We start from the raw sequence: 72,089 nt of genomic DNA on the forward strand, positions 1-72,089 counted from the left end.
TCATTATATTGTGCATCATAACACTGTTCAAATGGCTAAATAAAAAAATACCACATCAAATTAAAAGAAGCTATTTGGTATTGTATAATTGGAGCTTATTTTACAGTTTTGGTTCTTTAGTAATCGTGCTTACAGTAAACAGAGCAGTCTGTATTAGCGACCGCTCTTTCTAGGCTATTGAATATTTGAGGAAAGGTGATGCTAATGTTCAGTTGAAATCTGCCGACTCATGCTACCAGTTGTCGTGGTGTGGGGGTGGAGCGCCACATGATTAAGGTCGAGCTGCCCGGTCATCTGTGATCAATAAGGGTTATGGTCATTAACATGTTATGAATATCACCAGAGCCTGGGAAAGCAGAGGAGAGGAACATTAAACTGAACTCTGATTGGTCGAATTTTGTTTTTTAGGCGGGGCCTGCAGCCAGTTGACCTCAGGACTGATGACCTTTCACCTTGTGCTCAGAGGCAGATGGAGAGTTTTTGCTTTGGCAGAGGCTGGATTGTTAAATGTATTATAAATATTATATCCAATACAAGAACCTTTGCAAATATAATCATCACTAGCTTATAATACAAGTTTTGTCGGTACAGCTCTTGTGCAAACGTTACATCATTTATAGGCCAGGGAAATTCATGCATTAACGTGGATATTATTTAATCATCGAATCACTTTCATCATAACGTACATGAATGTGAATGAATGTTTATTTACGTCAACATAACTCCGGTGACGTGCGGTGTGGTTTAAGGCAGGTGAAGAAGTTTTTTTCCCCCAATCTAATTGAATATGCTGTCATCAATGTTAAAGGCCTACTGAAATGAGATTTTCTTATTTAAATGGGGATAGCAGGTCCATTCTATGTGTCAAACTTGATCATTTCGCGATATTGCCATATTTTTGCTGAAAGGATTTAGTAGAGAACGTCGCCGATAAAGTTTGCAACTTTTGGTGCTGATAAAAAAGCCTTGCCTATACCGGAAGTCGCAGACGATGACGTCACAATAGTGAGGGCTCCTCATATTGTTTATAATATGAGCCTCCAGCAGCAAGAGCTATTTGGACCGAGAAAACGACAATTTCCCCATTAATTTGAGCGAGGATGAAAGATTCGTGGATGATGATATTGATAGTAAAGTACAATAAAATAAATAAAAATAAAGTTGAAAAAAAAGGCGATTGCATTGGGACGGATTCAGATGTTTTTAGACACTTTTACTAGGATAATTCTGGGAAATCCCTTATCTTTCTATTGCGTTGCTAGTGTTTTAGTGAGATTAAATAGTACCTGATAGTCGGAGGGGTGTGTCCACGGGTGTCTTGAGGCCAGTCTCTGAGGGAAGTCGACGGCAGCTGCATAGACGGCGCAAGCTCAGCTGATCTCTGGTAAGAGGCGACTTTTTACCACAATTTTCTCACCGAAACCTGCCGGTTGACAAGTGGTCGGGATCCATGTTCGCTTGAACGCTCTGATCCGTAGTAAAGCTTCACCTCCGGGAATTTTAAACAAGGACTCACTGTGTGTTTGTGTTGCTAAAGGCTAAAGCTTCCCAACTCCATCTTTCTGCTTTGACTTCTCCATTATTAATTGAACAAATTGCAAAAGATTCAGCAACACAGATGTCCAGAATACTGTGTAATTGCGCGATTAAAAGAGACGACTTTTAGCCGCAAATAGTGCTGCGCTGATATTTCCTGACAGTCCGTGACGTCACGCGCAGGCGTCATCATTCCGCGACGTTTTCAACAAGAAACTCCGCGGGAAATTTAAAATTGTAATTTAGTAAACTAAAAAGGCCGTATGGGCATGTGTTGCAATGTTAATATTTCATCATTGATATATAAACTATCAGACTGCGTGGTCGGTAGTAGTGGGTTTCAGTAGGCCTTTAAAACAGGCTCATTCGGAGGATAACAAGAAAAAGAAGAGATAATTGACTTTCATAAAAATGTCATCAAATAATTACTTTTATAAGAAAAAAAAATGTGTGGTCTTATTTATAGGTAAAGTACATGCATTTAACCTCTATATATAAGCTATTATGCATGCAGAGTATTTTTTATTTATTTATAAAAGACACCTTCCATTTGGTCTAAAGCAGGGGTGTCAAACGAGCGGCCCGTGGGCCAAATCAGGCCCGCAAACAGGTTCAATCCGGTCCGTGAGATGAGTTTGCTGAGTGTAAAATTTAGCTGCATTTTTAAATTACAGAAACTGCTGTTCAAAATGTGTCCACTGGATTCTGTTAGGCAAGCAAATAGTTTATACAGGGGCGAGCATGTACACCAAGCAAGAGGTACACCCAACGTAAAACAAACAGGAGTAAAATAAACAATTGGTAACCCCACTTAAAATGCTGCATGGGACACTGCACATTGATATAGTTCTGTGGAAATTATTGTCTTCTCTGCCAATTTAGATTAAGTGAACAATGTGTGAATTACTGCAATACTGTCAGTCTTTTTATGTTTCTAGTTTCGGTTTGTTGAAATTGTTCAAACATTGCATAGCTTTTATTTTTCTATCGATATACAAACCACTGTTTCCATACAAGTTGGGAAATTGTCTTAGATGTAAATATAAACGGAATACAATGATTTGCAAATCATTTTCAACCCATATTCAATTGAATATGCAACAAAAAAAACATATTTGATGTTCAAACTGATAAACATTTTTTTTTGCAAATAATCATTAACTTTGAAATTTGATGCCAGCAACACGTGACAAAGAAGTTGGGAAAGGTGGCAATAAATACTGATAAAGTTTAAAAATGCTCATCAAACACTTATTTGGAACATCCTGCAGGTGTGCAGGCTAATTGGGAACAGGTAAGTGCCATGATTGGGTACAAAAACAGCTTCCCAAAAAATGCTCAGTCTTTCACAAGAAAGGATGGGGAGAGGTACACCCCTTTGTCCACAACTGCATGAGCAAATAGTCAAACAGTTTGAGAACAACGTTTCTCAAAGTGCAATTGCAAGAAATTTAGGGATTTCAACATCTACAGTCCATAATATTATCAAAAGGTTCATAGAATCTGGAGAAATCACTCCACGTAAGCGGCCTGGCCGGAAACCAACATTAAATGACCGTGACCTTCGATCCCTCAGACGGCACTGTATCAAAAACCGACATCAATCTCTAAAGAATATCACCACATGGGCTCAGGAACACTTCAGAAAAACCACTGTCACTAAATACAGTTTGCCGCTACATCTGCAAGTGCAAGTTAAAGCTCTACTATGCAAAACGAAAGCTATTTATCAACAACATCCAGAAACGCCACCGGCTTCTCTGGGCCCGAGATCATCTAAGAACGACTGATGCAAAGTGGAAAAGTGTTCTGAGGTCTGACAAGTCCACATTTCAAATTGTTTGTGGAAATATTCGATATGGTGTCATCCGGACTGAAGGGGAAGCAAACCATCCAGACCGTTATCGACGCAAAGTTCAAAAGCCAGCATCTGTGATGGTATGGGGGTGCATTAGTGCCCAAGGCATGGGTAACTTACACATCTGGGAAGGCACCATTAATGCTTATTTCATCAAAACAATGCCAAGCCACGTTCAGCACGTGTTACAACAGCGTGGCTTCGTAAAAAGTGCGGGTACTTTCCTGGCCAACTGCAGTCTAGACCTGTCTCCCATCGAAAATGTGTGGTGAATTATGAAGCGTAAAATACGACAGCGGAGACCCCGAACTGTTGAACAACTGAAGTTCTACATAAAAAAAGAATGGGAAAGAATTCCACTTTCAAAGCTTCAACAATAAGTTTCCTCAGTTCCCAAACGTATATTGGGTATTGCTAAAGATAGATAGATAGATAGATAGTACTTTATTGATTCCTTCCGGAGAGTTCCTTCAGGAAAATTTAAATTCCAGCAGCAGTGTACAGTGTTGAGATCAATTTAAATAAAAGTAAAAAGTAAATAATGAGGGTTTAAATGGAAACAAAATAGAGAAATATTACAATAAGAATAAAAACTAAAACTAAAGGAAAAGGTGATGTAACACAGTGGTGTACATACCCTTTCCCAACTACTTTGGCACGTGTTGCAGCCATGAAATTCTAAGTTGATTATTATTTGCAAAAAATAAAAATTACATTTATGAGTTTGCACATCAAATATCTTGTCTTTGTAGTGCCTTCAATTGAATATGGGTTGAAAAGGATTTGCAATTCATTGTATTGTTTTTTTGTTTTTTTTACCTCTAACACAATTTCACAACTCAAATGGGAACAGGTTTTGTACAATGATGCCGCGAAGGCAGGGAGTAACTCAACCCTCTTAAATAGTTTTTACCTCAGTTTGTATGGTTTGTTGAGCTGGCACAGTAATATGTGGAAATGACACATGGGTTTGTCGATAAAAAAGTTTTTATTTATACTTTATTTGTTTTTTGTTCAATCCCAGTGACTTAAAGCTGAAATGCTTTGTAGATACACTGAAATTATATTTTTTTCCCTCAGAATTTCACTTTGGAAGTGTTTTCTCAAGAGGATTATTTGCGACATGTACATTTTCCAACAATCTGAAGTAGTCGTAGTTGTATTATTATGCCATTATTTTACAAGTCCGGCCCATTCGGGAATACATTCCGCCCCTGAGCGGAAACGAGTTTGACACCCCTGGTCTAAAGTCCAGCTTTATTAGCTTCTACATATAATCCTCCCTCTTGGTAGTCACATTTATTCATTCAGCAGAAAAATAAAAGATATTTCTTGTACAAAACCCAACACCATTGAAGTTGGCACATTGTGTAAATGGTAAATAAAATCAGAATACAATGATTTGGAAATCCTTTTCAACATATATTCAATTGAATAGACTGCATAGACAAGATATTTAATGTTCGAACTGAGAAACTTGTTTTTTTTTGGGGGGGGGGGGGGGGGGGGGGAATCATTAACTTAGAATTTAATGGCAGCAACACATTGCAAAAAAGTTGGCACAGGGGCATTTTTACCACTGTGTTACATGGCCTTTCCTCTTAACAACACTCAGTAAACGTTTGGGAACTGAGGATATCAATTTTTGAAGCTTTTCAGGCAGAATTCTTTCCCATTCTTGCTTGATGTAAAGCTTAAGTTTTTCAACAGTCTGGGGTCTCCGTTGTGGTATTTTACCCTTCTTATTGAGCCACATATTTTTAATGGGAGACAGGTCTGGACTACAGGCAGGCCAGTCTAGTACCTTCACTGTTTTACTATGAAGCCACACTGTTGTAACACGCATTGTCTTGCTGAAATAAGCAGGGGCAACATATGTTGCTCCAAATCCTGTATGTACCTTTCAGCATTAATGGTGGAAAGTTACCCACGCCTTGGGCACTGCTACAACCCCATACCATCACAGATGCTGGCTCTTGAACTTTGTGCCTAGAACAATCCGTATGGTTCTTTTCCTCTTTGTTCTGGAGGACACGACGTCCACAGGTTCCAAAAACAATTTGAGATGTGGACTCTTCAGACCACAGAACACTTTTCCACTTTGCATCAGGCTATCTTTCCATCAATGGCTTTCGCTTTGCATAGCAGTTTTAACTTGCACTTACAGATGTAGCGACAAACTGTAGTTACTAACAATTGGTTTTCTGAAGTGGTCCTGAGCCCACGTGGTGATATCCTTTACACACTGATGTCGCTTTTTGATGCAGTACCGCCAGAGGGATCGAAGGTCACGGGGATTCAATGTTGGTTTCCAGCTTTGTTGCTTACGCGCAGTGATTTCTCCTGATTCTCTAACCTTTTGATGATATCACAGACCGTAAATGGTAAAATCCCTATATTCCTTGCAATAGTTTGTTGCAAAATGTTGTTCTAAAACAATTTGCTCTCACATTTGTTCACAAAGTGGTGACCCTCGTCCCATCTTTGTTTGCAAATGACTGAGCATTTCATGGAAGCTGCTTTACACCCAATCGTGGCACCCACCTGTTCCCAATTAGCCTGTTCACCTGTGGGATGTTCCAAATAAGTGTTTGATGAGCATCCCTTAGTCTTTTTTGCCACATTTGCCAGCTTTTTTTAAACATGTTGCAGGCATCAAATTCCAATTTACCTAATATTTGCAAAAATAAAATGTTCCAGTTTGAACGTTAAGTATCTTGTCTTTGCATTCTATTCAATTGAATACAGGTTGAAAGTGATTTGCAAATCATTGTATTCTGTTTTGTTTTTACAAAATTACAAAACGTGCCAACTTCACTGGTTTTGGGTTTTGTACATTTAGTAATAAAAAATAAAGTACTTTATTGACGCATGTTATTTCCAGGCTACATAAAATTATGTGGCGGGCCAGACCTCGCCCCTGGGTCCTGAGTTTCACACCATGACTTGCACCAATAACAAAGATCAATCAAAACAATATAGTGCATTCTTTAAAAAAAGTTTATTGGCTTTTAAAACCACTTTAAAAATCTCACCAGTGAGTACTTTCCATTGAAAAAAAAAAGAAAAAGAAACGACGCGTTTGCAATATTAACAAGCAACTGTACATTAAGCAGTACACTAGACAACATCACAGAGGAGGGTATTTTTTTCTCTTCCACTGGTAGAAATGAATAAAATAGTCAAACAGAGTTGGTTCTGGGTCAGTCAAAGGGGAAATTACTGCTTGATGGAGCTCAAAATAGGTGTGTTTCCTTCATTAGAATTCAAACATCAGTGCCTTTATATGTAAAAAAAAAAAACACACACAAGAAAATGTCTTTCAGGAAGTAAAATCAACATAAAACGAGAGAACAAAGTTAACTTAGTAAACAGCAAACAACAGAAGTAGCTGACAAAACTGGCACTGCCCGTCTGGTTAACAGAACCTGCCCACATCACAGCAGACAGTGGTCACCGAGAATATATATATAAAGTACAACAGAAGACATCACACATGCGTGCGTACAATCATTTATAACACAAGGAGCATGTAGGTTTTTAAAGGTTACTCTTGAACTTTTTTACCCCCCTATACTCAACGCTTCATATTCTCATGTATGAGAACGTGTAAGAAATGTGTATCTCACTGAGATTAATGCACATTTTGCTACAAGACAATTAGTCATTTTCTGACACTTTATTTTCCTTACTCCCCTTGTCATAAAAAATATTTTTTTTTATGTTGCGGGCGTCCATCATTACATTTGTCCATTAAGACATGGCAAAAGGCGTGTCGTAAAAATTTAGTGCAATAATGTTGAACCTCCAAAGTTTGTTGTTGTTTTTAAATCCAGTGTCTGCTGAAAGGCTTTGTCACAAAAACAAAAGAGTTGGCAACAAGCTATCAGTATTGTGTTTTTTTTCTTGTCCTGCTAAAAGCACCCTCTGCTTCTCCTCGAAAAAGTCAAATAAAATCAGCAAGCGAAGACCAGACAGCATTACTTTTACGACACGCTAAGCCAGAAATGTAACACACAACATACAGTATCTTGCTGACTACGACTGTTAAGCTTTTTTTTTTTTTTATGTCTCTTTTAAATGACACATACTTAGCTATAATAATGGCCATAATATACTGTAGTGTCCGGATACATCAAATCTCTATGTAGCTATCCTATTTACAAATGGAGCATGAACATGACTTGTACAACATTGACAATTGCCAAAAATGCAAGTAAGCCTCCTACTGTGTCACATGATAGTTTCAACATGCTTTTTGCAGGTCCGTGGTTACCTATTGGACTGTGACCACTTCCTTAATATACATACTGTACATAGAATTGATGTAGCTTAATCATTTTACTTACTGGGAGTGACAATGTGTAATAATAACAAAATCATTTTTCTAAGTCTTTGGCATGGAAATAAGGCTGGATCGCACATTTCATTCAAGTTGACGTCAATGAACGCTGATTAAGTAGCTAAGCCTTCTCCACACCATTTTTTGTCCCCCAACGTGCCAAAACAGAATAACAAAAAAAAAAAAAGCTCTCGTGACGTAAAGCGTGCCTGCCATGGGTTCTGTCATGAAACAACCGTATAGCAAATTGCTCTAAGCCTGTACAAAATAGATGCTTCTCTACTGCAGCCGAACCAGATGACAGAACAGCTGCCATGATAAGACGCTTTTATTTGAACATTTCGCTATATACAGTCTCTCCAGAGATGGTGTAAGGCCTTGGACTGAAGGAATAAGGCAGCCAGTTGTTGATTCCTTTCAATGTTTAGTTCGACAAGTGGCCTGAAATAAATCCTATTCCAAGATATTCAACAGTACAAGTTTAAGAAAGAAATGCTCAGGCGTCAATCAGTTCTCCACTGATTTTGTGATAAAGTAGAAAGAAAACGTCATAAATTCAGCACCTGGCAGCCCCGTTTGCTACCCTTTTTAGTAATTTGATATGGCAGGCCAACGTCCAGCAACCTACACTTCCGCCTTATGGTTATCTACATTTGGTTAAGTGCACGCACGGAAAGTATTTGTTTTCCTGTTGTGCACAACCTTGACGTGTTTGTTCAATATTGCATTATTGACAGCTTCTAACATGGAAGATTCGTGTTTCTCCTAATGGCTCACACATCTTGGTAACTGCATGCTGACACAGCAAATTCTCCCCGCTATCATGTCTTGATTGTACACAAGGAGGGAGTCATGACTGAGGGGGTGGGGGGGGAAGAGGAGAGAAGGTTAACATCAGCGAGTGGGGGGGAGATTTTCTGGTAAGCCTGGCACTTATAAAAACAGAACAAACGGCAAAGTCCAGACAAATCCCGACAAACTGTCGTTGTCAAAACGGATATACTAGTTAAGTTACGCACCAAACCAACAAACGACAAAGAGCAGAAGTGGTAGAGAATACAAGTTCAGATCAGCCGAGCATCTCTACTGTTGTGGGCTGGTCTTTGCTCTCCAGCCAGTCAAAGCCGGAGTTCACAGTATCACTGCATATCTGCTGAAAAAGAGGGTCGTTCTTCAGTTCTTCCAGTGTTGAGTCTTCATATTGTTCCTGCTGCTGGTTGGGGTCAAACAGCAGATTGTGGTCCAACGTGTTAAAGTCAGTGATGCTACTGGACAGATCTGTGGTCAGTCGGATGTCGTTTGAAAAGTCGGACGCCACGGCGTTGAGTTCTGAGGCCACCTGGCCCACCAATTGAGAGCTGGGGTTGAGGGTGTCGTCCCCCAGCAAGTCCTTGACAGTGTTGTTGAAGTCCAGCTGCTGCTGCTCGTCCTCCGCTTCCTGCTGCTGTGTGCTCTGGAGGAGGAGCGGCGGCTGGGTCTGCACAGGTAGCTCCTGCTGTTGCTGGTCTGGCTCACCGGCGCCCTCTTGTGCTTGGCTGTCCGCAGTGGAGAAGCTCACGTGGTCCCCACTGGCGGTGGCGAGGTAGCCGTGCTGCTGCAGTTGGAAGGCGGCTGGGCTGGAGCTGACCGGCAGCGGCGTCTGGTGCTGCGTTCCCACCGTGAAGGCCGGGGTTGTCTCCAGAATCTGTGTGAGGTTCATGCGTGCCGTGTAGTTAGAGGGAAGGTTGTTTATCCCCAGGCCTCGGACAGAATCGTCCCCGTCCGCCTCCATCTTGCTGAGAAGGACGTTGCTAATTTTGGCGGTGTTAGTCTGACCCTGCACGGGCAGCATCTCGCTTTGCATCATGATGTTCAGAGGCACAGACTGGCTGCGTTGGACCATGCTGTGGACAGTGCTGACCGTCTGGCTGCTGGACAGGTTGCTGAGCACTTCGGAGGTGATGGGCGAGTTAAAAGGTGAGGCGACCGTCTGTGTGGTGGTGGAGGTATCAGTGGTGGTCGTCTGAGGCCCGGTGTTTCCGCTGAAGTGCCTCTGGCGCACGGCGGGGCTGACACTCCGGCAACGGAAAGTACTGGATGCCGATGACGTTGACGCCTTGTTGTCTAACGGTGCGGGCACAGCAAAGCTCTCCTGTTTAGTAGGTGTGGTCACGCCAGTTACTTGCTGCTGCACAGGGGAGATAGGCGTCAAACGACCAAAATGTGCTGAGTCTGACCTCGACTGGGGTTGAAAGGACTGGCCAGGAATTGCAAATGCATGCGGTTTACGAAACTGGTCATCAACCAGATCTTGGTAGCTGGGCAGGATACCGATGCTGTGGTTGGACAACGGACCTCCTGAATTGCTGTTGTAACGGTTGTTGATCCACTCCAGTTTGGCCTTGTCAGGGTGAGTCGCCATTGGCCTTTGCATTGGCTTGACGGGGCTGCTGGAGACAATACTGGCGTCATGATAACCGGTGATGCTGGAGTTGATGGGCGTGAACGCAAAAGGGTTTCTGCACTCCACCGGGCTCGGGGGGACGCTGCTGCTGCAGTTGGACAGAGGGGTGCTGATGGGTGTGTGGCGTCCCAACGCTCCGTCCACAGGAGTGATGGGAGCCATGCGGGAGCAGGGGCTCTCTCTCGTCAGGCTGTGGCCAAGGGTCATCTCAGAGGTAGGGGTCGGTGTCGGGGTTGGCGTGGGAGTCGGGGTGGGAGTTTGGACTGGCGTGGTGCTGCTGTGGGCAGAGTGGTAAAAAGAAGAGCCTGCTTGCTGAGCATTGAGCACGGATGCTTGGTTGCCGGCCGGCTGGCTTTGAAGAGAAGCGTCCACGCAGCTGCCAAACAAAACTTTCAGCTTCATCTGCTCCTCCATCTGGACGAGCTCCTCCACGATGCTGTCCTGTGTCATGTCGTCGTCGTTGAACGGGAAGTAGTCCATGCTCGGCTGAGACCCGGAAAAGTCGACCATCTCCTGTGCGAGAGCAAGTTGTCCTGGGGTTTCAGAGGGTTGGGCAATGATCGAAATCTGGTCTGTTGTGGCTTGCTTGTGTTCTGCTGGTATCTGCTGAGCGAACGCCTGCTTGCGAAGCTCATCAAGCTGACCTTCCTCCCATATTGTGCTCTTCAGTTCACTCATCACAGAGGCAACCTGTGGTCCTGAGTTGGCTCGTGTGTCCACCGTGATCTGCTGTAACAAGACCTGGTCGGACGTTCTGGCGACTGCGCTGCTAGTGTCGGCACTGAGTGAACGTGCTTCCCGTTTTACCAACAAGGCCTGCGGTTTGACAAGAGTCAGGGCGCCCTCGGTGTGCGTGATGGGCGAGTCGGAGAGCGCCAGGATCTGCGTGGGGCCGACAGAAGTGTGTTTCACAGTCACTTTGCAGGGTGCGCTCTCAGGTCTGGCTGGAGTTCCTGGTCGTGGGATCCTCTTTACTGCTGCGCTCATTCCAGGTTGGGGATTGTCAGATACAGCCATTGACTGCTGAGATATAAAAACTCTCTTCACAGGAATTATATGGGACTCAGCACTAGGGCCTGTGCGCTTCCTGGGACTTTTAACATCTGAACAAGGGTCCTTTGAAGCAGGAATACTGATAGATGACACGTTGCCATGCGATTTGTGATTATCAACAGTCAAGTAAAAGGTGCTGTCATGGCAATTACTGTTATTGCTGTCCTGGATTCCAGCTGCAGTTACAGAGGTGGGCGGGGATGTGGAGTCGCTCTTTAACCTTGAGACCTTGTTGTTCAGTCCTGGCAAACACTTAACAGAGAAGCTGGGCTCACTAATAGCCCGTAACTTTGTCAATCGCTCCTCAGCGGCCGCAGTGCCAGTTTTCTCCACACCGTTGTCGTTGTTGTCAGCCACACCCTTGGTGGCCTCATTGGATGATGTCAAACTGAAGGCCCCGGCTTTGACTGCAGAAGTCATCGGCACACTGAGTGACTGCTGGGACTCATCTAAGGCAGATATCGTGCCCATCCCGGCAGAGGTGGGGCGCATGGCGGTGCTGCTGCTGTTACTGCTGCTGCTGGGGGCCAAGGCAATGGCCATCTTGACCACATTGACCGAGCTGACGTGGGGATTGGGCATCACAGTTTTTATGGGGCTGTTGGTGATGAGCAAAGTGGGAGGGGAACGAAGTGTGATGGCACTCGTGGCGGAGGGCTTGGGCAGGATTTGAGCGTACCGGGTGCCGTGCCGTACTGCCACAGGACTAGCTGGGATATTTTGTGGGGTTTTGGGGGACTGCTTGAGTGATTGTGTGACCACTTGGAAGTTGACAGGCAACACTTTCCCCTCAGTTGTCCCGACAGGGCTCGGCGAGGTCATTAGCTGCCTGCTTCTTTGAACCTGGGTGAACAGCAACAACAGAAACACATTGAGTCACCTTCGTGTGCACAGGTAGAATAGGTAAGCTTTCTTCTTAATGGTACATACCGTGACAGGGCTAGGAACAGCTGCTACTACAATGCCTATAGTGGGCTGGGGGGACAACAGAGCTGGGCTGCCGCAGGGGATCGTTGGGCCAGGGGTGCTGACCTCCGTTCGCTTGACTTGGGCATCGCTGGGTAAGGGAGAGTGGAGCTTCTGCTCTTGCTGCTTCTTCTGGATCTTCCGCTGCAGTTGCTGCTTTGCATCGACAGAGGGGGAGGGGAGGGTCTTCACCTGGGGATGGAAGGAGTTGGCTTCGGCTGTGGGCACAAATGCTGAGGAAGGAGTTGGTGTCTTCATGCCTGGGAAAGAGAGGCAACATTGAAAAATGAATGGCTAACAAAGCAGGTTTTCATGTCCAAATTGGGACAAAGTACAGTTAAAATTACGTAACCCTTATTGCATATTACATTTATTTCAAAATCTGCGAGATTTTGATATTTTCTAAATTTAGAGGGGAACTGCACTTTTTTGGAATTCTGCCATTCAAAATCTTTATGTGAGACAAGCACACATGTCTCTCCTTAGTTCATGCATTCTAACTAGTAAATAAACACGAGCAAAAGTCAGCCAGCAAGAGAGGTAATGGGATTCACTCTATTCCACCTATAAAGCCCTCTAAAAAACATCCCATAACATTTTATATACACACTGTAAGTATGTATGTAACACAGTAACACGTACATTCATAATAATGTGTAATATTTACATAATTTACTCATTTTAAGTATACAGCAGCACACTAATTTCACAGACGCATAACAACTTTCACTATTTCTTTCAACAACAACAAAAACTAATCATGGCAGACTTCATGAGAGCCAACAACGACTACTTTGGGACAAATGATGATTCAGAATTTCATGTTTTTGAGTGCAAATACATATGGTGAATGAGCTACAAGTTTTGGAAAGTGGGTGCTAGGCAGATGCAGAAAGTAACACTATTACTAAGTCAAAACAATAAATAATAAACATAATACAACAATCACTTACTATACAATGTCTGCTCTCCCTGGGATGCCAACTGAACGGATGATTAAATCTTTCCATTTAGATGAAGAAATAATCCTACTCCTCACGCAGGCAAAAAAAAAAAAAAAGTGGGTGCAAACAAGTGTCTTTTCGCGCCTTTCTCGCGATCTCCGGGTCTTAGTTAAATGTCATAGTTGACCAACTTTTCGGTATATGGCCACTACGTTCTAACATACAAGTGAGAGGCATGATATATAATCTAGAAATAACTTTTACCAACTCAGAGGCGCTGCAGCAGCTCACAAGCTCAGTCTTTCAATAGCTGCATAAGATAATTACCTCTCTGTGATTACTACATCGCTATAAGTATTTTAGTTCCTCGGCATTAGTGCTCATAACAATATCACTAATACTTGGTTAATATTTAGGTCATGACATGTAAATTGAGTATTTTTGGACGTTTTTTTTACAGGCCTTTATACGGTGAGTGGAATTTATTATTCCCATTAGCTGAATTGTGAGCAAATGCGTACTTGCCAAATTATACAAATTAGAATGCATAAGAAAATAAATTTGTGTTATTCTCTTGGCTAAGAATTGTGAATAATAGTCAAAATTCCCCAAAAGAGCAGCTCTCCTTTTAAAGATAAATAGTGATTGTTGATGTTGATGTGTTGGACTATTTAAATGTTTTTCTTCCTTTTTTCTGGTTTCTTATAAATTATTGCAGGTTTACAAACTGTATGTAGGGACGCCCCTCCTAATAGTTTAGCGTGAACAAACACATGTAAAATATTAATGAATGAATGACAGGGTGTTTCATATGGAAGTTTACTGCACACATATGTATAGCCCATTCCTGTTCTGTCAATTACATTTCTCTATAGAGTTTTGTTGTCTCCGGTGGCAAACAGTGTTAGTGCTGGTGTGTGGAAATCCAGGGTTCAAATCCAAGTCGGGGTTGTGCCAGGAACGTGTGTAACTTTGTTTTCATTATGTGAAATGTTTTATTTTGCAATAAAAACATACATTGTAGAATCATTTCCTTCCCATTAATTTGTTTTAGTGTACAACATTCAATATGTTGATTAAAATTACATTTAAAATGTATTAAAAAAGAATACAAAATGTTTGACAAGTAAAAAAAGAGCATTTTAGGGTCCTTAAAATTAAATTCTGCTTAGGGCCCCCACCATTCTCACCAGCAGGTGTCATCCTCTTTACCTGTCGTGGGTGTTCCCGTCATAACCGTGAGCGCAGCCACGGACTTGGTGCCGATGTAGTGGCTGTCCAGCAGGAAGCGTGCTAGATCCTCCACGTTGTCAAACTGACGACTCAGGACCTTTTGAGCCCACTCACACACCAGACCGCAGGCTGCGGACCTCATTTCATCCTCGGCGTTCGGAGATTGGCCAGCCGGCTCCATCAGTTCACACTGAGATGGGCAGGGAGTAAATTGGTGAGAAGGTACAGTATGCATTATCTGTGTTGAGTTTTACGCTTCATACAGCACAAACGTACCCCATCGCCTGACTTCTGCAGATCCAGGTTAGGTAATGATGGCATGTGAACAAAAGCTTTCTTTCTTAACCCGCTATAACAATATGTAGGAAGGAGTTAAGGCTAGTACAACATTTTGTGTGTTCAAACTTCAAACATTGCCAGGCTTTGAATCTTGTTACATCTTTTTGTGAAATAGTTTCTACTCCATTCTTTGTCTCCGTACTGCAGGCATGCTGTGATATACAAAAAAATGTAACCTAAGATACATCAGGTAAAATAGAAAGCACTTTTTTCTTGCAATAAAACTAAATATGTATATATATTTTTTTTACTTTTGGCTTTATTTCAGCTCCAGTAGAGCATTAATATTGTTAAGTCGTCAGTGCCCTCTAGTGGCACAACTAGGCAACAGTAATGGTTTGACTACATAACCACTCATACTTATCGCTCCTAACCAAATATTTGTTAATCGGAGACATATTTGATTAATTGTGTGAATGATTCACACATATTGTAATCTAAAAAAATTTCCACCCTTTTTAGTGCAACTTCCACTTCCACATTTTTAATCTGATTCAAACTATACTCCATCCATTAATCCATCCATTTACTATACTCCACTTTCAAAATGTTCATGATACATGCGCTACCATTTTTTTTTTCATTTTCGAAACATTCCCACATTTCCAGGAATTCTACATTTTGTGGGTCATTTTTTTCCATTTGAAATGAAGGAACAAATTTTCAAACAAACAAAATCCAAACCTTATTATACCTGTGAAGCTGCGAAAGCTGAGTCCTAATACTTTTTGCCAATGTTAGCATGCAGGGCAGCTTTTTTTTATAATTATTTTTGCAGGTATACACATCAGAATACTATATTTTGTTACTTGACGCATGTTAGCATGCTGATGCTAGCATGCTAGTTTTTTGTTTGTTTGTTTATAGCTATTTTGGCAGGTATAAACCTCAGTCATAGATCTTGATATTTGACACACGCTGTAGCAAGCTATTTTTTAAGCTATTTTGGCAGGTATAAACCTCAATCACATATTTTGATACTTGGAGCATGCTAACATTTAGCATGCTGACATTTCCGTGCTATCTTTTTTTTTTTTTTATAGCTATTTTTGCAGGTATAAATCTAAGAGTCATATATTTTGGTATTTGACACATACTAATAGTTGAGTCATTTTTTCTAACGCTATCTGGATAGCATGCTAACTGCTAGCATTTCAGTTTCAGCTTTTCTGCATTCACACGCAATTTTGGTAGATATTGCATTCTCTAGTTTATGAAACGATTTTATCTTGCGGTCTTTCAACAAAATTAATAGGAATCAACACTCGAACACATATACATTCAATCAAGGTGTCAATATCGTTGATAGTTATTGATGCAATGATAATATAATAAATAGACAGAGCAAGTTAAAAAAAAATTTTTAAGTTTGGTTTTAAAGGATATTTGGATTTTCCTCGCATTCCAAGTCGACGTGCCTTCATGTTGGGAAATACATTCTTCATGATCTTCCCAAAGTCTGCTGCACTGAGTGGATTGTAGCAGAGATTGTCACAATAGCTCCTGCAAAACAGAAAAATAACCCATTAGACAATGGTGTTGAACAAATTCAATTCACCTGGCCTGACAACTTATCTTAAAAATCTCAAATACATTTAAAAGGTGCCATATGTAGGAAAGTGGCCAGAAATGGAACTGCAATCATGGTCAAAATTATGTAGTCCCCTCCCACTCTCCATGACTGAGGTTAACGGATATGCACCTGAATTTGAATCCTACAAACCCCGTTTCAATATGAGTTGGGAAATTGTATTTAGATGTAAATCTAAACGGAATACATCCATCCATCCATTTTCTACCGCTTATTCCCTTTGGGGTCGCTGGTGAATACCTCAGCTACAATCGGGCGGAAGGCGGAGTACACCCTGGACAAGTCGCCACCTCATCGCGGAATACAATGATTTGCAAATCCTTTTCAACCCATTTTCAGTTGAATATGCTACAAAGACAACATATTTGATGTTCAAACTGATTAACATATATTTTTTGGGGGAAAAAAATCATCATTGTTGCCAGCAACATGTGACAAAGAAGTTGGGAAAGGTGGCAATAAATACTGATAAAGTTGAGGAATGCTCATCAAACACGTATTTGGAACATCCCACAGGTGTGCAGGCTAATTGGGAAAAGGTGTGTGCCATGATTGGGTATAAAAAGAGCTTTCCAAAAAAATGCTCAGTCTTTCACAAGAAAGGAAGGGGGTGGGGGGTACACCCCTTTGTCCACAACTCCGTGAGCAAATAGTCAAACAGTTTAAGAACAACATTTCTCAAAGTGCGATTGCAAGAAATTTAGGGATTTCAACATCTACGGTTCATAATATCATCAAAAGGTTCAGAGAATCTGGAGAAATCACTCCACGTTAGCGGCATGGCCGGAAATCAACATTGAATGACCGTGACCTTCTATCCCTCAGATGGCACTGTATCAAAAACCGACATCAATCTTTAAAGAATATCACTACATGGGCTCAGGAATACTTCAGAAAACCACTGTCACTAAATACAGTTTGTCGCTACATCTGTAAGTGCAAGTTAAAGCTCTACTATGCAAAGTGAAAGCCATTTATCAACAACATCCAGAAATGCCGCCGGCTTTTCTGGGCCTGAGATCATCTAAGATGGACTGATGCAAAGTGGACAAGTGTTCTGTGGTCTGACAAGTCCACATTTCAATTTTTTTTCGGAAATATTCAACATCGTGTCATCCGGACCAAAGGGGACGCAAACCATCCAGACTGTTATCAACACAAAGTTCAAAAGCCAGTATCTGTGATGGTATGGGAGTGCATTAGTGTCCAAGGCATAGGTAACTTACACATCTGTGAAGGAACCATTAATGCTGAAAGGTACATACAGGTTTCAGAACAACATATGCTGCCATCCAAGCACCGTCTTTTTCATGGACGCCCCTGCTTATTTTAGCAAGACAATGCCAAGCCACATTCAGCACTAATACAATAGCGTGGCTTCGTAAAAAAAGAGTGCGGGTACTTTCCTGGCCCGCCTGCAGTCCAGACCTGTCTCCCATCGAAAATGTGTGGCACATTATGAAGTGTAAAATACGACAGTCGACTGTTGAACGACTGAAACTCTACATAAAACAAGAATGGGAAAGAATTCCACTTTCAAAGCTTCAACAATTAGTTTCCTCAGTTCCCAAACGTTTATTGAGTGTTGTTAAAAGAAAAGGCGATGTAACACAGTGGTGAACATGCCCTTTTTTCAACTACTTTGGCACGTGTTGCAGCCATGAAATTCTAAGTTAATTATTATTTGCAAGAAAAAAAAAGAAAAGTTTATGACTTTGAACATCAGTGGCTGGGGAGAGGGAAGTCTGGGTTTCCCTGCTTAGGCTGTTGCCCCTGCGACCCGACCTCGGATAAGCGGAAGAAGATGGATGGATGGATGGATGGAACATCAAATATCTTGTCTTTGTAGTGCATTCAATTGAATATGGGTTGAAAAGGAATTGCAAATCATTGTATTTCGTTTATATTTACATCTAACACAATTTACAAAACTCATATGGAAATGGGGTTTGTACTTCAAGGAACGTCAAAAGGCAATCGACAAGTCTTACTCTGTAGGTTTCTCTTGTTTATGCTTCTTGCAAGGTGGTTTACTAAGTAGTTATGCCGCAATTTACTGATGTCGCTTAGCCAAATGTATTTGTAAAGTTGAGAAGCAATATTTTAATCAGGAGTCGGGACAGATTGTTGGCATAACCCTGCTAAAATGTCTAGTTTGCCCGCACGGGCAACAATCAAAATATATAATAGATAATAATTTATAATATATTATGTCGCATAGGCCTTTCATGTTGCATCCAACCTATCGCACTGCATTCTCTTCCATGTACGCACATCACCATCTGTCAGTGCAGAGTGCCATTCTATGAGCAAACCCACGTTACGCATAAATCATATAGCCTACTACCATGTCAATACACAAAGTAGAAAATCATGACATGTAATGCATTATATTGTGCCAAGCATATACCACCCCATATGTGCCTGATGCACATACAGTACCATAAACCGCAATTAGCCGTGCTAATATTGGAACGCATTTCTTCAGCCTTTCACCATATTGAGGCACTGACACCACCCATATCCACATAGGTTTTATTTGTCAAAAATAGATTTTGCCCTGTCAGTTGGATGACACATCAACATACAGGCCAACGGGCATATATTTCAACCGTTAGTCTATATGTGGATGTGTCATTGACCGGGCTAGCATGCTAAGCATTAGTTGCACGAGCATACTAGCTTTGTTAGACAAGATCATAAACTGTATTGGACAATATAGTTTCATACGAAATGTCTATTTCCATTTATTACAAGTAATAAGAAACGTATTTGCCCGACTTACCTATCAAGGAGGAAGTTAACAAGGGGAGAAGATGAAAAAGTCTTCTCCGCCTTCAATCGTCTCCATCTTTCAAAAGCATCCCCCGATACATATCCTCGTTTTTTTCCTGGCTTTGTCATGAATAAGTTGATAAACGTAACAAGGCCTTTTAGATGTACAAAGGTCTGACATGTTTAGTAACTTTACCAGTGGCACACTCACGGACTTTCTAATTGGTCAAACGGTGGAGGGCGGGGCATTGAAATGGAAACAATAACAACATTTGGGGGCTATATATCTAATTTTGAAATGAACATATCACGGTTGAAGTACAATTTCTAGTTATAAATTATACAAAAAGAACATGATTTATTAATGTCTTTTTACATAGCAGGGCAATTTAAAGGGGAACATTATCACAATTTCAAAAGGGTTAAAACAATAAAAATCAGTTCCCTTGTTGTATTTTTTTAAGTTTTTTTCAAAATGTTACCGGTCCCGGAATATCCCTAAATAAAGCTTTAAAGTGCCTTATTTTCGCTATCTTCGAAACCACTATCCATTTCCCTGTGACGTCACACAGGGCTGCCAATACAAACAACATGGCGGTTACCACAGCAAGATATAGCGACATCAGCTCGGATTCAGACTCGGATTTCAGCGGCTTAAGTGATTCAACAGATTACGCATGTATTGAAACAGATGGTTGCAGTATGGAGGCAGATAGCGAAAACGAAATTGAAGATATTGAGCGAATAGCTATTGACGCTATTCGGCCATAGCGTGGGTATACCTAATGAAGTGGCCCATAGCATGGCTGCCTTATTAGCATCGCCGGTAAAATGTGTGGACCAAACGATCAGGACTTTGGCATATTGTGACACTGGAGCAACTTAAATCTGTCGATTGGTAAGTGTTTGTTTCGCATTAAATGTGGGTATCTAGTTTCAAATGTACATACAGCTAGCGTAAATCGCATGTTAGCATCGATTAGCGTAGCATGTTAGGATCGATTAGCTGGCAGTAATGCCGTGACCAAATATGTCAGATTAGCACATAAGTCAACAACATCAACAAAACTCACCTTTGTGATTTCGTTGACTTAATCATTGCAAATGCATCTGCAGGTTATCCATACATCTCTGTGCCATGTCTGTCTTAGCATCGCCGGTCAAATGTGAAGACACTCTTGTACATTCAATGGGGGTCTGGCGGCAGATTTCTTGCCAGTGGTGCAACTTGAATCCCTCCCTGTTAGTGTTGTTACATCCTCCGACAACACACTGATGAGGCATGATGTCTCCAAGGTTCCAAAAAATAGTCGAAAAAACGGAAAATAACAGAGCTGAGACCCGGTGTTTGTAATGTGAAAATGAATATGGCGGGTGTGTTACCTCGGTGACGTCACGTTCTGACGTAATCGCTAAAACACCGATAAACAGAAAGGTGTTTAATTTGCCAAAATTCACCCATTTAGAGTTCGGAAATCGGTTAAAAAAATACATGGTCTTTTTTCTGCAACATCAAGGTATATATTGACGCTTGCATAGGTTTGGTGATAATGTTCCCCTTTAATGATGACTTGACATAAAATTATTACATATGGCACCTTTAAATGTAGCATATATTAGTGTACGTATTTGTTTAATTAATTCTGCCCCAGGTATTGGATGAATGTACCTCAATATGCAAATAGTTGATGTCATGTTATCTTTCTTTAAAGTGCAAACAAGGTAATACTGAAGCAACAGTGCCTCTGCTGGTGACAACCCAAAACTGCACTCTATGTTGCCTAAATTGCTTCCAAAAAATTATTAATCAACCAGAAAATTGACAAAATCGACTAATTCCTAACTATCGATTATAATTCTATTACGCAAAAAGTCTTGATTCCTTTTCACCTGTTGAATTATGTGCCATTAGCTACCGAGCAGTTAAACAACCACTAAGGCAGTGGTCACCAGACAAAGCTTTGTATTATTATTTGCAGATTTTTTTTTTTTTTTTTACATTTTGTATCTGCAATATGCCAAGGGGCCAATGACAAAAAAAAATCGCAAAACTATGATGGATAGCCGCAATTTGGTAAACTCATGGACAAGTGATATTGCTAATTTTCCTGGAGAAGAAAGCTAACGTGGTGATTGCTAGCTAGCACGACTAATCGCTAGCTAACACCATTAAATACTAAAATGTTTACATGAATACAAGCCGAATTAAACATTTTTCCCTATTACTTTTTGAGCACATTCAACAATAGTGTGATGATTACAAACAAAACAACAAAAAACAGTGCAAAACATTTTCATATCATTATCACTACTGCCTAGTTTATCTTGTTATATTTTTATTTTTACTGTTATATTTTTATTCTTATTATCGCTTTTTTTTAATCCGTATTCTTATTATTATATTTTCTATTTTATTTCAACTTATACCCTTATTATTTACTTTTTACTTTTTAAATTCGCTCTCATTTCTGTACACTGCTGCTGGAATTTTCTTTCCTGAGGGAACTCTCCTGAAGGAATCAATAAAGTACTATCTATCAGTCGTCTGTTCATCTATCTATAATTCTTGTCAGAGTAATCGTGATATAAAATGTTCATACTGTTACATCCCTAACAGATAAGGAGCGTGGTTCTGGACCTATTCCATATGTAAAGTGCTTTCTGTTGTGATCTGGCGCTATACGCTGTAAACAAAATTAAATTGATAGCATGTTAATTATTTAAGTTTATTTTGAACATAAATACAAATACAGTATGTAACATCACGTTTCCTATTTCTCACTGCAATGTGTCCGAAAAGGAGTAGGAAGAAGCAGAGTTTATTTAATCCTACCCATTTTCCATTTCACGGCAATTACAAACACATTCAGTTCCTGCTCTCAATTTGTACACAATTTAAATCCATAAAAAATATATATAATACAACTTCTCAGTAAATAGTTAAATAAGTTGTAAATCACACCATTAGATGAATAATATCAGCACATTTTTCAATAAAGTTTAAAGTCTTTTTTTTAGGATTCTTCTTCTGTTTTTTGTAAACATGCTGAGTTTGAACAGTTTCTAAAACTGGATCATATTAGTACTTTGTTTGACTTCTTTGCTTTTAATCCATTCCATAAATTAATTCCACATACTGATCTACTAAAGGTTTTAAGTGTTGTACGTACATACAAATGTTTTAAACTACATTTTTCTTTGAGGTTATATTTCTCCTATTTTGTTGAGAAAGAATTGTTGTACATTCTTGCATAGCAAATTACAGTTTGCTGTGTACATAATTGTAGCAGTTTGCAAACACAACAAATCATTGCATTTTAACATTTTTGAATCAATAAATAAAGAGTTTGAATGTTCCCCAAATCTAGCATTATGTATTATTGTAACTGATATTTTTGGAACACGGTTAGTGGATTAAGTGTATTTTTGTAGTTATTTCCCCATATTTCTACACAATACCTCAGATATGGTAACGCTGGCAAGCAGCAAAAAATCTGGAGTAGATATTTTTGCTTTATTCAATATTGACGTAGTTCTTGCCTTCTCTTGTGTGTATTTTATTGAGTATTGTTACACTCAGTCAAAGTCTACTCTGTCTATTTTGTATTTGTGTTTGACTTTCTCTTTTACTGTTACCGAATAGCAATATTTTAGTTTTCCTACTTAAGGTCGGCTATTAAGTTTAAAAAGAGCGTTAGATTTTATGTGCCTCTTTTTGGGATCCTACATTTACTCACAAGCAGTGGCGGGCCATGCGTTTCTCACCTAGGCCTTCAGGGATGTCCGACTTCAATGATTACCTCTCAAAATACCATAATTTATGTAACCACATGACCATTGCTGGAGAATTACTACACAGGAACACACTTACGCACTACTTTTGTATTGAAGAGCCTCAATAGTGTACAAAACGTTTTTTTTTCTGGGGCATTTAAAACTCAATAAACCCGTATCGGCAATTAAAACATATCTTATGTGGTACTGTCAAAATTAAAATTGCAAAAAAACATATTAACCTTGAAAAAATAAAGAAATAAAATATTTGAACTCAGAATTTGTAGCACCCTTTCAACCCCGTATAACCCCTCGATTATACGGGATTTGAGTGGAAATGACGGGCATTTCCACATTTCAAGATGTAGTTTCTCTGGCCTTGCAAATATATATCTGCCACCTAATCACCTATTTTGTTCTCCTTTGTGGGACAACACTACCCGCTTCCTCCTAAATTGTAATTTGTGATTGGATACTCACTTTGGAATGACAAGTGAGTATCCAATCACAGTCTTGTTAACATCAGGCTACCTAGATAGGCTACTGTCAACAACTTGTGATCAGATTGGTTTTCGCAAATGTTTTTCAACTGTATGTGTTCCAAATTCATCCGCTGAAAGTCCCGGTAAATATCCAATCACAGGACGCGTAAATGCCACGTTCAACGTGAGGCCAGCTAAAAGGCTTTACTGACAACTCGTGATCTGATTGGCTATCCCAATTGTCTATCAACTGTTTGTCTACGTTCACTTACAAGTGCATAGACGCCTGCATTGTTGATTCTGAAGGCGCTCGGAAGATTTCGTACAGCATGGCAACATAAGCTAGCTGAATTCTGCTTTGATAAAAACTCTAACCTCAAAACCACAGCACTGGAAGGAGCATAATATGACATGAAGAGAATATGAATACTTTTAGATTTTCAGGGAAAGTAAATTAAAAATTACTTTTCTCTTTAATTACGATCATGATTTCTGGTTATGTTAGGCCAGCAGAGAAGGCCTTGCTGGCCCTGACGGCACACCACTGTTCACAAGATGCTACTTGCTCGATATAACCATCCAGCACTTGTTGCAGGTGGCTGAATCTGTGTTCATTCAGCACGGAAATGAGGCACAGATAGCAACTTTTTTCTGATCTGGTTACTAACCGTTTACTAGTGCCTTCATGAAACCGTGTTTCAGTGCCCGCCGAAATACTCACTTGTATTCATCGTAAACCTCCTGCTTGGGGAGGGACGTCTCCGGGTGCTCTTCTAGGTGATTCCGTATCCAATTGAACGCATACATTTGTTGAGTGCGACTCGATGACATGGAACTCTGATCGCTGTTGTGGTGCGAAAGGAGAAAGCAAAGTGTGAGGCGGTGTCCTCTATGGGGAGTGGGGACGCATCATTTCTTGTGAAGACAGAAACTTGAATACCATAATCCAGGAGTGGAGGACCCCCTCTCATTCTCAGTCCAATTGGGCACAATTTGGGGGTTGGGGTGATGAATAGATATGGGGAAACAAATGAAACACAGACAGCTAGGTATAGCAAAAATCTACATATAATCAATGTTTTGCGTCATAATGAGACTCAGTAACAGCTGGCATGAACGAGTGATCACCAGCACACATTACAAAGCAGATCAGACAAAATAAATTTCTCTTTGAGAACTTTACAGACCTAAAGATTGTTCGTGATGTAGCAGTGGATCATTTTGTTGACAAGGAATGAGACAGCGATGCCAGAAATGTAATGAGCAAAGCAGTCATGTGCCAGACAAGGAGGCATCAGCAAGAAAAATGGAGGGCTTAACTAAAATTTGTGTGTGAAACAGAAATTGTCGTGTACCTTTTATCATTGCCACTGCTGGGACCAGAAGGCAACTTAAGGTAGAGGTAGAGCTTTTCGATGTCTGTAAACTTCTCAACATCTTGCTGCAAAAAAACAAAGAAAACATGATGGTCAGAACTGTCAGAATATTTACTTCCAAATACATCAACAGATTTATGCTTCATGACATTATTTATTGAATGCCCCTGAAGGTATACATGAAAATTAGCCTCTGAAAATGCACAGCAAACTATGGTGTTCCATGATGTCATGCAAGACCTCATATCAGTGCAGTGTTTCCCATACATTCGTTTACGTAAAAAAAAGATTATATTTTATTATGTTATGATAATTCTTTTTTACAAATATTTTGTGATACAAATAGATTGGCAATCTACCGTAAAAGCTGCAGTGACGATCTAAACGAGCCCTCGTCAAAGTCCCAACTCCATAGCCGTATATTCATATAGCTTTGTTATCTCGGTTTTGCCATTTTGTATGTATATTTATTATCATACAACTGATTGTCCATCCATGTTTGGGTAAATTTTAAACACTAAGTGATTTAGTTGCCTTAACTTCCCTCACATGATTAATGATCTGTAAATAATTTCAATACAATACCACTACTAAGAATAATCAAAAAGGGATTCAACAAAATAAAATCTATATTTCAGAACATCACTTGACAATGAGTGGCTATGAATGGACATACTAGACACTCATCAAGTAAAATGGTCTGAATAGGTTACATTTAACAGTATATCTCGTTCACATGTATGTATATGCTTACTGAAGAAGATATGGGTTCAAAAGACATCAGGAGTGAGACAGCTGTCGTCAAATCAACTCCACCTTGATCGCGTTTCGATTGGTTTCTAAGAATGGATCCATCTTACCTCTTCCTTCACTGTTAGCCTCTTTGTTGCCAGGGGAAACAGACACTTAACTGAATGAGGTGGGAGATGTCAGCCAATGAGCGGTGAATGGAAACACGGTTTACTACATTTTTATCGCTACAAGCATGGAGTGAAGCCCTAGCCACTGAAGTGTCCGCATGTGCGAATGATGTCGTTGCATTGGCCCTTTACAATGCAGTGTCATTAGTTTGCAGATTTGTTATTGAATTTGACATGCCCTGATGATGTAATTGGCTTGATACAGTACATTGAAGAGTAAGGTGGTCAATAAATATTGATTTAAAGCGCATCAGCAAAGTATTTTAAATTGTTCTATTAAATGTTGTGATTGTATCATTGCATATGACTTTAAATATTATTGACATAGTTTATGTAACTGTTGATTTCATGTATGAAAAATGTGTGTGTACATATGCTGTTGCATGCACTTTTACTGTGGGCATTACAAAAAAACAAAGCAATAAAAAAAAAATCTATTGCTATTATTTTCTAATCAGTGCTTTCTAAAGTGTTAATGGATGATTTGACTTTGAATGAATGACTTTAATCGGATATCATTAGTTTGCATTTTTATTATTTTGGACATCCGGAAATGTTCTTAGTTTTTTTGGTATGTACAGTCGAAGCTGTCAATGTTTACTTTTAAAAGTATGTCTCAATGTGAGCATGAAGGATTGTGAAGGTGTTTTTTTTTTTCATAGGAGGTTTAAACAGAAATAAACTCCCTCAAACACAATTTGTGCTGTCTGTGTGCTTAATGAGGACACATGCCGCCAACCTGAATCTGTCAAACACCAGACACACTTGCTGAGTTTCATAAAAAAACAAACACAAAAAACTTCTTAAATAGCTTTGATATGTCAGTGTGTGTGTGTGTGTGTGTGTGTGTGTGTGTGTGTGTGTGTGTGTGTGTGTGTGTGAGAAATGTGACCTCAAACCGAAAAAACTGAACTAAGAAAATTTTCACAAGGCAGGTTGTTATTTTCAAGTGTCAGATCAAGTCTACTGTAAACTGTATGTTACATTAATTACAGTATAACAGCTGACAGATAGACATTGTAAAACAAATACAGTTGAACATCTTAACTTGGAAGCACTTTGGTCCATATAATTCAGAATTGAACCAACTCGGCATGCTAGAGAATTATCTTTTGATAACACTTTGTGGTCAACATTTTATTTTAAATATATACATCTGAAAATAATAATAAATAATAGTTTTTCCCACAGAAAATATATCTCATTAACCCAGAGTCTCTAATAATTGTAAAATTGCAATCATAAGCATCAAATGTAGATACTGTACATACAGGACATTATCTCTCTGCCAGTTTGTTTGGCTACATTTAAGAATGGTTAACTTTAGCATATGAATCGATACTGTACTAAATCCCGGTACCTGGGAATCGATACCGGTACTCAACAGTACGTTTATGTGTGTTCAAATGCGTTAATACCATTTTGTTATCTAACTTTTTTCCTACATGTAAAACACTTCTTTGTGGTCTACGTAACATGTAGTGGTGGTTCTTTGGTCCAAATTTGGCATTGTTTAACCTGTAGTTTTACAGACCATTTCAAACCGCTTTATGACTGTCTCTTCAAAATGCGCCGTTTTGTGGCTGGTCTTAACTTACATACCTACATGCCAAGCCCCATTGGACTGCTTTCCACCCCGTCAGCCATGTTGTAGTTTTTTGCGTTTGGATATTGAATCTCTAAAAACATTTAACACTAAGCTGTACTGTCTAGTTGTTATCTTGTTTTCTTACATTCCTGTGTCTCGTTTGCAAGTACTGTACTGTACTAGATAGTAGACTGTGCATGCAGTTGCAATTCCAAGATGTTAGATGGCAGTAGTGTATAGATTACGGTGTGTTGATTTAGCCAGGAAGTTCCCTGTGCCATTAAGTTAAATGTGCCAATCTTTTCTTTTGTTGAGGCCTCAGGGTTCCCCCCAGATTTCTAACATACTTGTGGGGTGTGGTCAACATGACATCCTCATATAATTTGTATAATCTGCGATAATGCATATACAGTACAGGCCAAAAGTTTGGACACACCTTCTCCTCATTCAATGTGGTTCCTTTATTTTCATGACTATTTACATTGTAGATTGTCAGTGAAGGCATCAAAACTATGAATGAACATATGTGGAGTTATGTACTTAACAAAAAAGGTGAAATAACTGAAAACACGGTTGATATTCTAGTTTGTTAAAAATAGCCACCTTTGCTTTGATTACTGTTTTGCACACTCTTGGCATTCTCTCGATATGCTTCAAGAGGTAGTCACCTGAAAGGGTTTTTACTTTACAGGTGTCATAGTTTTGATGCCTTTAGTTACAATCTACAATGTAAATAATCATGAAAATAAAGGAAACACATTGAAATGAGAAGGTGTGTCCAAATTTTTGGGCTCTACTGTATTTTCTATAAAAAGGCAAAATTAAGTGTTAATATACATTTTTTTAAAAATCTGTGTTATTACTAAATAGTATGAACATATATATATATATATATATATATATTTTTTTTTTTTCAAAAATATTTCAATTGTTGCTGCTTATTGTACAATTTACTTTGTTAAGAATTTTTCAAGTTTCCAGAGACTTCTTCAAACGTTTAGTGACCTATTGACTAGCAATAAATCTAGCGTCTTTTTCTGGTGTTATTGGAGACAGCACTCATGTTTAGAAACTGTACTTTGATAGACAAACAGCAAAAGCTGCAGCGAGCCTGACATCACACTTGCTCCAACTGCATTTTCTCTCCTTAATTTGCTCATTTGCTCTCTTAATATTTGCACATTGCACATTTTGTAGATCACTGTCGTCTCGAATATATCAAAATATGTCCATATCGTAGAAATGCTACTTCCGCTCCAGACAATCTTGTGTGTATTGCTTACATCAACATCCGGTTTCGTGATCAAAGTATTTTGGGCAAAAGTGTGCAAATAATAGGCTATTTGTAATATATAAAAAAATATATATACTTTGATTCCTAAGAAATAGCAATTGGTAAAGGACGGGAAATGACGTGTACGCTGTGGCGCAGTTGTACATGTTACATATAGTACATTACGTACGTTGTTTTTATGTAAGTGAGTTGCAAAATAAAGCTAACGTAGATCCACGCTGATGGCTGTCTCCTCTACTTTTAACTGATCGGTGATCGGCTGATTAGTTGCGGAGCCCAGACGACTTTTACCACAGCTATGTTCCAGTTAGGAATCCAATGATTCATCGAGTACATTTATTAATGACATTAAAAAAAAAGCATCCATTCGTATTTTATTGCTTTGATGATTTGTTTAATGAGTGAAACAAGTGCAACGCTGATCCAATCGCCGTCCACCTACTGGTGATATAGCTTCTTGCGCTGACGGAGAAAAGAATAACAATGAGAAAGTGGATGAGAAAGAAGAGGAGAAAAGCTGTCAAAGGTTTTGCAATCATTTATTTTTCTTGTTCTTATTTTTTTCAAAACACATTTTTAAGTCGCTGTTTTTTTTTTCAGGGAGTAAGTCTCTGGATGCAGGGAGACTTTGAGGGCAAACCCCAAATGAATTAAATGGGAGCCAATAATAGTTATTGCTTTTCTTTAGTTATTGTACACTAGCCACTTTATTTTGTAAAAAAAAAAGGATGTGTAGCATTCAGTCCTCAAATGTAATAATCTGATTATCAAGAATACTAGCAAATTCGAAATGTATTAAGATTTGTTTCATAAAAATATGTTATCGTGTTTAGTTACTCACTATGAAACATTTTAATTTCTATGATCTATTGTCAAAGCATCTGATCGGGACCTGAAATGGAATTGCAACTGATGTCAAAAATCGGATCGGGATCGGAGGTCAAAAATGTTAATCGGGAAATCTCTAGTTTAAACTAAATATTGTACTTAGTTACACACCAGCTGTTTGATTGCAACAAGCAATTTATTTTTAGTTGTCTTTACCAAATTTGGATGTGTTGAAATCGCTATTTAAAATTGCTAATTCTTATTGATAGCATATCTATGGCAAATCGAATGTAAATTAACATTAAAATTTGTAACATTACTTTGAGGCAGTCCAATTGAGTCCGCTCTGAGTGATGTCACAAGTAACAAAGGTATCGAAATATGGCGCCATTAGATTTCATGCGAATCTGTACTTGGTTGTACCGACAGACTCTGGTCGGTGCCTATAAAGGTACCGAATTGGCTACCCATCCTGAACTACAGTAGCTCCTACCGTCAATCAGACCTTAGTATGTGTAGCGAGGTGAACACAGTTAATATATGATCGTAAATCGTTACTAGAATTACAACAGTCATTTAGTGTGGATTATGTAGATGGCGCTTGGAGAAGCATTCTAAGAATTTATCTTCGAAAGTAAACAATGGCAAATAAAAACAAACAGGGAAAGTTTTAGAGCTAAACCTAATAGAAATTTTTCAACAGTCCTTTTTATTACAAATGTTGACCCTAAATCGGAGAACGTCAACATCAAACTTGCAGGAAATTTGGAGGTGGGCCGTATAAAATAAAAACATGATGGCTGTCTCAATTAAATTTGGGGATGGTCTGAGAATGTGACTACCTACTGTAGTCAGCATTATACAAAGAAACAAGCATGCAACCGATACTCACCAATATGCTGTCCACTTTTGATTGTACAGATTTGCTGCAGGCAAAAAGAGAACAAAATGTACATTAGTATTTAATATGGGATTGGAGCAAATATGCATTCAGACAGTTTTTCATTTGGAAGACTGCTCTATTTGGTTTTGTTCATCCATCCATTCAACTTCTCTCTGTTTATCCGAGGTCGGGTTGCTGAGACAGCAGCCTTAGAAACGAAGCCCAGACTTCCCTCTCCCCAGCCACTTTGTCCAGCTCCTCCTAGGGGGATCACGAGGCGTTGTCAGGCCAGCGGGGAGACTATGTCTCCCCAACGTGTCCTGGGTCTTCCCTGTATCCTCCTACCGGTTGACGTGCCCTAAACACCTCCCCAGGGAGGCGTTCAGGGGGCATCCTGACCAGATGCCAGAACCACCTCAACTGGCTCCTCTCGATATTGAGGACCAATGGCTTTACTTTGAGCTCTTCCTGGATGACAGAGCTTCGCACCCTATCTCTAAGGGAGAGCCCCGCCACTTAACGCAGGAAACTCATTTCGGCCACTTGTACCCGAGATCTAGTCTTTTCAGTCATGACCCAAAGCTCATGACTATAGATGAGGAGGGGAACGCAGATTGACCGATAAATTGAGAGCTTTCTCTTCCGGCTCAGCTCTTTCTTCATCATGACCAATCTATACAAGGTCCGCATTACTGCAGAACCCGCCTGTCGATCTCAAGATCCACACTTCCCTCACTCGTGAATAAGACTCCGAGGTACTTGAACTCCTCCACTTAGTGCAAAATCTCTTCTCCAACCCAAAGATGATACTCCACCCTTTTCCGGGCAAGAAATTGGAGGTATGGATTCTCATCCCAGTCGCTTCACACTCTGGATCAAACCGAGCCAGTGAAAGCTAAATATCCTGGCCAGATGAAGCCATCAGGACCACATCATCTGCACAAAGCAGAGACCTAATCCTGCAGACACCAAACCGGATCCCCTCAATGCCCTGATTGTGCCTAAAAATTCTGTCTATAAAAGTTATGAAGAGAATCAACAGGTCCGACTTACTGCCGGCAATGCGGACCTAGCTCTGACACCAATCATACAGGGAGCAGACCGCCACAATCAGATGGTCCAAAACCTTATACTCTCTGTTCATACACAACCTATTTAACATTTATGTCACATTCAGAAATTGTAATACTCTAACAACTAATGATGGGAACATGTCACTTTTCCAACAGCAAACTACTCCCAAGAATGAAAAGTGACTTAAAAAAACACTAAGAAAGAATAAAATATCCACGCTCATTGGAACGGACCCTCAATATACATAGTAAACAAATGTTTTGACCTCAATATCAACCGCATTAAGTTAACCAAAAAATGGTTAAATGTACATTTAAAGAAGTAGTTTAAAGTAGGGATTGGCGATATGGCCTATAATCTATATTGTGATATACAAACCCTGTTTCCATATGAGTTGGGAAATTGTGTTAGATGTAAATATAAACGGAATACAATGATTTGCAAATCCTTTTCAACCCATATTCAATTGAATGCACTACAAGGACAAGATATTTGATGTTCAAACTCATAAACTTTATTTTTGTTTGCAAATAATAATTAACTTTGATTTTCATGGCGGCAACATGTGCCAAAGTAGTTGGGAAAGGGCATGTTCACCACTGTGTTACATCTCCTTTTCTTTTAACAACACTCAATAAACATTTGGGAACTGAGGAAAGTAATTGTTGAAGCTTTGAAATTGGAATTATTTCTCATTCTTGTTTTATGTAGAGCTTTAGTCGTTCAACAGTCGGGGGTCTCCGCTGTCGTGTTTTACGCTTCATAACGCGCCACACATTTTTGATGGGAAACAGGTCTAGACTGCAGGCGGGCAAGGAAAGTACCTGCACTTTTTTACTGCGAAACCACGCTAATGTAACACGTGGCTTGGCGATGTCTTGCTGAAATAAGCGGGGGCGTCCATGATAATGTTGCTTGGATTACAACATATGTTGCTCCAAAACCTGTATGGACCATTCAACATTAATGGTGCCTTCACAGATGTGTAAGTTACCCATGCCTTGAGCACTAATTTTCCCCATACCATCACAGATGCTGACTTTTGAACTTTGCGCCTACAAAAATCCAGATGATTATTTTCCTCTTTGTTCAGGAGTACACCACGTCCACAGTTTCCAAATATAATTTGAAATGTGGACTCGTCAGACCACAGAACACTTTCCCACTTTGCATCAGTCCATCTTAGATGAGCTCTGGCCCAGCGAAGCCAGCGGCGTTCCTTGGTGTTGTTGATAAATGGGTTTTGCTTTGCATATCAGAGTTTTAACTTGCACTTACAGATGTAGCAACCAACTGTAGTTACTGACAGTGGTTTTATGAAGTGTTCCTGAGCCCATGTGGTGATGTCCTTTACACACTGATGTCGGTTTTTGATGCAGTACCGCCTGAGGGATCAAAAGTGTGTAATATCATCGCTTACGTGCAGTGATTTCTCCAGATTCTCTGAACTTTTTGATGATTTTACGGACCGTAGATGGTAAAATCGCTAAATTCCTTGCAATAGCTTGTTGAAAAATGTTGTTCTAAAACTGTTCGACAATTTGCTTACAAAGTGGTGACCCTCGCCCCATCCTTGTTAGTGAATTACTTAGCATTTCATGGAAGCAGCTTTTATACCCAATCATGGCACCCACCTGTTCCGAATTAGCCTGCACAACCGTGGGATGTTCCAAATTAGTGTTTGATGAGCATTTCTCAACTTTATCAGTATTTATGGCCACCTTACCAACTTCTTTGTCATGTGTTGCTGGCATCAAATTATAAAGTTAATGATTATTTGCAAAAAAAAAAAAAGTTTATCAGTTTGAACATCAAATGTTATCTCTGTAGCATATTCAACTGAATATGGGTTGAAAATTATTTGAAAATCATAGTATTCCGTAAGTGCAAGTTAAAACTCTACTATGCAAAGCCAAACCCATTTATCAACGATATACTGAAATGCCGCCGGTTTGGCTGGGCCCGAGCTCACCTAAGATGGACTGATGCAAAGTGGAAAGGTGTTCTGTGGTCTGACGAGTCCACATTTCAAATTATATTTGGAAACAGAGGACGTCGTGTCCTCCAGAACAAAGAGGAAAATAACCATTGGGATTGTTATAGGCGCTAAATTCAAAAGCCAGCATCTGTGATGGTATGGGGGTGTATTAGTGCCCAAGACATGGGTAACTTACACATCTGTGAAGGCACCATTAATGCTGAAAGTTCCATACAGGTTTTGGAGCAACATATGTTATCATCCAAACAACATTATCATGGACGCAGCGTGACTTCGTAAAAAAAGAGTGCGGGTACTTTCCTGGCCCGCCGGCAGTCCGGATCTTTTTCCCATTGAAAATGTGTGGCACATTATGAAGCGTAAAATAGAAAGCGGAGACCCCGGACTGTTGAACGGCTGAAGCTCTACATTAAACAAGGATGGGAAATAATTCCACTTTCAAAGCTTCAACAATTAGTTTCCTCAGTTCGCAAACGTTTATTGAGTGTTGTTAAAAGAAAAGGTGATGTAAAACAGTGGTGAATATGTTCTTTCCCAACAACTTTGGCACGTGTTGCAGCCATGAAATTCTAAGTTAATTATTATTTGCAAAAAAAAATAAAGTTTATGAGTTTGAACAACAAATATCTTGTCTTTGTAGTTCATTCAATTGAATATGGGTTGAAACGGATTTGCAAATCATTGTATTCCGTTTATATTTACATCTAACACAATTTCCCAACTCATATGGAAACGGGGTTTGTATGTATGTATGTATATATATATATATGTATATATATATCGCCAGCGCCCCCCCGCGACCCCAAAAGGGAATAAGCGGTAGAAAATGGATGGGGGATGGATATATATATGTATATAATATATATATATATGTATATATATAATTATATATATATACATATATATATATATATACATATATACATATATATATATATATATATATATATATATATATACACACACATATATAACATCAATTTAGAGAATCACTTCGTTAAAGTAGAGTTTTTTCCCCCCTACATTTAAACACAGTGTTATCGTGCAAAATGTCCGTAATGCTACAGTGGCCAAAAATATTAAATATACTTGTTAAATAAAACCTCTACCTTGTTTTTAATGAATATTACGCTTCTGTATTAACAATGTTGGTCATTATAGTGAAAAATGTTTTGAGAACCACTGATGTAGTTGATAGCGTACAACACAAAGTCAATCAGTGGCAGGTTACACCATGCAAGCATATTCAATTATTGTGTACTCGAATTAGAAATAACCAATGTTCCTCTAACTTCTGTTTATCAACAAAAAAGTCAATTGTTTTCGTGTAAGGGCGTAAAAAAAGAAAAGACTCCCTGAGGGTGTTAACGGCAGATAGCTCTATCCCAAATAACGCTCTGTGGTAGATAAAAAAAAGGACTGTTACTCAATAGCTTTCATGTGCAAACAGTTCTTGCATACACAGACTAACAAGTGCATACAAAATAATATCAGCCAATGTATTACATGTAGTATTGATGGAACAAACAACAAAATGAGGGCTGAACTGAAAACACACTTTTTGCCGTTCCATAAGCGGCAACACTAATGACATTTCAGCTCCACGCACAGGATGCATTTAACAGCATGTTTGTGATTGTGCTTGCATTGCACTACTTCATAAGGCAACCATAATGTTTAAAAAAACTCACAGTATGAGGCAGTGCAATTCTTTAGATGGGTCATATTATGAATTTTTTTTTTTTTTACATTTAAAACACGTCCTTGTAATCTACATCAGTGGCTCTCAAACGTTTTCACCACGTACCACCTCAGAAAACACTGGCTTTCTAAGTACCACCGTAATGACATACAATAAAATAAAGTTGCGTAGTAGGCATAAGTATTCATTAAAATAAGGCAGAGATTGTATTTTGCAAGTACCCGTGTATTTAATATTTTTGACCACTGTAACATGACACACCGTTTGAACAGTAACACTGTGTTTGAATACATGGAAATAAAACACCATACTTTAAATCAAGTGGTTCTTTAATGTACCACTTGATGGAGCCCCCATACTACCCGTGGTACACGTACCCAAGTTTGACAATCACTGGTCCAGATAACATGTAATGGTGGTTCTTTGGTCTTACAGACTACCTTCAAGTCGTTTTTTAAATGTCTCTTTAGAATGCGCCGTTTTGTGGGCAGTCTTATTTACATGCCAAAGCCCCCTTCGACTGCGTCTCCACCCCGTCATCCACGTTGTAGTTTTAAGCGCTTATAGCCTTAGAAAAATGGATGGATGGATATGGAGTGTACTGACAGGTATAAGTTAGAACTAAACACTGCCTTTTATTAGAAACGGCAACAGTGGAGGAGCACGCATGTGCATGTACGAGTCAGTCTGCCCCACAACAAAAGAAAAGAGAAAAATAAGGAACTTAGTGACTACAACTTTGGACTACAACTGAAAAAAAATGGCGGATTTGCGCAAAGCTTTTTGGATAAATCTCTACTAGGGTTGTACGGTGTACCGGTATTAGTATAGTACCACGGTATTAATGAATCATATACAATACTATAGCGCCTCTGAAATGTGGATCTACACCTAACATCCACTGTAATGATACCAAGTACAAAAGCGTACCTTGTCAATGCTATTATGATTAAGTCGACATTTTTTTGGCATCACAAAATCTTCTTTAATTTTTTTTTTAATTTAAATTATGTTTATTAACTCGGGAAATATGTCCCTGGACACATGAGGATTTTGAATATGACCAATGTATAATCCTGTAACTACTTGGTATTGGATTGATAGCCAAATTTGTGGTATCATCCAAAACTAATGTAAAGCATCAAGCAACAGAAGAATAAATGGTTATTACATCTTAACAGAAGTGTAGATAGAACATGTTAAAAGCCAAAGTAAGCAGATATTACCAGTAAATGAACAAGTAGATTAATAATTCATTTTCTACCACTTATCCTTAATAATTTTGACAAAATACCAGAATGGAAAATGACACAATATGTTACTGCATATGTCAGCAGACAAATTAAGGGCCTTTGTTTGCTTACTTCCTAATAGATTGTCTTGTATGTTCACTATTTCATGTAAGGACAAACTTGCAATAAGAAACATATGTTGAATGTACCGTAAGATCTTTTGTTATAATAAAGCCAATAATGCAATGTTTTGTGGTGCCCTTTATTTAAAAAAAACTGAAAGGTATCTAAATAATTTTGGTACAGGTACCGGTACCAGAATATTGGTATCGAGACAACACTTTACCATATATGGAGCTATCTGCTGTTGTAATTAATGCAAAATACGTCACTATAGTCTCAAATTCAAAACGGCTTGTTTGGAGCAAGTTTGGAAGAAGGCACGATTGTTTAATCTCTGCCATGCCTCCATGGTTTGATTTCAAATTTGTGGGATTTATGAAGATCCCAAATAGACAAAAACAGTATCAACAGCTAAAAAAAGTAGTTTTTGCACCTTTAACATTGCAAACATCAATCACATCAATCACATTAATAACAAGGCAAGCCCCCTTCAACTGCGTTTCCATCCCGTCATCCATGTTGTAGTTTTAAGTGCTTATAGCGGTAGAAAATGGACGGATGGATGTGGAGTGTACTGACGGGTAAAAGTTAGAACTATAAACAGCTTGTTATTAGAAATGGCAACAGTGGAGGAGCTCCTATGTGCATGTACGAGCCAGTCTGCCCCACAACAAAAGAACAGAGAAAAATAAGGAACTACATCTGAAAAAATTTGGCGGACTCGCGCAAAGCTTTTCAGATAAATCTCTACCACATATGGATTATACTTGTATAGCGCTTTTCTACCTTCAAGGTACTCAAAGCACTTTGACACTATTTCCATATTCACCCATTCACACACATATTCACACAGTGATGGCGGGAGCTGCCATGCAAGGCCCTAACCACGACCCATCAGGAGCAAAGGTAATATATGGAGCTGTCCGCTGTTGTAAATGAGGCAAAATATGTCATTATAGTCTCACATTCCAAACGGTTTATTTGTAAGAAGGCACAATTGTTTTATGAACATCTCGGCCATGCCGCCACGGTTTGATTTCAAATTTGTGGGATTTTTGAGGGTTTCCCGAATAGACAAAAACAGTACCAACAGCTAAGAAAAGTTGGTGTTGCACCATAGGACATCTTTAACACTACAAACGTCAGTCACACTAATAACCATGTTGTCACATAAATACATCCATCAAAACTGCATATTATCATCTTAAACTGCTCGGTGGCCTTGTGGTTAGTGTCCCTCCTGAGATCGGTAGGTCATTAGTTCAAACCCCCTCATACCAAAGACTATAAAATGGGACCCATTACATCCCTGCTTGGCACTCAGCATCACGGGTTGGAATTGGGGGTTAAATCAGGGGCGTCGCCAGACATATTTCACTGGGGCACGTGCCCCACTGTTGATCTGCAGTGCCCCACTAAAAATTTCACCAATAAAAAAAAAACGCTTCAGAGTTTTAAGTCTACATAACATAGACAACAGCGCACATACTAATTAGTATCGTAATTGATTGCTACTGTATTCACTCCACCAATGAGCACATGGCTAATTAATATGGTAATTTATTCACGTGTGGATCCGTTGAGAGAGAGGGAGGGAGAGGATGCGAATCACTGCTGAGGTAGGTAACGTAAGCCAACAACAATTTGTTAATTACATTATTTTGATTTCGATTTGACTCAAACTGTAACTCCTAGATGGATTTAAGAAAGTTATTCGCCCGCAGCAGAGAAGAAGCAAGGACTGAGAGATGTAAGTGAAGTCCTAGCTAGCTAGGCAACATCATTGTCTTAAGTTGATGCTAAGTTAGCTAACGTTATTCCTTGTATAAAGACAAACATATTCATTTGCTGTACGAGCTGTCGGGGGAATTTCCAATGAACATGAAACATAATGTTGGTTATTGTCTGCTGGTTCTGCATCAATGATGATTTGGAGTAAGAATGTGTGAGTTAAATGCTTCTCAAATGGTTTATCTTCAGGAAGAATTTTTTTTTTCCATATCATCAAATCGTGAGCCCAATTTTTAAATCAGGTTTATTTCACAGAAAAATAACACAGTAGACTTGTCTTGTTAATCGGTGTGACTTTGACTAAAATAATCTTGTTTTGTCACCAGAAAAATGGCTACAGCTAAAGCATCTGGTTTTGTTTCCAGAAAAAATAGTAACATTTCTGTATTTGTTTTCAGAAAGATGGCTGAAAATATCTGGTTTTATTGCCCCATTTAGATTTTTAAAAAATATATTTCTATGTCTGTCCTGAGTCCTCCTCCAACGTGTTAGTCGGTTTGCCTTTTGCTAAAATACTCACTAATAGTCACTAGAAAAATGGCTAAAAATATCTGGTTTTGTTGCCACAATTTGATTTTTTTCTCCCTAAACTTTTTTTTTTTTCATGCACACATCTGACTGCGACTCACTGAAAATGACACACAATCCACTTTTATGTCACGACCCAGCAGTTGGGAACCACTGGTCAACTGTATAACAGTTACTGTAATATTTCCATGTCTGTCCAGAGTGATTGACCACTTGCAAAAATGAAAACGAGACGTTACAGTTTACTTCTCAGAAAATGATTCCCTGAACAGATACACAACAGTTGTTCATTTATTCTACTACTGTGGCGTTATTGTTTTGTGTATATCTTATAGTTTTGTGTATCTGAAATAGGATTAGCCACATTGCCATAAATGGAAATTAAATAATATAAAAGAACCAAGAGATGTAGGGGTGCTTTATTTTTGGATTTACTTTTGTAGATGTTAAATTTGCAGATGATTACTGCAATAAATACTGCTCACATGAAGTATTTGTGCTCCAGGTGTGCCCCAGTACAGTATTAGGTCTAGTGACGCCCCTGGGTTAAATCCCCAAAAATTATTCCCGGGCGCGGCCACTGCTGCTGCTCACTGCTCCCCTCATCTCCCAGAGGGTGTACAAGGGGATGGGTCAAACGCAGAGGTTAAATTCACCACAACTCATGTGTGTGTGAAAATCATTGGTACTTTAATTAAACCATGTTGTTACATAAATACATCCATCAAAATAGCATATTATCATTTTAATTACAGATGTACTGATCGTGCAGGTGCACTTAATGTGGTCGGTCACTCGTATGTTGGGATGCACAAAAAAGGAACATACAGTATTTGTGGTGCAAATTTGCTTTATAAAACAAGCAAGGCTGTGCACAAACAACAAAAACAGGGACTACTATGTACTACACTAGTAGACTGCATGGTACTCACAGGTATAAGTTAGACCTATACGCTGTTTGTTATTAGAAATGGCAACAGTGGAGGAGTACACAAGTGCATGTTCGAGTCAGTCTGCCCCACAACAAAAGAATAGAGAAAAATAAGGAACTTAGTGATTACAGCTTTGGACATACATCAAAACTGCATATTATCAACTTAATTACAGATGTATTGATGGTGCAGGTGTACCTTATGTGGTCGGTCACTTATATGTTAGGATGCACTACTATGTACTACACTAGTAGACTGCATGGTACTGACAGGTATAAATTAGACCTATACGCTGCTTGTTATTAAATTTAAAGTACCAATGATTGTCACACACACACTAGGTGTGGCAAAACTATTCTCTGCATTTGACCAATCACCCTTGATAACCCCCTGGGAGGTAAGAGGAGCAGTGGGTAGCAGCGGTGGCCGCGCCCGGGAATAACTTTTGGTGATTTAACCCACAATTCCAACACTTGATGCTAAGTGCCAAGCAGGGAGGTAATGGGTCCCATTTTTACAGTCTTTGGTATGACTCGACCGGGGTTTGAACTCACAACCTACCGATCTCAGGGCGGACACTAACCACTAGGAGAAATGGCAACAGTGGAGAAGCGCGCACGCGCACGTATGAGCCAGTCTGTCCCACAACAAAGGAATAGAGAAAAAATAGGAACTTAGTAATTACACATACATGCATCCATCAAAACCGCATATTACTATCTTAATTACAGATGTATTGATCATGGAGGTGAACCTAATGTTGTGGATGGTCAGTCGTATGTCAGGATTCACATTAAAATTGTGCAGGGCAAAAAAGGAATATACAGTATTTGTGGTGCAAATTTGCTTTATAGACATGTATTTGCATTGTGTTACAAGCAGGGCTTTGCACAAACGACAAAAACAAGTACTACTATGTATTACACTAGTAGACTGCATGATACCGACAGGTATAAATTAGACCTATAAACTGCTTGTTATTAGAAATGGCAACAGTTGAGGAGCACGTATGTGCATGTACGAGCCAGTCTGCCCCACAACAAAAGAATACACAAAAATAAGGAACTCAATGATTTCAGCTTTGGTCATACCTGCATCCATCAGAACTGCATATTATTATCTTAATTACAAATGTATTGATCATGGAGATGTACCTAATGTTGTGGTCGGTCACTCGTATGTTAGGATGCGCATCAAAATTGTGCAGGGCAAAAATGAACATACAGTATTTGTGGTGCAAATTTGCTTTATAAAAATGCATATGCATTGTGTCACAAGCAGGGCTGTGCAGCTATAACACAAAAAAATAAGTACTACTATGTGCTACACTAGTGGACTGCATGGTACTGACAGGTACAAGTCAGACCTATACGCTGCTTGTAATTAGAAATGGCAACAGTGGAGGAGCACACATGTGCATGTACAAGCCAGTCTGCCCCACAACAAAAAGGAACTTAGTGATTGCAGCTTTGGACATACAAAAATCCATCAGAACTGCATATTATTATCTTAATTACACATGTATTGATCATGGAGATGTACCTAATGTTGTGGTCGGTCAGTCGTATGTTAGGCTGCACATTAAAATTGTGCAGGGCAAAAAGGAACATACAGTATTTGTGGTGCAAATTTGCTTTATAAAAATGCATATGCATTGTGTCACAAGCAGGGCTGTGCAGCTACAACACAAAAAAATAAGTACTACTATGTGCTACACTAGTGGACTGCATGGTACTGACAGGTACAAGTCAGACCTATACGCTGCTTGTAATTAGAAATGGCAACAGTGGAGGAGCACACATGTGCATGTACAAGCCAGTCTGCCCCACAACAAAAAGGAACTTAGTGATTGCAGCTTTGGACATACAAAAATCCATCAGAACTGCATATTATTATCTTAATTACACATGTATTGATCATGGAGATGTACCTAATGTTGTGGTCGGTCAGTCGTATGTTAGGCTGCACATTAAAATTGTGCAGGGCAAAAAGGAACATACAGTATTTGTGGTGCAAATTTGCTTTATAAAAATGCATATGCATTGTGTCACAAGCAGAGCTGTGCAGCTATAACACACAAAAAACTAGTAGTACTATGTGCTACACTAGTAGACTGCATGGTACTGACAGGTACAAGTCAGACCTATACGCTGCTTGTAATTAGAAATGGCAACAGTGGAGGAGCACACATGTGCATGTACGAGCCAGTCTGCCCCACAAAAAAATAACACACAAAAATAAGGAACTTAGTGATTACAGCTTTGGACATACAAAAATCCATCAGAACTGCATATTATTATCTTAATTACAAATGTATTGATCATGGAGATGTACCTAATGTTGTGGTCAGTAAGTCGTATGTTAGGATGCACATTAAAATTGCGCAGGGCAAAAAGGAACATACAGTACTTGTGGTGCAAATTTGCTTTATAGAAATGTATTTGCATTGTGTTACAAGCAGGGCTTTGCACAAATGACAAAAACAAGTACTACTATGTATTACACTAGTATATTGCATGGTACTGACAGGTATAAATTAGACCTATACACTGCTTGTTATTAGAAATGGCAACAGTTGAGGAGCACGTATGTGCATGTACGAGCCAGTCTGCCCCACAACAAAAAGAATACACACAAATAAGGAACTCAGTGATTACAGCTTTGGACATACCTGCATCCATCAGAACTGCATATTATTATCTTAATTACAAATGTATTGATCATGGAGATGTACCTAATGTTGTGGTCGGTCACTCGTATGTTAAGATGCACATTAAAATTGTGCAGGGCAAAAAGGAACATACAGTATTTGTGGTGCAAATTTGCTTTATAAAAATGCATATGCATTGTGTCACTAGCAGGGCTGTGCAGCTATAACACAAAAAAATAAGTACTACTATGTGCTACACTAGTGGACTGCATGGTACTGACAGGTACAAGTCAGACCTATACGCTGCTTGTAATTAGAAATGGCAACAGTGGAGGAGCACACATTTGCATGTACAAACCAGTCCGCCCCACAACAAAAAGGAACTTAGTGATTGCAGCTTTGGACATACAAAAATCCATCAGAACTGCATATTATTATCTTAATTACACATGTATTGATCATGGAGATGTACCTAATGTTGTGGTCGGTCAGTTGTATGTTAGGCTGCACATTAAAATTGTGCAGGGCAAAAAGGAACATACAGTATTTGTGGTGCAAATTTGCTTCATAAAAATGCATATGCATTGTGTCACAAGCAGAGCTGTGCAGCTATAACACAAAAAACAAGTACTATTATGTGCTACACTAGTAGACTGCATGGTACTGACAGGTACAGGTCAGACCTATACGCTGCTTGTAATTAGAAATGGCAACAGTGGAGGAGCACACATGTGCATGTACGAGCCAGTCTGCCCCACAACAAAATAACACACAAAAATAAGGAACTTAGTGATTACAGCTTTGGACATACAAAAATCCATCAGAACTGCATATTATTATCTTAATTACAAATGTATTGATCATGGAGATGTACCTAATGTTGTGGTCGGTAAGTCGTATGTTAGGATGCACATTAAAATTGTGCAGGGCAAAAAGGAACATACAGTACTTGTGGTGCAAATTTGCTTTATAGAAATGTATTTGCATTGTGTTACAAGCAGGGCTTTGCACAAACGACAAAAACAAGTACTACTATGTACTACACTAGTAGACTGCATGGTACTGACAGGTATAAATTAGACCTATACACTGCTTGTTATTAGAAATGGCAACAGTTGAGGAGCACGTATGTGCATGTACGAGCCAGTCTGCCCCACAACAAAAGAATACACACAAATAAGGAACTCAGTGATTACAGCTTTGGACATACCTGCATCCATCAGAACTGCATATTATTATCTTAATTACAAATGTATTGATCATGGAGATGTACCTAATGTTGTGGCCGGTCACTCGTATGTTAGGATGCACATTAAAATTGTGCAGGGCAAAAAGGAACATACAGTATTTGTGGTGCAAATTTGCTTTATAGAAATGCATATGCATTGTGTTACAAGCAGGGCTGTGCAGCTATAACACAACAAAAACAATTTCTACTATGTACTAGACTAGTAGTATGCACTAGTAGTAATGCAGTATAGGTAATACATGATGTGTGGATTCAGATGTTACTATGACACCTGTCATCAGCCCCACGGGTGGACTGTCATCGCTAACATGGCCTCCCGTGGCTTCATGCTAATGATTCAAGTTACAACTCCTACCAAGAAGGCGATGCTAATGTAGTATTTACATGCGAATAACATCCACCAGGCAGCAACGCTTCTCTCGCATTAGTGTGTCCATGAAATGTATTCGCAGCCGCTTTGTGCTGCTCGTCCACGGCTAAGTGGATGCGCTAATGACGGAGCTAGCAAAAAAAAAAAAAAAAAAAAAATGCAGCTTCGCGTGCTTCGCTTCCATTCTTACCAAATTGAATTTTTGATTTTTAACTGCAAGGCGTTAGCTTCAGGCCCCTGGAGTCCCGGCACCAGCGCTGGAAGAGACCCGAGTCCCGAGGCAGGCTTGTGGTCAGCTTGTTGTTGATCATCAGCCATCATTGGAGGGGTTGTGGTGGGGGAGCTTTAACAAGCAGGCCGCATCCCCGGCACAGCGCAGCGCCGCGACCGCTGCTGGGGCGGCTCGGGCAGCTAGGACGGCCCGCCGCGGAACATGGCGACTACAAACACGGGGCTGTGAGTCGGGGATGAGGAAGGCAAAAGAAGAAGAAAAGAAGAAGGGCGGCCATGCACCAGGCATTTCGCAGAGCTCCCTCCGCCACCTATTGCACGCCTGCAGCAGCCAGCGGCAGCCGAGGACGAGCTCTCGCGTCAGGTTACACACAGAAGGCAAAAGAAGCACCGGAAACAACTTTCAAAATAAAACGATTTTAAAGGCCTACTGAAACCCACTACTACCCACCACGCAGTCTGATAGTTTATTCATCAATGATGAAATATTAACATTGCAACACATGCCAATACGGCCTTTTTAGTTTACTAAATTGCAATTTTAATTTCCCGGGAGTTTCTTCTTGAAAACGTCACGTAATGATGACGTGTACGCTTGACGTCACGGGCTGTTAGGAAATATGAGCGCTGCACACACACACAGCTAAAAGTCGTCTGCATTAACCGCATAATTACACAGTATTTTGGACATCTGTGTTGCTGAATCTTTTGCAATTTTTTCAATTAATATTGGAGAAGTCAAAGTAGAAAGATGGAGTTGGGAAGCTTTGGCCTTTAGCCACACAAACACACGGTGATTCCTTGTTTAAAATTCACGGAGGTGAAACTTTACTATGGATCACAGCCAACATGGATCCCGACCGAATGTCAACCAGCAGGTTTCGGTGAGAAAATTGTGGTAAAAAGTCGCTTCTTACTGAAGATCAGCTGAGCTTGTGCCGCCCATAAAGCTGCCGTCGACTTCCCTGAGACACTGCACGTCAAGACACCCGGGCCGTGGACACACCCGTCCGACTATCAGGTACTGTCAAACTCACTAAAACACTAGCAACACAATAGAACAATAAGGGATTTCCCAGAATTATCCTAGTAAATGTGTCTAAAAACATCTGAATCCGTACCAATGCAATCGCCTTTTTTTTTCTAGTCCATCGCTATCGCTATCCTCAAACACAAATCTTTCATCCTCGCTCAAATTAATGGGGAAATTGTCGTTTTCCTCGGTCCGAATAGCACTTTTTGTTGGAGGCTCCCATTAAAAACAATGTGAGGATGTGAGGAGCCATCAACATGTGGCGTCATCGTCTGCGACTTCCGGTAGAGGCAGGGATTTTCTGTTAGCGACCAAAAGTTGCAAACTTTATCGTGGATGTTCTCTACTAAATCCTTTCAGCAAAAATATGGCAATATCGCAAAATGATCAAGCATGACACATAGAATGGACCTGCTATCCCCGTTTAAATAAGAAAATCTCATTTCAGTAGGCCTTTAAAGGCAACGTGTATGTAGCTGGCATGCGAGCTAATTGTTTGCTAACCATCTAAAACGGCATCTTCTCGAGTTCAGTGTTTTTCAACTTTTTTCGAGCCAAGGCACATTTTTTTCATTGAAGAAATCCGGGGGCACACCGCCAGCAGGAAACGCAAAAAATTTAAACTCAGCATCTGATATTAAAGTTAAAGTAGCAGTGATTGTCACACACACACTAAGTGTGGTGAAATTATCCTCTGCATTTGACCCAACACCCTCACCCCCTGGGAGGTGAGGGGAGCAGTGAGCAGCAGCGGTGGCCGCGCCCGGGAATAATTTTTGGTGATTTAACTCCCAATTCCAACACTTGATGCAGGTCCATTCTATGTGTCATACTTGATAATTTCGAGATATTGCCATATTTTTGATGAAAGGATTTAGTAGAGAACATCGACGATAAAGTTAGCAACTTTTGGTCGCTAATAAAAAAGCCTTGCCTGTACCGAAAGTCGCAGACGATGACGTCACCCGTCTGAGGACTCCTCACATCCTAACATTGTTTATAATGGGAGCCTCCAACAAAAAGAGTTATTCGGACCGAGAAAACAACAATTTCCCCATTAATTTGAGCAACGATGAAAGATTCGTGGCTGAGGACATTGATAGCGAAGGACTATAAATAAATAAATAAATAAAGTTAAAAAAAAAAAAGGCGATTGCATTGCATTCAGATGTTTTTAGACACATTTACTAGGATAATTCTGGAAGATCCTTTATCTGCTTATTGTTTTAATAGTGTTTTAGTGATATTTTAAAGATTGTAAAGACATACCTCGAGGTCGGATGGCTGCAGTGAACATGCAGTGTCTCAGAGAGAAGCCGAGGAGCCAAGCTCACAGCTGCCTTTTTAGACATGACAGCTGCTGCAGAACGACGAATAATCCATTGATGTCTCCGGTAAGATATATATCACAATTACCTCATCCCAAAACATGCTGGTTGACATAGAGAAAACATGTTCGCTTGACTGCTCCGCTTCACAACAAACAAAGAAACACCGGCTGTGTCTCGGTGCCAAAGACAGCTGCAATCCACCGCTTTCCACCAACAGCATCGTTCTTTATAGTCTCCATTATTAAATGAACAAATTGCAAAAGATTCAGCAACACAAATGTCCAAAATACTGTGTAATTACGCCATTAACAGAGTCGACTTTTAGCCGTGTTTGGTGCAGCGCTAATATTTCCTTACAGTCCGTGACGTCACGCGTACGAGTCATGATTCCGTGACGTTTTCAACAAGAAACTCGCGGGAAATTTAAAATTGCAATTTAGTAAACTAAAAAGGCCGTATTGGCATGTGTTTCAATGTCAATATTTCATCATTGATATATATATCGGATTGCGTGGTCGGTAGTAGTGGGTTTCAGTAGGCCTTTAATAGGTCCCATTTTTGTAGTCTTTGGTATGACTCGGCCAGGGTTTGAAGTCATGACCTACTGTTCTCAGGGCGGACACTCTTACCACAAGGCCACTGACAGTTTAAAATGATAACATGCAGTTTTGATGGATGAATTTATGTGACAACATGGTTATTAATGTGATTGGCGTTTGCAGAGGTGTCCTATAGTGCAACACCAACTTTTCTTAGCTGTTGGTACAGTATTTGTCTATTCGGGATCCTCACAAATCTGAAATCAAACCCATTTTTATAGTCTTTTGTTTGACTCAGCCAGGGTTTGAACTCACGACTTACCGATCACAGGGACAATCTAACAACTAGGCCAGCGTTTTCAACCTTTTTTGAGCCAAGGCACATTTTTTGCATTGAAAAAATGCAGAGGCACACCACCAGCAGAAGTAATTTAAAAAATAAACTCAGTTGACAGTAAATAGTCGTTGTCGCAATTGTCGGATATGACTTTAAAGCATAAGCAGGCATGCATCACTACAGGTCTTTTCTCAAAGTAGGTGTACTGTCACCACCTGTCTCATCACACCCTGACTTATTTTCACTTTTTTGCTCTTTTCCTGTGTGTAGTGTTTTACTTCTTGTCTTGCACGCCTATTTTGGTGGCATTTTCTCTTTTTTTGGTATATTCCTGTAGCAGTTTCATGTCTTCCTTTGAGCAATATTTCTACTTTGTTTTAGCAATCAAGAATATTTCAGTTGTTTTTATCCTTCTTTGTGGGGACATTGTTGGTTGTCATGTCATGTACAGATGTACATTGTGGACGCCGTCTTTGCTCCAAAGTACGTATTTGCTGTCGTCCAGCATTCTGTTTTTGTTTACTTTGTAGCCACTTCAGTTTTTGTTTTGTTCTGCATAGCCTTCCCTAAGCTTCAATGCCTTTTCTTAGCTGCACTCACCTTCTGTTTATTTTTGGTTTAAGCATTAGACACATTTTTACTTGCACACAGCCTCCCGCTCTAGATAACACCGACCCTCAACAACAACACATCATTTGCAGACTATAATTACTGCTTTGCAAACTATATTTTTAACCCAAATAGGTGAAACTAGATAATCTCCCACAGCACACCAGACTGTATCTCACGGCACATTAGTGTGCCGCGGCACAGTGGTTGAAAAACACTGCACTAGGCCACTGAGGAGTGACAATAATTGTCGTTCTCACAACTGTTGGATATGAATTCAAACCATAAACAAGCATGCATCACTATAGCCCTTGTCTCCAAGTACTGTCACAACCTGTCACATCACACCGTTGTCACGTGCAGGGGGGTCGCAGCTTGCTGCGAGATTCGTTGCCCGGGGATGCAAATGGACCACTCCGGACAGGACGTGCAGGTAGGAACATGATTTATTTGTAGAAGTCAAACAAGTACCTAAAACTGAAAACAAGCCATAGGAAAACTGTGCCGATTGCACTCGAAGCAAACGCTAACACTTAGCATAGGCAAAAAGACAAGGAATACTCATGTAACTGTAGCATAAGCAAACAAAGAAGCCAGGCCGACTGACTGGCAAAGGCAGGCTTAAATAATGCCTCTGATTACTGCTCGGGGAACACATGAGCATCCCGAACACCAATCAGAGGCAGGTGAAAATAATAAGTAGCCAACGTAACAAAACAAAGTCAAGGGTGCACAACAACAGGAACTAAGGGAGTCCTATACTAACAAAAAATAACAAAAACATGATCGGGGCCATGGATCATGACAATCGTGACTTATTTGGAGTTGTTTGCTGTTTTCCTCTGTGTAGTGTTTTAGTTCTTGTCTTCCGCTGCTATTTTGGTGACTTTTCCTGTTTTGTAGGTATTTTCCTGTAGCAGTTTCATGTCTTCCTTAAGCGCTATTCCCCGCACCTGCTTAGTTTTAGCAATCAAAATTATATAACTTGTCGCTGCCCTTCTTTGTGTGGACATTGTTGATTGTCATGTCATGTTCAGATGTACTTTGTGGACGCCGTCTGCTCCACACACTGTAAGTCTTTGCTGTCGTCCAGCATTCTGTTTTGGTTTACTTTGCAGCCAGTTCAGTTTTAGTTTCATTTTGCATAGCCTTCCCTTAGCTTCAATACCTTTTCTTAGCGACACTCACCTTTTGTTGATTTATGCATTAGATACCTTTTCACCTGCACACTGCCCTCCCGCTCTCGCCGAGTATAACATGGTTACTCTGCCAAGCTCGAGACAGCACCGACACTCAACAACGGCACAATTGCGGATTATAATTACTAGTTTGCAAATAATATTTTTAACCCAAATAAGTGAAATTACATCATCAGATACACCAGACTGTGCACAGTGGTTTAAAAACACTGCACAAGTCAACGTCCATCATGTTAATGTATAGCCTCAATTATTGTGTGTAAAATAATTTGTTTTTAGAAATTCCTTTATTTTATTTTTTTTCCAAATATGGAGAGAAAGTTGTTAATGCAAGCAAAAAACAAACATGCAAGCAAAAATAAAGAAAACTGGATTCAAAATGATAAAACTACTGTATATATTTTCAAAGAAAAATGTTTTTGATTAGAAATGTTTTTTAGGTTTTAAATCTACTGTTTTTGCAAATCATGTTAGTTGAAAATTATTTTTTGGGATTACAGATATTTTTTTGTTTTCATAGAGTGCACCTTAAGAGTCCCTTTACCCAACATCCATTCATCAATACATTTTCTACCGCTTGTCCCTTTTGGGGTAGCGGGGGGGTGCTGGAGCCTATCTAAGCTGCACATGGGCAGATGACACCCTGGACAAGTCGCCACCCCATCGCAGCCTTTACCCAACCTGCTTGGCACTCGGCACCAAGGGTTGGAATTGAGGGTTAAATCACCAAAATGATTCCCAAGTGCGGCCACCACTGCTGCTCACTGCTCCCTTCATCTCCCATGGGGTGGAACAAGGGGATGGGTCAAATGCAGAGGTTAATTTCACCACACTTAGTGTGAGTGTGACAACCCTTGGTAATTTAACATAGTAGACATAACAATACATAATAATAGAACATTATAAATATTGTATTCCGTACTGTATTACTACGTATGAGACATTCTGTACAGTAACATAGATTCACACACGCGCGCACACACACACGCAGTTTGAAAAATACTGCATCTAGTTCAGTAAGGGTAATCTGCTGAGCAATACTGTATTGTACTTTAGATATGCTATTTTAAGTCCATTTAGCCGTTTTGATGCTGGAAAATGCTTCATTTAGGCCAAATCTATTTTTTGCCCAAATATACATATATTTCAATAAGAATAGGCTGTAGTCAAACGCAAAACAGCGAAGAACCATCATATTAAAACCATCATATCCACGTTTCCGTCTACTCCAGGGCATCGTGTATGAATAATGGCTGTTATTGTAAAGCACTTTGAGTGTCTGAAAATAGATTATATAATTATCTAACCAGTTGTAATAATTATTAAATGGATTTAAAAATAAATATATTTTGAAAAAAACACGACAGAGTGAAGCAGGAAAATTTGAAGCGCGGAGTGGTAAGGGACCACTCGAGTGGTGTGCCCTAATCAGTACTAATCATTGGATTTACAGCAACACACTTCAGTTGTCAAACACAAGTCAAGGTAGCAACATTTAGTTTTAAGTGTAAATGGTTTGAAACATACTAACATACAAACTGGCAAATGTTCTACATGAGCTCTTATTTTGAAACTCTTGACCGGAAATGGCCTATTTCGTTTTCTTCCACCTGACATTGTTTGTTGAGTGTAATTCCGCTGTTAGGTGATGGAGGCGCTATTGTAAGGAAAGCTTTTGATCAGATAGTAAGACAAACTGGTAAACAGGCAGGATGAAATTCTGAAATCTGTTTATGTTATGTTGAACATGTAACTCACTCACAACCTAAGAACATACTTTTATTTTGGAAAAAAATAAGTGCACATTACCTGGTAAAGCTGAATATAACTGGATAATTCGCACACAATCTCTTTGCACATTTGCAAAATTATATTTTGATTTAGTGCAATCACAATTCTAGTCACTGTTTAAAGGGCCTCATGAAAATATTACCCACCATGATGTCACCAGGTCAGCCCTAAATGCATTCCTTCATCATGACTTATTTTATAGTGCCATCTGTTGATGGAAGAGAGTAATGTTAGTTCACCGCTCCCTGCATGGAACATAATATAATGCATGACAGCACTATGTTGCAAGTTCAGAATGAACAATATATAAACACATGCATGAACGTTCTAACTCTTGCTGGCTTTTGCACATTCACCCTGGTGTGTTTTCAGTGTGTGTGCAGGATCTCACGGCCTAAAGAGGCTGAGGTAAGACATTTGTTTTGATGATTGCTCATGGATGAATGAACTGCATGATGGCAAAACGAGGCAACATGATGGCACTGCAGCGGGTTACTTAGGAAGGTTTTTGGTTTCATGTCTGCTTGACTCTCACTCTCCTATAGCAGCATGCATCTACAATGATGCAATATTGTCTTTAACAATTAATTGCACTGGCACAGTCCAGCATAAACAAGCGCAATAAGTACTGTAAATACTTATTCAACAGCACATTTATTATTTTTGGTGTAATGTTTATGCTCACCTACACGAGAGGGCAAAATATTAAAGTAAAGGTCCCTATGATACAAAACAAGTAAATTAAATGTAGCGGTAAAGTCCTATACTATTACTGCTACTGGTTGCCGAATATAAATGAAGCTAGTTCAGACGTGTGCAGCCGGCTAATAATTGATGTCCAAAATAGTGTCCATGTTTAACAAAAATATCTAATTTCATAAGGTCACATTTATATAACACACTTTGTACAAAAACAGAAAATACACGGGAGCAAATAAATACCAGCCTGGCACAGTCAAAAACTGTTGCGCCTCTACTCAGCAACACCTGAGCAAGATCCCGACTCCTCCCTAAATAGACAGGCACTTGGCCTTGGAGCCAACCCCTTTAGTGACGTCATCAATTTGACAGACAGAAAGTGTATTTGGCTCTAACACACCAGCCCCTAATTGCTACTGGTGTGATGAACAGAGCAATTCAATTTGAAATAAATAAAACAAAAATAGAGCCATAATACTAAAACAAACACTCTTAGGGTTTTCTGTTCCCTTTTTGCAATAACGCAGTTATTTTACTCCATGCCTTCACATTCACAGCCTGCATTTCCTCATGCACATCCAATACTGGTGATCTATTACCAACAGTACATGTAGACTGTAGCTGTCTTCTTTTCCTACTCCTTGCCATCAGCTTACTTCGTCACCTTGGGGGTAGGAGAGCTTTTCTTCTTCTCAGTTTCCTCCTCTTCTTCTCCCAAAGGACTCTTGGGATCGTTTTCTTCCTCCTCTTTCGGGGAACTCTTCTCTTTTTAGACTTGCCATAGTCGCTGTCTTCGTCATCTTCCACCATGAAGTCTTCATCACTGCCAGACTCATCAGGATCCAGGTAAGCTTCCTCTGGGTCATCCTGCTCTTCATCCTCACGGCCTCCGTCACCCAGAAGGATTTCCCGCTGTTTTGACACAGCCTTGGAGACTGCCTGCGTATTGTTCGCATTCGACTGACTTTTCTTTCATCGTCACTGTCTTCTGCGCTCCGTTTTCTTTTTGATGTCTTCCTGCTGGGCTTCTCTATCTTGGGCTTCTTTCCTTTTTTGACATATCCTCTTGATCTTTGGAACCCTGCTCATTGAAATCATGCATGTACTGGTTCATAAGCAGTTCCTCCAAACTGTTAACAATTGTGCGTTTAACAGTAACTGTGGGGCTCCCATTATGTGTGTCATTGCCTTGTAATGGCCCATTAATTAGCCACCCCAATAGGGTTCTGACAGCATAAGGTCCATCTTCGTGGCTGTTAATCACCTCCCGTGGTTCTATTAACTTGGAGGCGTTGGTACCAGTTAACAGGTCCACGTCGGCAGTTATCCGAGGAATTTTGATGCCTTGGAGGTAAGGCCACTTAACAAGTTCTGCCTCACTAATCAGATTGTTTGTGTACACGGGCATCTGCCTTTGAGTGAAGATATCAGGAAGCTCAAAAAACTTACTACAAGTAAGCTCAGAGATTTCCAGACCATTTACAATGCTGCTCGGGACCACCTTACTGTGCCCCATGGTACGCAAGTGGATTTTTGTTTTTCGGCCTTCTGTGTTCAGCCTGTTCACCAATTGTTCAGAACAGAAGGTCCCTGGGCTTCCTGGATCTAGGAAAGCATATGTCTGGACTATCTTGCTGCCGTTTGAGTACTTCACTTGAACGGGCAGGATAGGTAAAATTCCATATTTGCCAGCCCCTGTATGGCCACAAGTAGATGATGTTGTGCAAATATCTGCTTGTACCTTTGGAAGTTGGCTATTTTCTCCACTTTCCAGATGCCTCCTGTCAATATGTAGCACTTTGGGATGAGTTTTGTTGCAGTAAGAGCAAGTGATGCGCCTGTCGAAACTCTTGCTCAGGTGCCCTGTGCACAGGCAACCAAAACACAGGCCTTTTTCCTTTAAAAAGTCAAGCTTTTCCCTGTGTGCCTTATTTTCCAGTATCAGACAGTGCTCCAATGCATGTTCACTTTTACAGTAAAGACAGGAAATAGAGTTAGTCTTGGAGGTGTTCACAAATTTATTGAGGTGTGGAGCCGGTTTAGGTCCAGTGGCAACTGTCACATGAGTTGCGAAACCGTTCTTTCTGAACTGTGATTTGCTTTGATGTATAGGCTTGGGTTTGGTTATTGTTTTATTTTGAGGGATGTTCTGAATGTCGCCAAAGAAAGGATCTGAAGCAATTCTGACCTGCTGTTCAATAAATTTAACAATGTCTGTGAAACAAGCACGTCGCTCTTGTTGGTCAACAATGTCGGCTGCTTTTCCTCTCCATTGGTCCTTTAATTTGTATGGAAGCTTTTGTATGAGCATCTTCATGCTAGCTGGCATGTTGAGATCGTCCAATTACTGCAGCTCATCCATGGCATTGGAGCATTCTCGCAAGTACAGTGCAAAAGCTTGGAGATTTTTTACATCCTCAGACTTGATGTTTGGCCATACCCTAATTTTGTCCAGGTAGGCTGCTGGTTTTTTTGAAGGATTTCCAAAGTGTTCCCTTAGTAGGCGTTTTGCTGTAGCATAGCCTCTCTCTGTAGGCATATAGAGGCAACTGCGCACCAACTCTCTGGGCTGTCCTTTGGTAAACTGTTCCAGATAGTATAAGCAGTCACCACGATCATTGGTTTTTGCCTCTATACAGTATTCAAAAGCTTTAATGAAAGCCTGAAACTGCAATGGGTCACCTTCAAAAAACGGAATTTGTCTGTGTGGAAGTAATTCGGAGGTTTGTGCTTGAACCAGGAGTGCCATCATTTCATTTTGCTTCTGTAATACAGTGTGGAATTCACCTGGTATTGTGTTGCCTTGAAATGATTGAAATGCTTGAGGTAAATTTTGCCTTGATCCAAAGTTGACGAGCGAAGTGGTTGTTTGTTTGGTTGAGGGTGTGAATGGACCTTGTTTGGGGCATTCTTGGCAGTGTGAAGCTCTGAAGGAGCAGCTTTAACAGATGGCTGAAGTTGTTGTACAGGCTGAGTAGGCACTTTTTTCGGGTTTATCTCTTGCCTGTAATAGGACTCCATTCCATCAGACTTTTGGCTTCTGCCAGAAACACTGGCTTCATGGAGGACAGACAATTTAGCATTGTGGGCTGCTATTTGAGCATCTAACTCCATTTGCTCCTTTTTTTCCTTATGGCCTCGGCTTGTTCCTCCTGTTCACTCTTTAGAGCTGCTGCCTGCTCATCTTGTTTCCTCTTTAGAGCTGCTGCCTGCGCCTCCAATGCATGGATCTCTTTTAAAGCAATAGCACGGGCGACAAGTGCTGCCATATCTGCCTCTGCTATTATGCGAGCAGAAGAAGTGGAAGACATTTTGCTTTTGTTTGAGACTGTGGATTGAATAACCTTTGATAAGACAATAGATGGAACATTTGAAATGCTGTCGTGGGGTTGTACACTTCCATTTTCAAAACCATCAACAGCGGAACCCTTATTTTTAACCTCATCATCATCATCATCATTTTGAAAACACATCAACCTGTCAACCTTTTCAATAAAACCATCAAAATTCAACATTTTTGCTTTGTACCATGTCTCATGTTTAGTACTCTCATATTCTGGCAACAGAGACAACAAAGTTATGTGCACTTTTCTAATGTCATGATATAAATTCATAAACCTGCTAAATCCCTCCTTTAGCTCATGTGAACGTGTTTTGTCATTTATCACAGCAATGACCCCCTCTTTTAGTATTGAGAGTCTTTGCAATTTTGATTTACTTTCCCCCTGCAAACTTTCAATTTTGTGACCTAGAGCCTTGGGTGTCATTTTTACCACACGTTTTTTCCCATCAACCCCTTGTCCAACATTGTCACGTTCAGCCCTTGTGGTTGTTTGTGTTCATCAGCGCATGCGTGTGCTCCCTCCTCCATTTGGAAAAGTCAAAGTTTGTCAAGGGCTTCACGGTGGTAGAGGGGTTAGTGTGTCTGCCTCACAATACGAAGTTCCTGCAGTCCTGGGTTCAAATCCAGGCTCGGGATCTTTCTGTGTGGAGTTTGCATGTTCTACCCGTGAATGCGTGGGTTCCCTCCGGGTACTCCGGCTTCCTCCCACTTCCAAAGACATGCACCTGGGGATAGGTTGATTGGCAACACTAAATTGGCCCTAGTGTGTGAATGTGAGTGTGAATGTTGTCTGTCTATCTGTGTTGGCCCTGCGATGAGGTGGCGACTTGTCCAGGGTGTACCCCGCCTTCCGCCCGATTGTAGCTGAGATAGGCGCCAGCGCCCCCCGCGACCCCGAAAGGGAATAAGCGGTAGAAAAAAAGAAGGATGGAACTTTTCTTACCTTCTGGTGCCTGTTGATGCGTATTTGGGATGTGCACAAGTCCTGAAAATTTGCGCAAGTCCGCCTTTGTAGTCTGTGGGGACACCGTAGTCGATAAGCTTTGTCTTTTTCTCTATCTTTTTGTTATGGGACAGTCATCCTCCGCTGTTGCCGTTTCTAATATAAAGTAGTGTAAAGTTCTTATTTATATCTGTCAGTAAACTCGCCATGAAAGCACTAAAACATACCCGTATAGTGAGTTTACATTATTGACCCAAGGAACTTTAGTTATTAGAGAGTTCCGGTCGGATGGTTTTTCACGGGACACATTTCCGGCCTTGTTTTTGCACTCGTGAGCCACGGATGAGGAGATGCTGCTCAGTTATTGATCGAAGTAAAGTCTGAATGTCATTAAAACAGATAGCTCCATCTTTTGAGACTTTTTCCACTCCTGTCCTTGCACGCTACACTGCTACAACAAAGATGACGGAGAAAAGACGCTGTCGAAGGTAAACCTCGTAAAACAGCACATATTGAAGCGACTGTCAGAAAGCGGCTTGAAGATGATCTGGAAAACATAATCCATGCAACATTTTGACCACCAAAGAACCACCATTACATGTTATGTAAACCACATGGAAGTGTATTCAATTTAGAAAAAAAATATATATATACAATATATATGACCCCCTTTAATGCGCATAATATTCCGGTGCGCCTTTTGTATGAAAATAAACCTGACTAGACCTGCTCATCGACAGTGTGCCTTATAATCCGGTGTGGCCTATGGTCTGGAAAATACGGTATATACTGTCTATGGATATGATGTACTTCACCTAAATGATGCAGACACATTTGGTACTGGATACTTTCTAACACGCTTTTGCCTTGGATACTTTGTATCTGTTGGTAATATGCCAAACATTTTTGATACTTGTTTGTATTGACAAATGTCATGTTTTAGTGGGCAATTTTAAGGACATTTACACTGCGCATGTCTAGCTTGTGTGCTATCGTATGCTCAGCTGTTGTAGAACTGCAACTTCCTATAGCCTACCCTGTTTACCTTTTGTAAGTGACTTCACTGAAATACAATAAAATGCAACTTTGCGAGCTTATTTAAAGACATTTGGATGTTTACTGGCGGTGTTTTCAGAACTGCTTGTATCGTAGTTTACATAGGAGATTTTTTCATGCCAGCTGATATCCTCCAAAACTTGTTTATTTGACGATAGTGCAACGATATCTGATATCAGCATCGGCTCGGGCCACCCGTAACGTTTATACACAAGTAGATAAATGACAAACTACCAATAACTGCTGAGACATGTTCATGGGGTAGCAATAAATAAACTGTGCTTCTTTCTACAAACCCCGTTTCCATATGAGTTGGGAAATTGTGTTAGATGTAAATATAAATGGAATACAATGATTTGCAAATCATTTTCAACCCATATTCAGTTAAATATGCTACAAAGACAACATACTGATAAAAAAAATTTTTTTTGCAAATAATCATTAACTTTATAATTTGATGCCAGCAACACATGACAAATAAGTTGGGAAATGTGGCAATAAATACTGATAAAGTTGAGAAATACTCATCAAACACTTATTTGGAACATCCCACAGGTGTGCAGGCTAATTGGGAACAGGTGGGTGCCAATATTGGGTATAAAAGCAGCTTCCATGAAATGCTAAGTAATTCACAAACAAGGATGGGGCGAGGGTCACCAATTTGTAAGCAAATTGTCGAACAGTTTTAGAACAACATTTCTCAATGAGCTATTGCAAGCAATTTAGGGATTTTACCATCTACGGTCCGTAAAATCATCAAAAGGTTCAGAGAATCTGGAGAAATCACTGCACGTCCACATTTCAAATTATATTTGGAAACTGTGGAACAAAAACTCCGGAACAAAAAGGAAAATAACCATCCGGATTGCTATTGGCGCAAATTTCAAAAGCCAGCATCTGTGATGGTATGGGGGTGTATTAGTGCCCAAGGCATGGGTAACTTACACATCTGTGAAGGCACCATTAATGCTGAATGCTCCATACAGGTTTTGGAGTAACATATGTTGTCATCCTAGCAACATTATCATAAATGCCCCTGCTTATTTCAGCAAGACAATGCCAAGCCACGTGTTACAACAGCGTGCTTTCGTAGTAAAATAGAGCGGGTACTTTTCGGCCCGCCTGCAGTCCAGACCTGTCTCCCATCGAAATTGTGTGGCGCATTATGAAGCGTAAAATACGACAGTGGAGACCCCGGACTGTTGAACGACTAAAGCTCTACATAAAACAAGAATGACAAAAAATTCCACTTGCAAAGCTTCAACAATTAGTTTCGTCAGTTCCCAAAACGTTTATTGAGTGTTTTTTTTAAAAAAGAAAAGGTGATGTAACACAGTGGTGAACATGTCCTTTCCCAACTACTTTGACACGTGTTGCAGCCAAGAAATTCTAAGTTGATTATTGTTTGCAAAAAAAAAATAAAGTTTATCAGTTTGAACATCAAATATCTTGTCTTTGTAGTGCAAAAATTAAATGAGCTCAACTATACCATAAATATGAGACATAATGATGCATTATGTACATACAGCTAGCATAAATAGCATGTTAGCATCGATATAGCTTGCATTCATGCAGTGACCAAATATGTCTGATTAGCATGCCACACAAGTCAATAACATCAACAAAGCTCACCTTTGTGGATTCACGCACAGCATGAAACGTTTGGTGGACAAATAGAGACAAAGAATGAGTGGCATAACACACGACTTTCTGGGGCAGCATCAAGGAAAGTTGTACATGTAAACGAACTACGGTGCGTTCAAGGACTTCCAAAATCAGGACAAAAACGGTTCTTGCAAAAAACTGTCATTAGTAAAGCATGTTTAATTTAAACAGTGGGATTTCAAACATTTAGGAAGGTTTGTGTCATGTTTGTTTTCCTATAGAAACCATATTGAAAAAAATATCTATATTTTTTTTCCTCATCTTTTTCCATTTTCATACATTTTTAAAAAAGCTCCAGGGAGCCACAAGATTGGTGCTAAAGGGCCTCTTGTGGCTCGAAACCCGTGCGTTGCCGACATACTTGCCAACCCTCCCGGATTTTCCGGGAGACTCTCCGGCGCACCTCCCGGGACAAGTTTTCTCCCGAAAATCTCTCCAAATTCAGGCGGAGCTGGAGGCCACGCCCCCTCCAGCTTCATGTGGACCTGAGTGACGTGTCGACAGCCGGTTTTCACGTCCACTTTCCCATAATATAAACAGCGAGCCTGTCCAATGACGTTATAACTGTAGAATGATCGAGGGCGAATTATTGGTTTCTTGTCTGGGTTTATTGTTAGGCAGTCTCATTAACGTCCTCCAAGCGTGGTAACCAGGGGCGGTTCTAGGCATGCTTATATGAGGGGGCAGTCAGAAATGTGAAGGGGGCATCATGTGTACACATCATGCTCCAGCACTTTTTTTTCTGTGCTTATAGTAACGATGCTTTCTTCATTGAAATGGGTCCTTAGCTATGTGTCCAACCCCAACCTGGAGTAGTGGATTGCACTTTGTCAGGCCTCTACCTTCAGACCTGTCCAACTTGGGTGTCCCACCTGAAGACTAAGCTCCTGCTGGTATAGCTCCTACGGTCACTGAGGCACGCAACCCCCCTGACCACAATAAGGTGGCAATCCCTCAGGGGGGGAAACTGAAAAATAAAAATACAAATAATTGAATAAAATAAAATAAAAAATCCTTCATCCAGATTTTATCAACCAACAACATAACATTTATCCTAACTGGATGGCCTAACTCTCAAATAAATTTTGACACAAAGTAGGACTTCACACACTACAGTCAATATTTACAAAACTGAAAGGTAGTCTGATGAATAATGATAAAAAATAATCTCAAAATATCATTGCTACTACTACATGCAGGAGCAGGACTAGACTTTTTAAATGCTCTGAAAAATGGATGCATTACAGAGCATTAACTTTCTCTTTGTGAGCTGCTGGAAGCTGGAGCAGAAAATAAGTAAGCTTGAACAACAACAGAAAAAACCCGCTGTGATTACATGAAGAAAAACAACAACAGTACAGGACTACAGCCTGGGGCGGGGCTTTACGTAGGGGTCTGTCAGACACAGGTCACTTGTCTTCGGTTTGTCACATGCAGTGGACGTGGGCACTCATCTGGGCACAAAATTCATTCACTCCCATGTATGTGTGTTGCCCACTTGCTTGTAAATTGATGAAAACGGCAGTGTTTTTGTTTTTAGGTGTTTTGGTCATATCAAATGAAACTTATAATTTGTTTATTACAAAATGTAGATTGAAACATTAAAGGTTGACTATGTAGAATTACAAGAAAAACAACAGAAAAAGAATTCAAGCAGTCGATTGCCAGACCGTTGTAAAGTAAAACGGGCCGTTGCTAGGGACTCCGCTCTGAACAGAGGACAGCAGAGGAGGACTGCTAAGCAGGATATATACCTTATGTTTCATTTTTACCGTCATTAACAGCATCATAAATGACTTGTAGCTTGTTACAGGGACAGTGGAGGCTCTCTGCCTTCCAAACCACTGCTGCTCAGAGCCTCCGCTGTCACTGCTCTCGTCAAGTTGTAAAAAAAAAAAAAAAAAAGGAACTCCTTAGCACCGAAAGTCCGTGACGATAAACGTGTTTATGACAGATAAGACTACACAAATACACCCATCCTAACAAGTATATGATAAATGTAGACAACTTTAACTTTTCTTTTACTTTCATACTGCAACAGTGATTGGATGTTTACTGAGGGATGAGGGGTGTGTGCGGGTGTGTGTCTGCTGCGCAGCCTGTGGAATGGTGAATACACGCACAGCGGAGGGAGGGATGAGAGGGAAGCTGACACTACGATATCTTGTGTGTCCCTTTTTCAGCGGATTTTTCCGCTAGTGCAGATCATTTTGTCAACTTGTAATGTAGTAATTTTGTGAGTTTATTAAAGTTTGCTTTCTCAAATTTTGATTTGAGGGGGCAAGACATTTATTTAAGGGGGCTCTGCCCCCTCTTGCCCCTGCGTAGAGCCGGCCATGGTGGTAACAACACACAACAACAGCAGTCACGTTTTTGTCTATCGTAAAGCAGTTAGTCTTCCGTAAACAGCAATGTTGTGACACTCTTAAACAGGAAAATACTGCCATCTACTGTACATGCATATGTGATGATAACATCTATGGCTTTTAGGGAGTGCAGAAGAACGAGGAAGGTACAGCCATGGCGATGCAGAAGACGAGTAAGATGAAAAAAATACGCTTGTAAGTTCCAAGCCGCAGCTGAAATTGACCTGGATAGACCCCGGGAAGAAGTAGTGGACTACCAATTGCTTGGCAGTAAAGATTGACCCGTTTTGGGCCATGCTAGGGAGAGATGGAAGATTCCAGACTCTAGTGCATTTGATGAAAGCACTTTTGTGTGTGCCACACAGCAATGCATCATCAGAGAGGGTGTTCAGCATGGTTAGAAAAATAGTGACAGAGAATAGAACAAGGACGGACAATTCAACCCTTAACTCAACAATGAGTAGATGTGTGTGTGTGTGTGTGTGTGTGTGTGTGTGTAAATAAATTAACACTGAAATTCAAGTAATCCTTTTATATATATACATAAATACAGCTCGAACCCACTGAAAGTCAAGTATATCTTATATATATATATAAGTATATATATAAGTATATATATATATATGTATATGTATATATATATATATATATATATGTATATATATATGTATATATATATATATATATATATATATATATATATATATATATATATATATATATATATATATATATATATGAAAAACTTGACTTGATGAATTCTAGCTATATATTACTCCCCTCTTAAACACGCCCCCAACCACGCCCCCAGCCCACACCACCCCACCCCCCACCTCCCGAAATCGGAGGTCACAAGGTTGGCAAGTATGGTTGCCGACACCCAATTTAAACCATTACCATACTGTACAAGTCTATTCAATTCTTATCATTTGATTGATAATAATAACATATCAGTTAGTATAATTTCTCATCAATTGTATTTTTTGGTGGTATTTTTATTGTCAACATAACCTGTCTTCGCCCATTTGGAATTAAATAAGCGAATATGGGTTCCCAAGACATGCACCTGAGGATAGGTTGATTGGCAACACTAAATTTGCCCTAGTGTCTGAATGTGAGTGTGAATGTTGTCTGTCTATCTGTGTTGGCCCTGCGATGAGGTGGCGACTTGTCCAGGGTGTACACCGTCTTCCGCCCGATTGTAGCTGAGATATGCGCCAGCGCCCCCCGCGACCCCAAAAGGGAATAAGCGGTAGAAAATGGATGAATGGATGGTTTCCCATATGAAAAGCTACATTCCAGTAGGACTCCTACTTACATGTGTATTTTCTTATAAGGCTATTTGTGGAATATTTGGCATCCTAAAAGAAAACGTCTTCTCATACTACCCGACATTCCTGTGATCTCTGGCCCGCTGCACATTTCAAAAGAGACTATGAAGAGTACGCAGAGCAGCACGTGCGTTCCTTTGTGGCCCTTAGGTGCATCGTAAAGCAATCAGCAAGTGATTTAGCGACAGATTCCTGGTGAGCATGAACAAAAAAAAAAAAAGAGTTCAAACCTCACACATAAGTGGACATCTGGAAGAGGTGTGGTAGACATGCAGAACTTGGGCATATGTCGACCATAGGGCCAAATATTGTTGATAGTGTGTTGCAAGTGAGGCAACGCGTCCTTTGAGTTTTAACACTGGAGGTGTAAAACCCATGACACTTCTTTTGAATCTCAAGAAAACATGCTTCTCACCCCCATTCTTCGTGCGGTCATTGTTTTCTCACTCTATTTTGATCGCAGGCTATTCTGGACTGATTTATTTCACTGTCAATCTCCTGTCACTTCCCATTTAGGTCGGAAGGTCGAATCTCAGCGGTCCTTGCCCTTGTTCGTTCCTCCAAATGTGAGAAATTACACAAAACCTCATCCACCGTGGCCGCTGTAGGTTTGTGATGGCAACGCCCGATCACCGTATCTCCTGATTGCAGTCGGCCTAGAATCGCAGTCTCCAACTTTTTTTTGGTATGAGAGTTACTTTGACAAAAAGATAGGGCGAAGTGAGCTGTTTGTGTTTTATTTATCTGTACTTTAACAACATTTCAATTGCACTTTATGCACAAAGCGGATCTCGACATAAACACTGCGCTCTTTTTCTTTATGCTATTTGGTGGTAAGCATTTGTGGCCTGCAGAAATTTTTTTTTTATTGACCCGCAACACATTCTACAAGTAAAATACACACGTCCCGGATTTGAACATTAAACACAAAAATAAAAAATGTGGGAACGGGCCAACCAATTCACACTCACATTCACACACTAGGGCCAATTTAGTGTTGCCAATCAACCTATCCCCAGGTGCATGTCTTTGGAGGTGGGAGGAAGGCGGAGTACCCGAAGGGAACCCACACAGTCACGGAGTGGACATGCAAACTCCACACAGAAAGATCCCGAGCCCGGGATTGAACTCAGGACTACTCAGGACCTTCGTATTGTGAGGCAGACGCAATAACCCCTGCTCCACCGTCCTGCCTTTTATATACATATCAATCAATGTTTACTTATATAGCCCTAAATCACTAGTGTCTCAAAGGGCTGCACAAACCACCACGGCATCCTCGGTAGGCCCACATAAGGGCAAGGAAAACTCACACCCAGTGGGACATCGGTGACAATAATGAACCAGTGGGACGTCGGTGACAATGATGACTATGAGAACCTTGGAGAGGAGGAAAGCAATGGATGTCGAGCGGGTCTAACATGATACTGTGAAAGTTCAATCCACAATGGATCCAACACAGTCGCGAGAGTCCAGTCCAAAGCGGATCCAACACAGCAGCGAGAGTCCCGTTCACAGCGGAGCCAGCAGGAAACCATCCCAAGCGGAGGCGGATCAGCAGCGCAGAGATGTCCCCAGCCGATACACAGGCAAGCAGTACATGGCCACCGGATCGGACCACAAGGGAGAGTGGGACATAGAAGAAAAAGAAAAGAAACGGCAGATCAACTAGTCTAAAAAGGGAGTCTATATATATATATATATATATATATATATATATATACATACATACACACAGTGGGGCAAAAAGGTATTTAGTCAGCCACCAACTGTGCAAGTTCTCCCACTTAAAATGATGACAGAGGTCTGTAATTTTCATCATAGGTACACTTCAACTGTAAAAGACATAATGTGAAAAAAAATCCATCAATTCACATTGTAGGAATTTAAAAAAATGTATTTGTAAATTATGGTGGAAAATAAGTATTTGGTCAACCATTCAAAGCTCTCACTGATGGAAGGAGGTTTTGGCTCAAAATCTCACGATACATGGCCCCATTCATTCTTTCCTTAACACGGATCAATCGTCCTGTCCCCTTAGCAGAAAAACAGCCCCAAAGCATGATGTTTCCACCCCCATGCTTCACAGTAGGTATGGTGTTCTTTTGAATGCAACTCAGTATTCTTCTTCCTCCAAACACGACAAGTTGAGTTTATACCAAAAAGTTCTATTTTGGTTTCATCTGACCACATGACATTCTCCCAATCTTCTGCTGTATCATCCATGTGCTCTCTGGCAAACTTCAGACGGGCCTGGACATGCACTGGCTTAAGCAGGGGGACACGTCTGGCACTGCAGGATTTGATTCCCTGTCGGCGTAGTGTGTTACTGATGGTAACCTTTGTTACTTTGGTCCCAGCTCTTTTCAGGTCATTCACCAGGTCCTCCCGTGTGGTTCTGGGATTTTTGCTCACCGTTCTCATGATCATTTTGACCCCACGGGATGAGATCTTGCGTGGAGCCCCAGATCAAGGGAGATTATCAGTGGTCTTGTATGTCTTCCATTTTCTGTTAATTGCTCACACAGTTGATTTTTTCACACCAAGCTGCTTGCCTACCGTAGATTCAGTCTTCCCAGTCTGGTGCAGGTCTACAATTATTATCCTGGTGTCCTTTGACAGTTCTTTGGTCTTGGCCATAGTGGAGTTTGGAGTCCGACTGTTTAAGGCTGTGGACAGGTGTCTTTTATACAGATAACGAGTTCAAAGAAGTGCCATAATACAGGTAACGAATGGAGGACAGAAGAACTTCTTAAAGAAGAAGTTACAGGTCTGTGAGAGCCAGAGATCTTCCTTGTTTGAAGTGACCAAATACTTATTTTCCTCCATAATTTACAAATAAATTATTTAAAATTTCTACAATGTGAATTCCTGGATTTTTTTTCACATTCTGTCTCTCACACTTCAAGTGTACCTATGATGAAAATTACAGACCTTTGTCATCATTTTAAGTGGGAGAACTTGCACAATCAGTGGCTGACTAAATACTTTTGTGTCCCACTGTATATATATATATATATATATATATATATATATATATATATATATATACGACTTGTCCAGGGTGTACCCCGCCTTCCGCCCGATTGTAGCTGAGATAGGCGCCAGCGCCCCCCGCGACCCCAAAAGGGAATAAGCGGTAGAAAATGGATGGATGGATATACTGTGTATATATATATATACATATATATATATATATACTGTGTATATATATATATATATTTATATATATATATGTATATGTATATATATATATATATATATATTTATATATATATACTGTGTATATATATATATACTGTATATATATATATATATATATATATATATATATATATATCTTGGTTCAATGTAAAACTAATGGAAGTGTGCACACTTATAATAATTTCAATGAGGTTTGAAGAATGATCCATCCATCCATCCATCATCTTCCGCTTATCCGAGGTCGGGTCGCGGGGGCAACAGCCTAAGCAGGCAAACCCAGACTTCCCTCTCCCCAGCCACTTCGTCTAGCTCTTCCCGGGGGATCCCGAGGCGTTCCCGTTTGAAGAATGATATCTAACAAAATACATATATTATGTTTAACATTCCAGTGAGACACACTCTCTTCTTGTCAGCAGACATCAACTATTTTGTTTTAGTTTTTTCCAATCCTAAATGAAATTTTCAACTCCACACTCAGCATCCAGCATCACTTTCTCTTCCAATTACTGTAGTTCAAGCTTTACAGATGCCATGTGTTGTGCAGGTGGTGACATCTGCTTCTACTCATGGGGGAATCCATCACGGTGACGTTTTTAGTCACTTTGAAGTCTTGAAGGGTAGAAAGTGTGCTAATTCGAGGTGAGATTGTCCACTGCTGCATGTTCAGGTTACAACACACCAAGTTAATAATGGGCGGCTTAGGAGGCAGTATTTGGGAATAAGGTCAGTGTATTTCAAGAGACAATAATAGTCTGTGAGTCTTCCCGGTAAGCTTATTGCAGGTTACACGATAGACTGGCAGAGAACTAAAACCAGCCGGGCTTTTTGTAATAGGTGTGCCGCTGAATGTGGGCCAGTGAGGTTACGGCAGTGCAGAGGTGGAGGAGTCTGGTTTGCACATGCACTCCATGTCTTCTCCAATCCTCTTATAACCCCCACTTCTTAAAGCACTCAGGCAAGACTGATAAATCAGCTCATTGCGTCTACATCTTATCCCAAAGACCGGGCAGATCCTGGACACAGAGTCACGCCAGCAGGTATCAAGTGGGGCGTAGCACCAAATTCTGGGCCCCGTAAACAACACCCCTAAAGAGCCACCCATTCCACCACGTCGCAGCCCCACACACACACTTGGTATTTTTACAGGCACTAAAATACTAAATATTGCATGGATTTGGTTGAAACCAGCTTTTTACAGTTTTTTTCCCAACTGCTTACACACATTTCAAATGTTCACTCAGTTAGCAAAGTCTACACACAGTAAACAAAACCACTGTGCAGATTTGCCTAATATTAGACATAGACTCTGTTTCAAAGTTTTTGCGAAATATTACAGACAATGCTTTACACCAGGTCTGGGCAAATTAAGACCCGGGGGCCACATGCGGCCCGTTAAGCTTTTCAATCCGGCCCGCCGGACATTTCCCAAAAAATATTTTAGATCTTTAAGATGGAAACTGTAGCTGCCATTATGATCTGCAGTTATGTTTTCACTGCCAATTTTTACAACAAAGTTCTAAAGCTTAGTTAAATATTAAATTTATCAGATTGTAGGTGGGTTTTTTTACCTTTCGCGCTCATATTTTGCTGTGTTTGTTGCATTTTTGTTGCATTGTTTCGTTTGATTGTAAAATATGTTGATCGAGAGGGGGTGTGACATGTGATATGTTGTCAATATTCAGTGTTTTATCCTTTATAGTTAATATTGTAAATCCCACATTCTTTATTTCATGTACATTCTGGGTGTTTCATTCAGTAAAAAAATTTAAAATTCCATTGTTTTTTAAGGCGGTCTGTCATAATGTTTTTAGCATTCAGTCAGATATTATTGTGAGGTTTTGTATTAATGTTCCTAAAAATGGATATATCTGCCCCAGGCACATTTTTTTTTCTCTAAATGTGGCCCCCGAAGCAAAATAATTGCCCAGGCCTGCTTTACACACACCTTCCCTTCTTGCACACATATAGAGATTGTGATACACACACCTTCACATTTTGCACACATATAAAGATTGTGATACACACACCTTCACATTTTGCACACATATAAAGATTGTGATACACCCATTTTCATCTCCATGTTTTTTTTCAAACCTTGCTGTTGCCTAAGTCTGCACATATAGCCTATACTTTATTCTGTAATTTGTATTTATCCATATTTGTTTTTCAAACCTTTTTATTCGTCTCCGATTTGAATTTGTACTGCATATCATTGTTGACTTTTGTAATATGTTACTTTACTTGACTATGGTAAAAAAATATATATATTTGCAGTTTGCAGCATCATTGTTGAGCAGTTCTTGAAAAGATTACAGGATGTTTACTTTCTCTTTAGGTCCTTACATATAGGCCCACTTCAAAGTGAACAATGAGACTTGCTGTGGATTTGCCAATATATTTTGTCAAGTTACAGTAATCATTCATCACTTATGCTAAAAATTTCAGGCAAAATACCCCAAACATGTCAATCAATCAATCAATGTTTACTTATACAGCCCTAAATCACTAGTGTCTCAAAGGGCTGTACAAACCACAACACAAACCACTACGACATCCTAGGTAGGCCCACATAAGGGCAAGGAAAACTCACACCCAGTGGGACGTCGGTGACAATGATGACTATGAGAACCTTGGAGAGGACCACATATGTGGGCAACCTCCCCCCCCCCCTCCTCTAGGGCAGCGGTCCCCAACCACCGGGCCGCGGTCCCCAACCACCGGGCCGCGGCCCCCGTGACCCGATTGGTACCGGGCCGCAGAATATTTTTTTATTCATTTTTATTTTAAAAAATCAATAAATATATATATATATATATATATATATATATATATATATATATATATATATATATATATATATATCTTTTTTTTATTTTTATTAAATCAACATAAAAAACACAATATACACTTACAATTAGTGCACCAACCACAAAAACCTCCCTTTTTCATGACAAAAACGTCCCTTTTTCATGACAAAGAAAAAAAAAAAAGTCTAGCAGCCGCATTTTGTACTAACTGTAATCTTTTAATGCTAGACATGGGGAGACCCGAAAATAATACGTTACAGTAATCGAGGCGAGACGTAACAAACGCATGGATAATGATCTCAGCGTCTTTGGTAGACAAAATGGACCGAATTTTAGCGATATTACGGAGATGAAAGAAGGCCGTTTTAGTAACGCTTTTAATGTGTGGCTCAAAGGAGAGAGTTGGGTCGAAGATAATACCCAGATTCTTTACCGAGTCGCCTTGTTTAATTTTTGGGTTGTCAAATGTTAAAGTTGTTTTATCAAGTAGAGGTCGGTGTCTGGCAGGACCGATAATCAGCATTTCGTTTTTTTTGGCGTTGAGTTGCAAAAAGTTAGCGGACATTCATTGTTTAATTTCATTAAGACACGCCTGCAGCTTACTACAATCCGGCGTGTTGGTCAACTTTAGGAGCATGTAGAGTTGGGTGTCATCAGCATAACAGTGAAAGCTAACATCGTATTTGCGTATGATGTCACCTAGCGGCAGCATGTATATGCTGAAGAGTGCAGGGCCATGGACCGAACCCTGGGGAACTCCACACGTTACCTTAACGTAGTCCCAGGTCACATTGTTATGGGAGACACACTACATCCTATCAGTAAGATAAGAGTTAAACCAAGACAGAGCTAAGTCTGACATACCAATTCGTGTTTTGATACACTGTAATAAAATATTATGATCGATGGTATCGAAAGCAGCGCTAAGATCGAGGAGCAGCAATATAGATGACGCATCAGAATCCATCGTTAGCAATAGATCATTAGTCATTTTTGCGAGGGCTGTCTCCGTAGAGTGATTTGCCCGGAAACCGGATTGAAAGGTTTCACATAGATTGTTAAACGCTAAGTGTTCATTTAGCTGCTCTGCAACAGTTTTTTGGAGGATTTTCAAAATAAAGGGAAGGTGAGAGACCGGTCGGTAGTTTACCATGAGGTCAGGATTGAGGTTAGGTCTTTTAAGAAGAGGATGAATAACCACTTTTGTGAATGCTAGGGGAACAGTGCCAGAGGAAAGTGATAAGTTTATAATATTTAGCACTGATGGACCTAATAATACAAAGAGCTCCTTGATAAGTTTCCCAGGAAGTGGGTCAAGTAAACATGTTGGTTTTTTTTATTCCATTTACACGTTGTAACAATTCCTCTAATGTTATTTCCTCAAAACGAAAGAAACTATTTTGGAGGGCAGTATCCGCCGTATATACAATCGTATCTGTGTTAATAGAACCCAGTTGTAGCTGGGACGCATTGTCTTTAATCTTCTTTCTAATGACTTCAAATTCTTATTAAAGAATTGCATAAAGTCATCTGCTGAGTGGGTGGAGCTACTGGAAGGGGTCCCTTGTTGGGTTAGCGAGGCTACCGTACTACGTCGGATTGTATAATAAAATAGGGTTTTTTTACAAATGTGTTTTGTATGTAACACTGTTCTGTGTAACTCACTCCAGTAGTGTCTTATCATTTGAAGTCTTTCTGATCAGATGACAATAAAACTGCATTTTTAGAAATGCTTGCTTTACTTTCATGAATGGGCATATGTTAAGACCGAAGTGTGTAAATTTCCAAATAATCTAGGAATTAAGAAAATTGAATGTGGTGTTTGGAAAAGTGTGTAAATCCTTTTTAAAAAAGACACACAGTTAGTAAAATTGTGTTAAAGCAAATGGAAAAAACTGCAAAATATGTATTAATTAGGTTTTAATTGGGTTTTTGAGTTAAACAAATAGGTATAACATAATCATATATATATATATATACTAGAGCTGTGAATCTTTGGGTGTCCCACAATTTGATTCAATATCGATTTTTGGGGTCATGATTCGATAATGTATCGATTTTTTCGATTCTCCATTCAAAAACGATATTTTTCCGATTCAAAACGATTCTGTATTCATTTAATACATAAGATTTCAGCAGGATCTACCCTAGTCTGCTGACATGCTAGCAGAGTAGTAGATTTAAAAAAAAAACTTTAATAATTGTAAAGGACAATGTTTTATCAACTGATTGCAATAATGCAAATTTGTTTTAACTATTAAACGAACCAAAAATTTGACTTATTTTATCTTTGTGAAAACATTGGACACAGTGTGTTGTCAAGCTTATGAGATGTGATGCAAGTGTAAGCCACTGTGACACTATTGTTCTTTTTTATTATTTTTATAAATGTCTAATGATAATGTCAGTGAGGGATTTTTAAATTATAACTAATATTGATACTGTTGTTGATAATATTCTTTTTTGTTTCATTACTTTTGGTTTGTTCTGTGTCGTGTTTGTCTCCTCTCAATTGATCTGTTTATTGCAGTTCTGAGTGTTGCCGGGTCCGGTTTGGTTTTGGAATTTAATTGCATTGTTATGGTATTGCTGTGTAGTGGTTTGTTGGATTTATTAAAAAATAAAATAAAATACAAATAAAAAATAAAATTTTAAATTAAAAAATAAATAAATCGATTTTTAAGAAATGAGAATCGATTCTGAATTGCACAACGTAAACGATTCCATTCGTATTCGAATCGATTTTTACCCACACCCCTAATATATACATACGCATACATACATACATACATATATATACATATATGGGGTACCGAACCCCACCAGTTTCATACGAGCATTCACCAAACCTTTCTTTAGTGAAAAATATTTTTCTTTTTTATAAATTCAAAACGAAGTTATCTGTTTTTTTTTCATGGTGCATACAATGAACCGTGCGTGTACATCAGCTTGTTAGAAGAACCAAACCAACACAGTGCATGAATTCAAAACTAATTATACACCTGCAAATCAGATGGAACATTAGAGGGAACATTGTTTGGGGGTATCTATAATACGGCGATCGAGAGAATTTTTTATTTTCCCACAATTAGTCGGGTGTGTCTGGTTTCGATCGAACCCAGGTTAAGAACCGCTGATATATATATATATATATATATATATATATATATATATATATATATATATATATATATATATATATATATATATGTATATATATATATATATATATATATGTATGTATGTATGTATGTATGTATATATATATATGTATGTATGTATATATATATATATATATATATATATATATATATATATATATATATATATATATATATATATATATATATATATATATATTTAGGAAGGTATGTGTCATGATATAAAATCTATTTTCACACATCTCTGAAAGAGGCCCAGGGTGCCACTAGGGCAGTGCTAAAGAGCCACAGGTAAGTTTTGATGACGTTCTGATGACTGTGTTGAGTGAAGTGTTGCCGTAGCCATGAGGTGGAACGAACCATTTTGCATTTTTGATAGAGAATGTAGATAGTCAGACCTTTTTAATTTGATTCATGCAATCTTATTATTGAACTTTGCCGGCTGTATTTATTTAATCTTAACATTTAAGTTGTGTTTTTGTTATAACTTACATCATTAAATGACTATGACTCTCTTTCTCTGTATTTGTTTCAACTTGTGTTTTAACCTTTTTGAGGCGTAAAATGTC

The 72,089-nt window shown here is 39.7% G+C and overlaps 1 protein-coding gene across 1 annotated transcript; it reads right to left on the reverse strand.

Annotated features, from left to right (window-relative positions):
- Positions 1–6,376: 6,376 nt before the first annotated feature.
- Positions 6,377–44,468, reverse strand: LOC133563262 (DNA-binding protein RFX7). Its single transcript, XM_061917290.1, has 10 exons — positions 44,066–44,468; positions 30,235–30,268; positions 24,691–24,777; positions 24,277–24,314; positions 24,058–24,180; positions 16,097–16,217; positions 14,652–14,732; positions 14,355–14,565; positions 12,163–12,458; positions 6,377–12,075 (listed from the first exon to the last, which is right to left on the reverse strand). The coding sequence occupies exons 1-10, from the start codon at positions 44,194–44,196 to the stop codon at positions 8,806–8,808; spliced, it is 4,392 nt and encodes a 1,463-aa protein (XP_061773274.1). The 5' UTR covers positions 44,197–44,468; the 3' UTR covers positions 6,377–8,805.
- Between the last annotated feature and the right edge of the window lie 27,621 nt (positions 44,469–72,089).

Source organism: Nerophis ophidion, linkage group LG12 (assembly GCF_033978795.1).
Source record: "Nerophis ophidion isolate RoL-2023_Sa linkage group LG12, RoL_Noph_v1.0, whole genome shotgun sequence".
In the NCBI taxonomy this organism is placed as follows: domain Eukaryota; kingdom Metazoa; phylum Chordata; class Actinopteri; order Syngnathiformes; family Syngnathidae; genus Nerophis; species Nerophis ophidion.

Excerpts from the sequence above, each read along its gene's own strand:
- LOC133563262 (XM_061917290.1), bottom strand. The coding sequence starts at position 44,196 with ATGATGGCTGATGATCAACAACAAGCTGACCACAAGCCTGCCTCGGGA. Across the intron at positions 16,218-24,057 it reads GAGGTTTACGATGAATACAA|GAGCTATTGTGACAATCTCT; the intron begins GTGAGTATTTCG and ends TCTGTTTTGCAG. Across the intron at positions 14,566-14,651 it reads TGCAGAAGTCAGGCGATGGG|TGTGAACTGATGGAGCCGGC; the intron begins GTACGTTTGTGC and ends TGCCCATCTCAG.